This window comes from Polyodon spathula, chromosome 6 (genome assembly GCF_017654505.1).
Source record: "Polyodon spathula isolate WHYD16114869_AA chromosome 6, ASM1765450v1, whole genome shotgun sequence".
NCBI classification, from domain to species: Eukaryota; Metazoa; Chordata; class Actinopteri; order Acipenseriformes; family Polyodontidae; genus Polyodon; species Polyodon spathula.
Genome location: NC_054539.1, coordinates 9,285,103 through 9,357,191, shown reverse-complemented (window position 1 = coordinate 9,357,191; position 72,089 = coordinate 9,285,103). Strand labels below are relative to the sequence as shown.

The following is a 72,089-nucleotide window of genomic DNA, read 5'->3' as shown; positions in this document are numbered from 1 at the left end:
AAGCAGCTTCTTGAAGGATCCCAGGGTGTCAGCTTCAACAACATTACTGGGGAGTTGATTCCAGACCCTCACAATTCTCTGTGTAAAAAAGTGTCTCCTATTTTCTGTTCTGAATGCCCCTTTTTCTAAACTCCATTTGTGACCCCTGGTCCTTGTTTCTTTTTTCAGGCTGAAAAAGTCCCTTGCGTCGACACTGTCAATACCTTTTAGAATTTTGAATGCTTGAATTAGGTCGCCACGTAGTCTTCTTTGTTCAAGACTGAACAGATTCAATTCTTTTAGCCTGTCTGCATATGACATGCCTTTTAAGCCCGGAATAATTCTGGTCGCTCTTCTTTGCACTCTTTCTAGAGCAGCAATATCTTTTTTAACCCAAGTACTGATTGAAGATCAACAGATGTCCTGTTCCCAGTGTCAAGCGAACCCCCCTTATTCACTCAGTGAAACTAAGCAGCTGATGTTACCAAACTACTATAGTGGGGGGTAGTGCAGCACAGAGAGGATTGCAGTAACTTAGTGCAATACCACTTTGAACCCACACGTTCCCCATCGCTTGACCCCACACTCCACATGGCTGTTACTTTACTAGGCAAGTCATAGTGGAGACCCCTCACATAGGCCTTTCCATGAGGTTGTACACGAGCAGATTCAACCACAGAAATAATCAATCAATGTGCCTGTGGCAGAGCAAAGCTCTGCCCTTTTAAATTGGCAGGGATGGGGTTAACTTCCCCTGCCTGCCTGGGTTTATTATGTTCAGGTGGCTGGGGTTGATTAGTTGATTAGGTTGATTAACGATCAATCAGCGCCCAGCCACCTGATATAAAAGGAGGCCTCAGCTTCTCATTTGGGAGAAGGGAGCTGAGGAAGCAGGTTGGTGTTTGTTTTGTGGTTTTTGAATTTTCTAAATCCAGTGAAGGCATTGCCCAGCCTGGAAACTTTATTTTTGTGAGTTTTATTTTTGCTTTATTTGTGTTTGAGTATCTGTTATTTTGCCCTTGTGCACTTTATTTTTGTTTATTTATAATAAAACAGTTATTTTTTTGAACTGCAGTCTGTCTCTGGGCCTCTATCCACTCGCCAGCCTGCCACAGTGCCATTCTACAATAACTGATGCGTTGGTCTTGATGTTTTCAGCGTTGCTATTTCACAAACACCTGTTAACATGCCCAGTACTGTAGTACAATGGCTTGTTCCTCGTGGCAGAATGCAGTCAGTGCTGTATGCAAATACGATGCAAGCGTAAGGTCAACGAAGGTTAAACAAACACTGTCAGCACCCTTGAGAACATTGTGCTCAAAGCACTGCTGCAAGGTGGGATGAGGTTTTCCAATTCAGAGGAAAGAAGAAATGATACAGTGGGGTACATTTGACCTAGTGTAGAACAACACTGTAACTCACATCATGAAACTGATAGTGTTTAGATATGGTTAGGGAAACAGAGTGTAGTAAGCAGAGTTCTCAAAGTTCAGCTTCACACACACGCGCATGTTCAGGTAAGATTTACAAGACAGGCACTAGGGAGTGCGAGTGAGAAAAGCTACCTGAATCCTCTCCCGACGGCAGACCATCACCGTACGCACCCTAGACAATGAGCTAATTAATTACTACCTGATTTCTGCTTATAATGAATTGCTACATTGTTGCATCTAATAACATTTAAGCTATATGTGTGTGTGTGTGTGTAACTTTCAAATATAGGAATCAGTAAACTAAACTTACCCTTAGCAATTAGCATTATGGGAACTCATATACAGACATGAAATTAGTTTCCTTACACAAGCTCATTTGTGCATTTTGTTTACCCCTGAAGACACAGACACACACACACACAGTCACACACACACACAAACACACTGCAGTTGGCTCGACAAGTATATTTCCAAACGGCACTCACTGCGGTTGTTTGTTGTACACACACACCTTTCATTACTGAAGTGAGTGCACTGCCTGTTTAAACAAATCACTGCACTCGGGCCATCATTACATGCCGATCGTGAGGTTTTGTGTGAGAACATGGAGGTATTTTTGTTTACTTTTGGAAGAAAGTACTGTATCTAATCGACTGAAAAAAAAAACAGTAGCGACTGTAGGGCAGGGTTCCCAATTACTTAATTGAATCCTTAACTGAGCTATTCATTAGCTTAAGTAGACCTTTTTAATTGTTTTCAGCTTTTAAAAAACAGTTGGAGATTTCAAGTTAACCATACAATTTTATAAGTAACTTGAAAAAAAATCGGCAACTTTTTAGGGGCTGAGAATAATTTAATAAGGTATAATTAAGCGCATTATTAGTGCAATTAAGGATTTACGTAAATGAAAACCAGCAGACACAGGGCTCCCCCAGTACCAGGATTGGGATTGGGAAATCCTGTTGCAGGGTACGGTTTCTGAGTGCATTGGGGTCACTATCCAGCAGGTGGCAATCTTATACAAAAACTGTTTTTTAACCTTATATCACAAGTGTTTCAATCTTTATAAAAAGTATGATATATTAACGTTTAATTCAAATTGGGCGTTTCTTCATGATTCTGACGTAACACATTACCCTAACCCTATCATCATCCTCAGACCTGTGGGTCCAGTTAGTGGGGTTTTTTTGTTGTTTTTTTTTCTCCCCCAATAAATGGTATTTTCTTGACCTTAAGCCCTAGCTTAGTTGAAAGATGTGTCACTAAATTTCTACATTCCCTTTTTTTGGGCAACATATCCCTTTAAAATTAAGAGTAGGTAACCATGTCTCTTCCAATCTATTCCACTGCAGGACTTTGTTCCAACCAGTCCCTTCATTATTCAATTGACTCTGTTTTGGGTCAACTAAGTAATATAGGATACAGTTGCAACAAAAACCAGGAGGGACACAGGCCCGCCAGGACCAGGATTGGAGACCCCTGATTTAAATGGATACAGTTGGTGAAAACCCTGACATAACGAACATTTTTCCAGGTCTGTGGCAATGTTTCCCGCACCTGTGTGTATTTCTGTGTTATATGTTGCTTGTGGTGTGTTAATGTTGTTGTCTTGTAGTTGGTACATGGGATATAATATGGGTTATGCGTACGAGTGTTTAAAATGTATATTTGTATATAGGCACAAGGATTGCACAGCACTTCACGTGCAGGTAAAACGTAATAATATGTGAGAACTTGCACTAGATTAATTCACGTGCAATTGTACCAAGACTCCAATTGAATGACTGATTAGCAATCGAGTCTTGGTACAACTGCATAAAAGCAGCATGTTTTCACTCACTCGGTTGTGTGTTCGGTGAGTGGAGCATGAGTTTGGAGAGGAGAAAGTAATTATAAATAAGTAAGGAATTGATTTCACTCACCGTGTTTGTTTGTCTGTTCGTCCGCCGTTTGTTAGTATCTGTTTCGTTTAGTGTTAATCAGTTTTGTTTATCTGTTTATTTTGGCCTCAAGTACCCTGTACTGTTTTTGTACAACTGTTTTATTTTATAATAATAATAGTAATAAACTGAGCAGCAGTGCATTCATTCAATTCACCACATCACCAGTACTGTCTGTCTCTTCCTGTGTTATAGTGAAATTAGCCTGTACTCTTTTTATATAAAAAGGGTATACTACAGTAATACCAACCTTATATTCCACTAAAACTAGAACAAACTGAATACAATTAAAATCACATTCTTACCAAAGGCTATTTCTCTGGTTGATGACTTACCACTTCTGAGTAAGCCTCTGGAAACACTAGAAAAACATTCATTCAAAAAAAGAAAAAATATATATAGTACTGACACAAATTGTGGCAAGAACAAATGATTTACATAACGACTGGATGAGGATTGTAGTGCACATTTTCCCTCATTTAGACCCTACTTACTGAACAACCTTGTATCTCTGAATAGAGAACAAAATCCAGTCATTCAGCACGATTAGTAAAGGAATCATATAGGGTACCACTGAACTTGTGTGACAAACTGCTCTAAAAAGCATATTTTTCAAGAGGAGGTGATTATCTATTCAAGGATACCAAGATATTTAGTGAGTAAGTAGTCTGAGTGAAGTTACCCAGAAACAAACACCTCATCCCCAGCTGTACTGCTTTCCTAGAAAACATTTCAGGGAACCACTCTACTTGCTCTACTTAAAATAATTTAGCACATTTATTTAAAAGAGGAGACAACAGGCAATACAATCCCCACCCCTAGTCTTGCTGTAAATCATTTGTTGTTGCCATAATTTGTTCCGGTACTGTATATTATGGCAACAGGACATTACCCTTTAAGGGAACATCACCAGCTTATGGAAAATTATAGTTGCTGTTAAAAATCTACTGCACGTCATGTGGTACAAGTCACCAACATCACATTGCTAAAACTTGTAAAGTGAAAAGAAAAAACACAAATGAAATGTTAAGAACTTGCAGTATTCTTTAAGGCAGTCCCCACCACACCATCACTTGCGAACATCTGTGACCTTAACCAGGATTGGCACAGTCACCTGCCATGTGTTTTTTTTCTTCGACTGTCTTACCTGTAACAGATAGGCAAAGAGAGGCCCCAGGATGGGGCACATGAGGGTGCTGTAGTCCTGAGGAGGGCAGGAGAGAACCAGCTGCTTCATGAACACACATAGGCACAACGCAACGTTAAAGGAAGAAACGGCTTGATAAGAACAGAGAAAATCCATGAAGCATCAAGGAGCTTCCACAAAACTTTGTTAGCAACCAGTTTTATAAGGACATTTTGTGAAGCGTTCAGGGAAAGGTGGCATGGATTACTCACTTCCCCATATGAAGTAGTGTTGATAATAGCCATTCATTTATTTATATGTACCTGTTTAAGGGACATGCAATTTAATAAACAAATGACATTTAAGGGTCAAAGGGAAAACATGAAACAGTGTTTGTATAGCCTTCTGAAAACTAAATTTGGTCACTCCATTCTCAGTACAGCTGCAAAGTGGAGATAACACAGTATCACATCCATTTGGCATGAGACTAACCCGGCATGACTAAAACCAGGGAACAACCAGTCTAGCAGAAACCTGTCTCCAGAAAAGCAGGCATAGTCATTGCTGCCCCAAGCCCGAAGCTACGGAAGTCTGACACAAACGTCTTTAACCAGCAAAGGATATGAAGCATGGGGCAGAGCCGGTAGTCAGGAGCATTGGCCAGGTTGATGAAGGCGGCGGTGATTAGCTGGCCTGCCAAGCCATCAATGGCATAGAAATCCTGCTGCAAGGATGGGCCTGCGTTCCCCAAAATGTGGAAGCTGCAAACAAATCAAAACTTTTCAGCATATAGACATATTTAACATGCCAGTAGCAACCAGCTAAATGATCCACCATTTCCCATTGCATGTTTGTTTTCTCAGCAGCTCCTTTACTCATACTCCCTATTTTGACAACCTGTCATGATGAGCAAGTAGTCAGTAGGTGTTGTATAGCATCCTGGTGTAACCGTAACTTTATTCATACAATGGAGAACATTTGAATTCACAGCGAGAGGAAACTGGTAAACACACAGAAAGCTGTACACCCAGAGCGTACCATGGCCACAATTAAAGCTGAAGCACTGCACTGGAACAAGGACTACAATGGAAAACAGAACTCTTACCAGTTATCATAGAGCATAGAGAAGAATCTCTGCATTCGCTCCAGTACGGTTTTACATACAGGGCAGTCGTAGAGCTCCAACAAGGGCTGCGGGAGACCTAAAAGGAACAGAACCAGGGAACTTTTTACACACTGATAATACTATACAGGACTACAAGCCACTGTACTGCACTTCTCCCCTTTAACCCACATACTGTTACAGGCGGACTGAAGATCAACTAGCGTCCTCGTTCCAATGCAGCAATGTCTGGATCTGCACGGCCTTTTCAATGCTATTTCTCCCCACCCCCTTTGTATTGAAACTCTAGGCTTAATTATGCCAACTGCACAGTCACCCTTCTAAACAAAACATTGCACTTGTGTTCTTAAAAATGAAATAGCGAGCAGTGCATTTGAGCTTTACTGCTGGTTGTAAAGATTTACTTTAATAACGAATGCCGACAGGAAAAGATCCCTGAACAGAGTTCATCAGTCTTAAACTGCACCAATTTCCAATCATATAACCAATATATTGTGGCAGCTTGAAGACAGAGAGCCGAGTGTGTAAGCCTGTATTTAAAACATACAACTTTCAGTACTGTAGCCAGGGACTGTTATTAAATTCTCATCTACACAATTGAACAGTGGGGGTGACCTTACACCACAACCACTGGATCAGTCCAATTAAAAGTTAATACAGTGCATACACAGCGATTCCTCAAAGTGGTCACTATGGACACACTGTCGTTCTATACAATTGTAGCTGCAAGTTGCTGGATTGCTTTTTTTATTACCCAAAACAGCATTCTTCTCCATCATGTCGAAGGCTTTGGAGAACATCTCGCACAACTTTGCCATATTCTCAGGCAGGAATAGGTTGTTGTGAGTCCTGGAAAACAAAATGGAAACTCCAGAATATTACCACACACAAAGCATTAGATACAGTGCAAAGAGACACTGAGAGCACTCTGTTCACACACTGTATGTAAACACTGCGGCACTATTGATAATGTCCACAAGGTAGAGCAAAGGATATTTTGTGATGTTGTACTGTTTGTCTGCAGAGAATTCATCATTTTTGAGGACCCTTTTTTATTTTTGGTGTGGTTTCTGCTTTCCGTTATGCTTTTTGAAATACAGTATGCATAATGTATGTTGTTTTTATGGACAGGCAAATGAAGCAATACCCAACTGAAAACATTCACAGAGATCTTAATACTTTTGAATTTGAAGCAAATGATTTACTACTCACTTTCTTATTTACATATTGAGCACTAAAAAAATATAATTGTTTTATTTAAAAAACAAATGTTGCAGTCTTTTATAATTACAATGTGACCATCTTAAAAAAAAAAAAAAAAAAAAACATGGAAGACCCAAAAAGCTATCTAACAAGGATGATCAATACTTGAAGATAATATCCTTATGGAATAAAAAGAAGACGAGCATTGAATTGACAACAGAACTGGCAGAAGGTACAGGTGTCAACCGTACAAAGGTCACTCTTGACATCAGGACATTGCAGTAAGAACACCTCTGTTATGCTTTTTGGGTCTTTCAGCTTGGGTTTGTCAGTTACAGATGATGTTTCACTGTACTTGTTGATTATGCTTCGGATACCACACCTTCAAAATAGAGTGATGTGATCTATTTCACTCACTGTTTTTCCTTCTTTATGCAAGTCAAGGTTGTTATAACAGTAGAAAACACTAGTGGAGGCTTTGAGGAAATTGTTGATGCTCATAATGCAGCATGTCTAAGACTTTGTCACAGCAGTGTGTGTGTGTGTGTGTGTGTGTCATATATATATAGATAACACTGCATTCCAACCATACAACTAAAACATGAGAAACAAATAAAAACACCCAGGCTCGATATTAAACTCAAACCGATCATAAATACTTTTACAAAATAAAGATACATTTGGCATTCAACGTTAATAAGCACTTTAAAGAAGTCCTGGCATTTTAAATATGGTAATAATTGCTTGTGAATGCAGTCTCAAAAATGACCATGTGTGCAAACATAAAAACCATTTGTGCATTTAATAGGAATGTTCTGGGAAAGGGACAGTTTTGTTTTAAAGATCTTTTCAACCATTTACCTTATAACTCAATACAGAAAACAGGGGACTACTGAACAGTGAATATTGAACCCAATTTAACAAAGCATTTATTAGAATAATGTTCATTGTCAAAGGAGATCTGGTTTTGTTATACTTCTTCCATGACTCCAATGTGTTCAAGTCTGATTTGTTTAAAACAGCTTGCATAATTATATATAAATGGTCGTAATTATCTGCGGTTTAATATTACAAGAAAATACCAATGGCTTTAAACTGTTTATTTATAAAATGACCACTCTACTTACCTGTACCTGAACAAAATGCTTAGTATGAGGCAATAAATGAGCATGATCAGGCTACGCAGTCTGAAATACTGATACTGTCTACATTCCTCACTATGAACAAAACTTTATACCGATGCCCTATTCCTTTCTCTTTCTTTGTGAATTACATACAATATCTAACAACACAATCTCCTCAGAGATGAAGTGCCTCTTCTCATTACTTTTCCAGTTTCTGTTTTAAAACTTGTAATTCTTTTACACCAGTGTGGGTACTTAGATCTGCCATAAATTTACATCAACAGGAGAAAAACAATCAGAATTGTCAAAAAAATGTTTGGTTTTTTTGTTGTTTGTTTGTATTATTATTTTTTTAATCAATAAATAAAACACTACTACAACCTGTAATTTATCCAGAGCTATAAAACACTATGGTAGACTATGCAGTAAAACTAAGAGACTAATTAACGTCTTTCAATGTCTCTAATGTCCCTCCCCATCCACTAAAAACAAAGATTGCTTAGCTATGAAGATCACCCATCGACAATGGAAATGGTTGAGATGGACATTATGATTATTTAAATCGTGTTGGCTCTGCACTCTATACAGGTCTCATTTCCAGTGTGTGCTCGCCTCCCACTAATTAACTGAAGAACGGGAATCAGGATCAGCGTCCAAAGAAAAAGAAAATCCCAAATTAGGTTCCGCTCCAGACACAGCGTCTCTTACAAAGAGGAACACAAGCTCAGAAAGAACATAGGCACCGATAACTATTATGTTAATATAAACCTGCACATTAAGTCTGTCCAGCCAAGTGGTGCACAAAGTGGGGGGTACAGAGTGTCAGTAAGGGGTCGCAGCTATGACTATGGGGGCAGTTCTGTAAAAAAAAAAAAAAAACACAAACAAAACCACACTGGTTTCGCATTTCTGTAAAATGACACACTTGTTTTAATAATGTTGACCAACAATAATAATCACATTAGCTCTTTAACAAGCCAGTGGTATTCCCCGTATTTTTTTTTTTTTTTTTTTTTTTTTTTTTTTAGTGTGTGGTGTACCCATACTCTATTTCTTTGTTTTAATCTAATTTATTGTCTCCGCAAAGGGACCAAAAGGAGACAGTCTTCCCTCCCCGTGTCATACTTTATTTTGTGAAAAACTTTTTTTTTTTTTTTTTTTTTTTTTTAATTTAATTGCTGAACGACGACGAGGTCTAAGGTTTTAATGTGCGTCTGTGGGGGGCCGCAACAAAATGATTGGGAAATAAAAGGGGGGTGGCGGGGGTGGGGGGGTCGACATTTAAAAAGTTTGTGCACAAGTGGTATAGCCAACAATTTCAGACAAAAAAAGCCATCAGCTCCTCCAGGAAAGCCTTCTGTTTCTCGTAGTTCTTGAACTGGTTGCCGAGGAGAATGAGCGCCTCCATCAGAGCACACTTCTCCATCTGAGTGAGAAGCAGCTCATTGGAGAACAGCCGCTTCACACGGGAGTACAGCGTCTCGAAGCAGAGACAGAGACACAACAGAAGTACAGTTAGAAAATCGGGACTTGAGCGTTAGATTGCAGAATCGATATGCTTGAATAAAGTAATTCTAGTAAATAGGTGCACTTCCACTCTTTACACAGATCTCAAATGTTAAAAGTGTTTCTACTTTAAAATGTCATATGGTACTACAGTTGATTAATAAATCTCTGTTTGCAAGCTATATTTTCAGTTAGTGCTACACTTGCTTACTGCACTGTATAGCCACTCGTTAATGTTCTTAAATCACACCTAATTATTCAACAGCATCAGCATAAGACTGCTGGCATGATTTAGATTGGTCTGTGAAGTAAAAAATAACGTATTTAAAAAAATGTAGAGCACGTGGCTCCTTTAAAAGACTAATGAATTCCATTTCCTCACCAGTATGAGTTGTGGGTAGTGTCTGCAAATCTTGATAATGGAGGAGCAGGCATGCATTCTCACATTCTTCACTGCATGGGTCCTTGGAGCCTGTCAATCACAAAACAACTCTCAATATCCCTGTGGCAGGCTGGCGAGTGGATAGAGGCCCAGAGACAGTCTGCAGTTCAAAAAAAATAACAATTTTATTATAAATAAACAAAAATAAAGTGCACAAGGGCAAAATAACAGATACTCAAACACAAATAAAGCAAAAACAAAACTCACAAAAATAAAGTTTCCAGGCTGGGCAATGCCTTCACTGGATTTAGAAAATTCAAAAACCACAAAACAAACACCAACCTGCTTCCTCAGCTCCCTCCTCCCAAATGAGAAGCTGAGGCCTCCTTTTATATCAGGTGGCTGGGCGCTGATTGATCGTTAATCAACCTAATCAACTAATCAACCCCAGCCACCTGAACATAATAAACCCAGGCAGGCAGGGGAAGTTAACCCCATCCCTGCCAATTTAAAAGGGCAGAGCTTTGCTCTGCCACACACCTCCCCCCATGTACAACGTACACCGGCCGCAATCAGCCAACTCCCCCCTTCCCCCCCCCCCCCCCACCCCCCCTCCCCCCCCAAGAGTCCAATTATGTCCCTTGGGTGGGCTGTTATGGTGGGTGGTGGTGGGCGGGGTTGATGTCGGAGCCCCCAAGCCTTCTTTGGTTGAGGGGGCCCCGAATCTCCAAGGTAGCACGGCGACGGCAAGTGGTGGCGGAGGCGGCGACGGCGGCCCGGCTCCCTCTGGTGGCGGAGGCGGCGACGGCGGCCCGGCTCCCTCTGGTGGCGGAGGCGGCGACGGCGGCCCGGCTCCATCTGGTGGCGGAGGCGGCGACGGCGGCCCGGCTCCCTCTGGTGGCGGAGGCGGAGACGGCGGCCCGGCTCCCTCTGGTGGCGGAGGCGTAGACGGTGGCCTGGCTCCCTCTGGTGGCGGAGGCGGCGGCCCGGCTCCCTCTGTTGGCGGAGGCGGCGGCGGCGGCCCGGCTCCCTCTGGTGGCGGAGGCGGCGGCGGCAGCCCGGCTCCCTCTGGCTCTGGGAGCGACGGCAGATCCTCCTCCCAAATGAGAAGCTGAGGCCTCCTTTTATATCAGGTGGCTGGGCGCTGATTGATCGTTAATCAACCTAATCAACTAATCAACCCCAGCCACCTGAACATAATAAACCCAGGCAGGCAGGGGAAGTTAACCCCATCCCTGCCAATTTAAAAGGGCAGAGCTTTGCTCTGCCACAATCCCCCTGCCCAAAAAAAAAAAAAAAAATGTAATCAATCAATCAATCATCTGTTACAATAACTTTTACAGGTTCTTCATTGAAAAACCATGAAACCTGTTAGTTGTGCAACAAGTGTCAGAGGCTTTGCCATGTCATAATACATGAACCCTGTACTGTAGTTCCTTATTGGATAACTGTGGCTCAACCATATTCCCCCAAAAGGGAAGAGATGTATTATGGTATTTTGAGAACTCAACACAATTCTAGAGTGTGAAGTTCAAGCCCTGTGTGTAATGCACTTGAAGACCACATGCAAAGATTAATGTCATGCCCATTTCTTACACCCAAACCTACATGTGAAAATTAAGCAGTTCTGCTGGTATAAACAAACAAACAAACTGTTGGAATTGTTTTCTCTAAATCATTGAACCACGCAATCTATGTGTATTGCATACTTGTGAACAGAAGGGACTCTTATCTGTCATCACTTCACACAGCTCCAAGTTTATATATTTAACACTAGGGCTGTCAGTTAAGCCTCCAAATAGCAATCGATTAATTGGGCACACAAAATTGAATTGTTCTAATAAATATATATTTATTTATATATTTTCGCGCCATTCCTCTTCCCGTGATGCGATTATTTTAATATCACTGCAGTTAGATAAAAGCTTGTTCACAACAATTGAATGTGAAGGAGTCAGGAGAAAAAAAAAAAAAACAATAGAACATTCGCAACAAACCTAAGGCAAGTTTAACATACTACAGGGGTATTACTAAACTACTTATTCCAAACAGATTACAGTAGTTTGGAATGTAATCTAAATAAACTAGACACAAGTTTATGACAACCGTCTTTTTTATTCACGGACAGATGCAGCATCACGCATTGCATCTTGTTACTGTACAACCTAACCTTCACTACCTGTAAAACACACAATGTGGAAATCCCTGTATAAAATATCATCATCATCATCATCATCATCACAATAATAATAATAATACTACATTGATTTATTTACAACATGCATATCCGCTACAGGTCAAGCTGATCATTACTTCCTCTTTTTTGTTTGGTAGCGTTATTGAATATTGTTTTTGAAACTCCAAAGAAGTGCAAACTATATACAGTCAGTTTTCTTCAATTTGTGCACAATTTATTTACAGGCTGTTTGGCAGGAATACAAGTCTGTCATCCTGCTCTGGATTCAAGGAGCCACGCTTTTTGGTTTTTTTACATTGAATACACAGAGGGGCATACTTACAAACCATTTTCAAAACTGATTTGCTGGTAGGATAGGACCAGTAAATCAGATGCTAGTTAACACGAGCAAAAAAGAAGACCACGCCCACTGCTTGTCTGGCAGAAATACTGTAAATAGCAGTATCGGCCTCTATCGGCCTCTCTCTGCCATTGAAAGCATTCCTCTGCTTTTTCCGGAGAAAAACTGACCTGTGTATGACGCCTTCGACGGACCGGAAAGGAAAAATTATGTCGGACCGCAAAGTGTTAATATAATGGTGGCTCAGAGAGAAGGGGATTCTTTCTGTAATAAAAGCCAGAAGATGCTCACCTTGGAGAGGACCTGGGGCAGGAATTCAGGCCAGAAGTTGACGAATGGGAAGAGAGCCGACACATTGGACAGCACGCAGGAGAGTATAAGTGGATCCCTGGTCTCGTAATTCAGGACAGCCTGCAACAGCTCCATACCCTGCTCCACTGGGAGTTTCTGGGAGAAAAAGGAGGATCACAAACAATACCCCCTGTGGTTAGGTTAAGTCCCTGTCATCCATTCACAGGTATTTCAAAACCTTTTATTTTTTTCTTTAACTGTTTGTCTTCTCAAAGGACACACTTTACAAAAGAGCGATTTTATATATATAATATATATAATATATTATTATATATATATATGATATATATATTATATTCTGAAATAAAGACTATATAAAGCATATATAGACTATACATATAGTTCCCAAAGTAAAAATGCAAATGATAGACTGCACAAAGTTTATTACCAAACCAATCTAACATTTTAAATAAGACTCCCCATTTCATAGCATCACAAGCATTTCTGGCTTTAGTGTCAGCTGAAATGACACAATCTTGAGACTATGTCAGTCAAACTAGAAACCTTGGCTCAATCTGCTGTGCAACTGGACTTCCTATTTCCTTCCTTCAGCTTGTATACAAGGGTTCACATCCTGCACAATTCTAAAACCAAGATGCTTACCTCCAAGTCCATGAACTTGACCAGCTGGCTGACACCGCTCTGTGAAGGTCATGGCATCCCACTGCACGTACGATGAGGAGAAATTAGAGCACATGCCTTCCGCGGTTTTTGCTGTGAGACAAGAGGGGAAACCAAGACATTAGAAACACATAGAGTAGGCCATCTTCAGTATAAAATCCCATTAAATGCATGGAATAATGACTAATGAACAAAAAAAGCAATCCCCAAGATTTATAATCCAAGGGGAATCACATATCGGGTGGATATGTGAAAATGCTCTGACACATATGTATAAAGGTTTCACCACCGTGATGTAAAGACTGAACTGAATAAAGAATCATTGTAGTAACTTTACCTTGAAAAGATTCTCTTAGTGTATTATGTACCAGTTCACACGGGTGACATTACGTTGACGAGACTTTCACTCGCAGACGTAGTAATCATAATACCGTTTCTAAGTGTACACTGTAACTTTGTAAATTACAATGTTCACTGGGACACCTATGTAACAATTTATAGATTTAACCCTCCCTCCTCCTTACTGATCTTTGATTTATGTCACTGAAATAAATTTCTAGTGACTGTAGTTCAGATTGGTGCAACCTGGAGAGATTTATTTATGTATTCATTTATGCTTGGTGCTTAAAGGGTTAAACTCTTCTGCTGATACAGCACGCGCGAGTCATCTCAATGCTGACGCAGGGTAATGCGTGTCAAGGTCAGACTGTTTCTTGCCAGAGGCAGTTGTCTCAGGGTTTTTTCTAGTCCTGTCCTAGACTCAGAACTCTGGGGTTTGTCTGTCATTCTGTGATTTTCTGCATTCTGCAATCCCATGTTCAAACTCCAGGACAAATCTGCCTCAAACTGGTCTCCTGATATGCTAATGGAAGTGTACATACGCTACACTCATGGGACCGATTAAAACCCAACAGTGATGGGCTTTGAGGTGCTTTTTCTGCAAACAGAAACATTGCAACATACATATACATTGAACGATTATCCAGATTACAGTAATGTTACATAAGTGCAACAGTACGATAAATGAATGTACTGCACTAATAAAATGATACATATGTTACTACAGTACAAGAACGTTATTGCAGCCTTCACAATAAAATGATGGGAAACCTTTGACAGCTGCTCGTAAGCAAAGGAAACCGTAGATGCTTTTGATGTAGCGGTATCGTTAAGGGATGTTATGAGCTGGCAAAGGAAGCTATTAAAAAAAAATAAAAGTCAAAATCTCTTGCCTGTGCCCCAGAGTCCCTAGACAGTTCAAAGTCATCTCTGATCTCACCTACCCACTTCCTCAGTGGTCTGACCGAAAACTAGACAAGAACACTTTGATGCAGGCAGGGTGTTTCCCCCTTGCTCATTTCACTCAAAACTTTTAAACTTTGGGTTCACACACACACACACATTTTCCAATAACAGTGCAATGTTAAAGTGAACACACCATTTCTGAAAGGCAGGTACAGTACAGTGAAGTGAAGCCCACTCTCTACCAACGCAGTTTATCTGTTTATTATATATATATATATATCATTGTGTGTGTTTTTTTTTCCATTGGTGTTTGTTTAGATCATTCCTTCAGATTGGTCCTTTTCTCAAACCACCTCACCTTCAAAAATTCTGTTTTTAGGAGTCTTTGCAGAAGCAGACCCAGTGGAGTCTGAAAGAGTAAGTAAATTCTGAGTGGACAGTGTTAATGGAAAGCCGGCACTTACACGTAGTTGGGCCGATGTCGACAGGAATGTTCAGCTGGTACTGCAGCCATTTGGAAGGCCTCCAGAGGGATTAGTTTGTAGGCGTTACAGACAACCTCACCTTGCTGGGCTCCAAATGCTGTATAAACAGAGAAACAAGAGCTGGTCTCTTACACTTTTCCAATAACATCAATAACGCAAATCACTAGAGGAGAAACAAAACTGACATGGATGTAAACTTTCTCCTGTATTATCCACTCTGGAGTTTGTTTATACTAGGGACATTCCAACATGATTCCTGCTAAACAGTTCAAATTGAAAGAGGTTTTGAGAATACATTGATGTATGTACCTGTGTGGGTGTGGGTGTACCTCTGGGTGTATTTTATGTGGTGTCCTATTGTGTATATATATATATATGGATGGATGGATGTATATATGTATTGGTGCATAGGCTGTAGGATTATTAGTATTTAAAATGTATGTATTTGGGCACAGGTGTGTAAAGTAGTTCACGTGCAGACTGTGCCTGGACTCGATTGAATAATTAACAAGCAATCGAGTCCCAGTACAGTATAAAAGCAGTCATGAATCACTCACACGGGGTTGTGTGTTTGCAGTGGAGAACGAGAGAGGAGAGTGAAAGAATAAATATCAAAATAACAATTGCGGGAGGACCCGTTTAGGGTTCATCCTGGGTGTTTGGCCATCGTGAGGTTTATTTTGGAAAGTGTTTTCGTCTGTTTAAATATTTGTTTTGAAATAAATCTGAGCAGCAGTGCCTTGCATACCCCAATACTGTCTACTTCCTGGTCTGACGTCGCCACAAGCCATCCCTTTCACAACCTGGAATTACACGAAAGGTTAAAGTTGACTCACAGTTAAAGAAGGTGTTGAAATCTTCATCGTTGTAGAAGTCCACGCGAGAATATTCACAGCTTGGGCTATCTGTTTTAGATGGGAATCCCACTTAAAAGCAAAGCAAAAAATGAAGTATTTCAGTGCAGATGTACCAAGTAAAATGATCATTTCTTAAATTATGATTACACTGCAGAATGCAGAGGTCTGGGATATAGGAGGCATTCAATGACCTGAAATTAAATTTGTAATTATTTATTTACATATGGACAAATTATTTATTTAACCTAAACTGGAACTCACTGAAGAAATTACAGCAAAGTTACAAACTTGTCAAAAAACAAGTTATTACATTAAAAAAGCTACAGTCACCTCACCTCAGAAATAAAGAAACCCTACATTTGATTTAAGAAATGCACAGTACTATTTGCTTACACTCAGGCTATAGAGGTATCTCTATATCTATAAATATGTATTCTGTTAGGAAAAGGGTGCTTGATAGAAACATTTACCTTAACAAGGTTGATCATGGAAGCTCTCATGTACTTTGAAGTTCTTGCCAGTCATAGGATCTTCAGACAGAACCTTGTGTCTAAATAAGGAGTCCCATATGACCTGGGTTGAAGATCTTAAAAACTGAAAAAGAAAATTATACACAACACATTGAAAAGAATTAGCTATTGCATGATTACCACTCTGCCCAGAAGCACCAGAAAAGCCACTGAGCCATAACAGTATGCGCATTTTAATGAGTGTGTCACACCTACAAATCACTGATATCAGACTTTGGGGGTGGATCTATCCCAATCAAACAGAAGCATGATAACCAAAAATTCTTGGGCTTGCCAGAACGCTGATATTGTTTTTCATTTTAATGGAATGGCCAATGTGCATTAACCATTCCAGTTAAAAATTGTGCAAAATGTAAGTTTTGTAAATAAAGCAATACGCACTAACCCCTAAAAATTACTTAGGGACAGGGGACAGAAAAAAAGTGGGATCCAGTAGAAAAAGTATGCATTTAAACATGTTCACAATCTTTCATAAATTAACACACAAAACACAAGCTTTGTTTTAGGTTTAGATTGAGTAGGTCTGTGTAGTTCCAACAATTGCAATGCACTGGAATGTACTTTCCCCAGTAATACTGTACAGTGATACATATTTTGGTTTGAGTCACTACTGTGTCCCACCCAGACCCTGGTGAGCAAGTTCTCCAAGTGTTTCGCTTGGCCTCACCTGGCTTGGGTGAGTAGTAAATGCAAGGAAGGCTTCCAAGTATTTGCCCAAGTTGGCTGGGGTTTCAACATCAACATCAGATGCCTGAGTGGAGAGAAATTTTAATCTGTTTTCATCTGCAGTTGGGAGGGTCAATATTATTCTAATGTCACCTATCAAGGTTCATACACCACTTACTAGGAACTGACAAGTCTTGCATATTAATAATAAGTTTTGTACATTTAGCCATTGGTTGGAGTTTTTCTGTTCCAATATTAAACATGCAAGTACGAAAGTTTTGAGAAAGTATACAGGACTCAATAATAGATTACAGTTAAATTATTGGGTTAATATAGTATAGTCTTGACTGATTTCAGTTTACAAGAGTTGCCAAATGAGATCTCTTTGGACAGGCTGTCTGTCCTACAAAAGTTAGAGACATCTGAAATAATTAGCCTCCAGGATCCTTGTTTTACACAGTGTGCCTACGGCAATAAAAGGCCATGGAAACTCTGAATTTCTCTTTAAAAAAAAACTTTAAAACCTTTTAAAATATTTACCTTGAACGTCTGATATTTCACCAGTTAACATTCCGCTGAGAAAAATAGTCCCTAACATAATTAGAATAGAAAAACGACATACACATAGAGAAAGCATTATTATTATTATTATTATTATTATTATTATTATTATTATTATTATTATTGCTAACATATTTATTGGGGTCTTACTCGTTCTTATTATAATTGAAACAGGCAGAAACAGACATTTGTAGCATTTGTAAAAACAATGCACACCTGGTAATATAAAAGGTCCGGAATTCATTGATACCAAATTGAAGTGAAAGCAGGCTTGACCAGGGCTTCTATTGAATTTTCACTACGAGCTGGATTAGGCACAGAATACAGGTAACAAGCTCAGGTGTGTCTAATTAAACTCACAGTAAAACCAGGAATGGATCAAACTGCTATGGAACGGGAGTCTTATTTTCATTCCTGTTGATTTATTTGACACACTGTTCCAGTATCTGAAGACCAAAATGTCTGACAATTGGTGGCTGGGTCATCTCTGCTAGTTTAAGTCCACAAGGAACGCAGATCGGACACTTCTCCTTAAACTCTTCACAAAACTTAATATTTAACTGAGTTCCCCTTCTAAGCCACTACATTTTATACTGAATTTTGACTGTCAAAACGCACATTAAACTAGGTGGAGCGACTGCACCTCTGGGGGTGACTATTCCAACACGCACCTGGGTCCTCCTTTATGAAATGCATTAAAAAACTAAAGAAGGAAAATCATATAACTACTTAGGTTGTGTTTGGTACCTTGTTGGATAAAACATTAGCAATATCTAATTTAAATCTGGGGGCACCACTGCTACGCGACAAGCGTAAAGAAATGACAAAACGTGAGGAGCTGCAACAAGCAGGGTCTACCCGAGAATGCAAGAACCGGGAAAACGCCGGTAACACGAACACACAGCATCTCTGCAGAACTAAGACGCGCAGTCGCGTACAACACTTAAAAAGCCGTCTTCGCTGACAAAACGGTCATTTTCACAGAAAATGAATGAAAATAAAAACAATGAAATGAAAAACAAAGAAAAAAGTGTTTAATTGCACTTCAACGGCATTACAATAACAGTAATACTTACTTAAGACGCCGCGTTAACATTGCTTAGAAATTAGTAACATAACCGTATATAATGTATATAGCGGGCCGTTTAATCAACCTGTCCCCATAAATTATGTAAAAGTATTACCTTAAGGACCTCCAGTAGGTCTCTTATTTGATTCGGTATCAATCATCACGTTCACTGCCTTTATCAGCTGGTCACACTGTGCGTTCACCCGCTCAGATATGATTGTGGCTTAAGTTTAAAAACAGGAAAGAACACTGAATAGAAGGTACCGATTTGGTTAAAAAAAGAAAAAAAAGTCTATACCACTACACTACAACCCATACGCTCCACTTTTCCAACTAGTACACACAACGCATGCATCAAATCAAAAGGATGCGCTTTGGGTGTTGGGAATTGTAGTTTTTAAAGTTTTTTTTTGTTTTTGTTTTTTTGTTTTACCACTCAACCTTCCAGTTCCAGTCCATCCAATCTTGATGCATTAAAATTGGATTTTTTTCCCCTTTGATTTACACAACCTACTGGACACTTTGAAGAGGCAGCAGATGTTTTATTGTGAAAAAACAGTTAATGAAAAATAAAAAAAACTTAAATGTCTTGGTTAGACAAGTATTCACCCCTCTGCATCAATACTTGGTAGAACCACCTTTGGCAGCAATTACAGCTGTGAGTCTTTTGGGGTAAGTCTCTGCCAGGTTTGCACATCTGGATCGTGCAATATTCACCCATTCTTCTTGGCAAAATTATTCAAGCTCTGTCTATTTGAATGAGGATCGTTGGTGGAGAGTAGTCTTCAAGTCTTGCCACAGATTCTCAATCGAATTCAAGTCCAGGCCTTGACTGGGCCACTCTAGGACATTTACTTTCTTGTTTTTAAGCCACTCCAGTGTTGCTTTGGCTGTGTGCTTGGGGTCATTGTCCTGCGGCGTGTGATTTTCACTAACTCTACTGTGCAGAATATATATATATTATGGGTAAATATCGGGACTTTCTACCTATGCATTTGCTAGGAAATCGGGACTGTCCCGACCATATAGGGACTGTTGGCATGTATGTGTTCGCACAAGCTCATTTTTAGTCGCATATGCAATCATTAGTCGCAGTATGTAGAGCCCTAAGTGTAATGCTGTTTGTTTGTTTTTTCAATTTAAAACCAAAAAGCCTGCAGGTGCTTTTTTTAAAATTAAAAATGTCTACTGGTGCCAGAATGTAATGTTGCTGGCGCTATATGAGCTACCTTGGCAACAAATTAGTTCAACCGCTGCTTAATGATCAGTGAATTGCTTCACCAAAACTAGGTAAGTGGTTGCCAATATATAGCCATTAATTGGAACCAATCAGTTAGTTTCCTCTGTTGTCGTGACTTACAGTCTCATTTAGGGACTAACGTTTGGTAACAAAGAGTCATGCAAACTTTAATCAAAAGTGGGCAAGCAGTTCTCAAGGTATAGCCATCAATATCTCGACCAATCAGGTGTCAGTATAGTAAAACAAATGATGTCACTGTAGGTGAGATACATAACACATTACATGAATGTGGAATGTCCATGCAAGGTTTAATGTAATTCAGATGAGGGTTCTTAAGATGTGGCCTTCACTGGGACAATAAAGCAGAGGTCAAAACATATACTGAACTACGTAACCATGAAAAAATACCAAAAAGTCTGAGCTGGGGTTATCAATCAATCAATCAATCTTTATTTTATATAGCACCTTTCATAGTGGACCACCATCACAAAGTGCTTTACAAGATGCAGTAACAACAAGAAAATCCATAATACATTAAAAAAGAGAAATTCATAATACATGATATACAGTAAAAAAATAAAAAACACACACATAACACATGAAATACAGTGGAAAGTGCATAATACATGATAGTGACATAATACATTAAATTGTAGCAGCACACAGCAGCCAATAGCACATATCAGGCTTAAAGAGCATGGAAACAAGATAGAACAGGTGGGTCGTGAGAGTTGATTTAAAGCGAGCGGCAGTGGGAGCATCATGCACCAATGCTGGAGAGAGTTCCAAAGAGTCAGAGCCATGAAGCTAAACAAGCGTTCTCCAAGTGTGGTGCACTTTCGCTTGGGGATAACAAGCAGGCCAGAGTCGGAGGACCTCAACTTGTAGGCAGGGACCTAGCGGGTCAGCAGGTTGAGGAGGTACTCGGGACCTGTGTGATGAAGAGCATTGTAGGTGAGCAGGAGAGTTTTGAAAATGAATTGAAAAGCCCATTGTCAGATGACTCCCCTGATGATAGACCTCACAATTATGTATCACTTGGCCAAAGTTTAGACAAGAGTTCTTGGCACCCATTCAAGCTGTTTCCATGGTGACCTCAAACAACCCCTGCTTTAGGTGGATGAGTCATATTCCTTCCAAAGTGCATGCTAGATGAAAAGAAGACTCAGTTCAACTGTTCAAATAAAACTGTCTTCTTCTTTTAGCAGTATTTTAGGATATTTCACACCAGTGAGGAATCACCACAGCCAGTGCCCAGGAAGTGATCTTATAAATCCACAGAAAAGGGATTGCTATGTAACAAGCTCTTATAAATATGAAATTGATTAGAGTAATTACATTTTGGGAGCTCCCAGAAGGAAGAGAATATATATGACCATTTGGTATGTTCATACACTAGCTTTAGGAGCCCTGGTTTAAATCAATTTTGCTTGGTCCCAATTAAAATATATTAGATATTAACTTAGTTTGGACACAACAGAGGTTTGATCATATCTCCATTTAACAAAATGAGCAGTTTCTATTCTGAAGCCCCCCTGGATATTGGGATTGTCAATGTGGTCAGGACTAAAGTGAACTGTCAAAGCATTGTGAGGAAGGTCACTGGTCTGGGTATAGCCTGTGGTATTGATCCTTCACCTGAATGACCCCCTCTACTGAGTATCCTGTTTTGTGTATATCATTTTCTGTGTCTGTTTGTTTTGAGTCCACAATGTTGTCACGCTGGTTGGGCTTCTTGACACAAGATTGTGCCTTCTGTGAAGAAAGTGATGTGTGTATTGTGACTGGTACATCATGAAAAAGCAGAATATAAAATATTTACCAAATACATTTTTTTTCAGCTATTATTTGCATTAATATGTGACTAGTTAATTGCTAATTTGACTCCATCAGTGGGTGAAAACACTTTGTTAGAACAGAACTAATCCGTGAATCAGATTGAAAGTGAAAAAAAGCACAGAATCCATGGAAGCCAATACAAGATTCTCCTGTGGCCCACAAAATTGACCAGATGTGTAACTTGAAGCTCATAACACAGATGGTCTCTTCAACTCCTGAAGTAATAGGTTATAGTAACCTATAGTAACCTTCAGAGTATGGCTGTTAAGTTGGGGCTGAAACTACCTCGGCATTAGAATTAAAATATACCTAATACTTTTATATCAGGGGTGTACACTGAGGCTCCTAACACCCACTCACACCCATATTATACAATTAAAACCACCTGAATTATTACCCCACCTCACAATTACATTATCTACCCCCTCTCATAGTACTGAGTTACTGTACATGCATGTAGTCAAGCTGACCTGAAACACATTTCTATGCATATTTCAAAATTCTGTATAGAAAAAAAAACACACACACACACTTTATGCGAAACACATTCAGTATTATTCATCCCCTGAAATTTGCAACAATAATAACATCACTGGTGTTATCTGGTATTGTTAGAGCCACCTTTTCTCAGGCATCAGGGAAATGAGTTCTTTGTGTACGTTTAAGACTGCTCAGGACATCACTTAGCAGGCTGTCATGTAGCAAGCTCTCATTTTTACCTGTTTCAAAAAATAATATTTTGAGATAAAACTATAAAGTTTAGTACAAGTCTACAGTATATGATTAAAGGATAAATGTGATTTTCTTTTTTTTTTAATGGAAATGAATTGGATCTAGCAGAACTGCTTTGTGAAACTAGCCCAGGTTGTTACTGTCCTTTACCGTTACATATTGACAACGTCAGCCGTCTTCCCAGTACAATGTTTTCAGTATAACAAAAAGCCTTGCTTGAACTACAGGGGAACTTGCTGATCACATGCAGGGCGAGTGCTTGTGTGCTTGCAGCTGAAACTACCTTTGCTGAAAGCTGAAAGTGTAAGGAACAGTTATCTCACGTCCTGTAAGCACATTTTAGTGCAACATTGACCTTAACTATCTCTGCGTTCAGTCGTCGGCATACTGTAAGTGTTGATTGACACTTTTTTGTTTTCACAATCTGCAGTAGTTGTCTTCAAGTTGCAACATATTCCAGGTCTTTGCTTTTAAACAACTTCATATTAATTTGCTGTATGCTACCAGTGGAAGACTGAGTGCCTGCCTTTGCCTAAGGTTACTATCCTCTTTACTTTCTGCTTGGTCTGTCTGTCCGCCCTGCCTATATTTACTTGCTGGGATTAGTTGTGAATTAATAAATGAATAACATTGCTTCACTTTGAATGTCCTAATGGTGCTCAATCAATAACAATAAAAGCACCTCATAAAAAAAAATCTCATTAAATGTTTGTCCTCAGTTTACAAACAACTGCTAACCTAGAAAACTGCTAGACCAGCACTTAATCAGTCCTGTGTTAGAATGAAAAGAATGTTGTCATACTGTATATCACTGTCACTCACATTGCTGAAGAACCTGTTTTTTCTTTTTGGGTGGTGACAGTCAAATGTTGAAAGCTAGCCAATAGTATGATCTGATTTCATGCTTAGCATACAGAATACAGTAAAAATCCTGTTTAACATTTCCACATTGCTGTGTTTAAGTGACTAATGGTTTGTATAAATGTTGATATGGAAACTGTTTAGTTGTGCAGCACTAATTCATTTGCATCCTCATTTGCATGGTGTTTTGTATGCATCTCTGTGATCTATCTCTGTCAACGTACGTCACACATTTACTACACCAGTACGGTCTTGGTAATATCGGAATATCAGTTGGATTAGTTTTACTTGTGCACGACTTCTGGTTGACTAGGCATATCAACGAAATATATTCAATATCCATTTCCCGGATTTGATTAAACCTTACATAATCATACAGTACACTTTTCTTATAAAACATTTATATTTAGCCGTTTATATATATATATATATATATATATATATATATATATATATATATATATATATATATATATATATATGTGTGTGTGTGTGTGTGATCAGGCAGGATGTGAGTCTTTTTCAAGTCCCGATTAACAATGTTTATTTGTATGTGTGTGTGTGTGTGTGTGTGTGTGTGTGTGTATATATATATATATATATATATATATATATATATATATATATATATATATATATATATATATATATATATAGGGGCTATTGCAGATAAACAAAACTGAAATGACTTGCCAAGACTATCACATCAACAGACATAATACGCAACCACCAACCATTAAATACGTCTATTCTTACGTTGTTACATAAACAAACATATCAAGAAAACAAACACTGTAATTTAAATTAAAGGCGATTATAGTGTGCTTTTCTTTTTAAGTCAGGGCGTGACCCGAGCATGCAAACCCTTTCTCAACCTGTTCCACCGGGACTCTTTGTTATGTCTCAATAGACTAAAGACATCCAGTTAAAGAGTCTTGGGGCCGGGGAGGAGCCAGAGTGTATTCCAGTGGGATGAGTTTCCTTCTATGATGTCACAACTGGCTAGGCTGGCGATTGTAGATTCAGCCAGGAGGAGAATCGAAGCAGTTTCGTTCGTTTCACGGACACAGTCAGCTTGTTTTTATTTTATTTTATTTATTTATTTTTTTAATTTTTTTTTTTTTTTGGGGGGGGGGGGGGGGTTGTTTGTTTTTAAATAAAACAACCCAAACGTTTAATTGCCACACATCATTGTGGACATGGAAGACAAACCTGCTTTATACTACAACCCGTCCGTAGGAAAGGCGGTGCGAGTCGCATACAAGTAGTTGATTTTCAAAAAACGGGACAGAAAAGTTTGGATTAAAGCGGAGGAAAAGGAGCAGGCCTCGACGCACCACTGCAACAGGTCTCTACCCAAAAACAAACAAAAACAAAAAACAAAAAAAAACAGGTTCTGTACAGAAGGGGCTGAAAATAAATATATATAAAAAAAGTTTAACATTCTACAAAATTGTAATTCGAAATTAAAGAATTTTAAATATATCGTATTCAACTGAAGAGGAATTAAGTTTAAATGCGTTACGGAACTAAAATGATGCCGGTAAGTTTTGATGTTAAATATAATAAATTGTGGCAAATATAAAACTACATTTACTTAGTTATAATTATGCGTGTTTGTGTACAGTGTGTAATATGCATGTGCATACAGTATATTCCACTATATAAGTTTCTTCAAAACGAATAAACGACTGATATATATAACATATATATATATATATATATATATATATATATATATATATATATATAAAATATATATATCAAAAAGTTTAGTGACAGTTGTGCAGTACTGTACGGGCTACATCTCCATCACATAGAGCATAGTATGTAGAGGTAGTGAGTATTGCGTAAAGGCCATATATTGTTTTAACAAAAATCTAAATTAATTGTTTTAAAAAATACCTGTAGTAAATATTTGTAGATCTAGGTCTAAATGTTATTTTTCATCTACAATAAAATGTCCGTAACTATTCGGATACAAAAATAACTCTGTCATGGTGTTTTCGTGACTGAGATGTCTTTGTTCGTCAGTATGATAAATGTAACATTTTGCGGAATTTAGGGTAAATTAATTAAAGGGCACATTACACGGTTTTCCATGGTCCATAGAACACATCCTTAATTAAAGGGCATATTTCACGGTTCTCCATGGTCCATTTAACAAGTCCATACATTAAAAAATTCTATCTGAAGTAGTGAGTGTGTGTGTACCCTAGACGTCAGTAAGTGTGTTTTTTTATTTTATTTTTGTATTGATATTTTGTATATCTGTGTCCTTCAGCCTTGACTCCCTAGAAAGTGCGCTAATATTGCTAAATAACTGAATTCAGTTCTACGCCCTTATTACATTATAGCCCGGCGAATGATCTGGGGTTGTTCGGCGTAATGTGGATGAGTTAATCTGTCTGACCTTGGTTTCCCATGTACACCTCATTTATGTCTGGGTTGTGAACAGTGTGAGGACATAACGGTTGTGGAAACTGATCAATATTCAGCAGATGGATGTCGGTTGCATCAACTACAAACGCATCACATGCAGTACTGTATGTGGTCCAAAGGACAATAAGAATCAGTTTGCGTGTCTGTGCAATATCATCGTTAGTGTTAGTCTCCTTACAAAAAAACATTTCGCAGTATTGCTACAATATACTGCAGCCCTAGAAGGTAGTGTCAAAAATACTGACTTTTTATGTGGTGTTTTTTTTATTTATTTCTGCAATGGTAGCAAAGTAAACTAGAAGCTATTTTTCTACAAGCAGGTTAATAACACTACTGTAGTTCTCATTAGTGTATTGTTTGTTACTGTGTGGTAGATTTGGTGGTAGTATTGTTTTTCGGGGATTGGATTACTTTTCCACCAGCTGAGTGACCCTCTGCTTTTGAAATTGTAGGGTGTTCTTTAGCCAGTCATATCTTGTTAGAAACTCAGCAAGCAGCAGTCTCTGAGACTAACTACTTGTTTGAAACATATATTGTCCATTATTTGTGATCTAAAAGCCCAGATACATTTTTACATTTTGGAAACTGGTTTTAAATCTCAAGTAACCGTCTGGTGCATTTGGTGGTAGCCTATACCTCGTTCAGGGATTGAGGTTACGTTTCTACTAGCCTAAGGAGGCAGACAGACATGCTCAAGGAACAAACTGTTGTATGTGGTGCATTGCACACAGTCAGTGGAAAACACTTAAATAATTAAGACAGTGTTACTTGTGTGCCAAAAGTGATATGCCTGGTTCATTACTGGGGTGTTAATTGGGACCAGAGATGAAAAAAAGTAATAATATTCCTGTTTAACAGCCTGTCACAAATCCTGACTATTTACAGTAATTAGGATTTCTTATCCACAAGCAGTGTCAAAGGTATCATCATTAGGGTCTGTCTCTTATTACTACAAATTTCCTTCTGTCTGGAGACAGGTAATGCACAGACTTCTGTTATGTAACCTGGCTTTTTTTTTCTCCCTGGTACAATAATTACATATTACAACAAGGGCATTTCTGTATTATATGGATCACATTCACCAATCCTTATAAAGCAATAAAAGCTATTTTGTTCCCAATTGGCAAATGCAGAATTGCATGTTAGAAAATAAAAACAAACAGCATGTAATGTCTTGATTGACAGTGAGTGTATTTATCTTGTAGCGATTCTGATTTTTATTTATTTATTAACACTTGTGCAACTTCACACAAATGAAGTGGGCTGATCTGGTGTATTGTAATACTTAACAAAAAAAAAAAAAAAAAAAAAAAAAAAAAAAAACACTACCAGAGCTTCAGGTTTCCATAATACATTTTATGGTACTGTTTTTGCAAATTACTGGTTTCAGCTGTTTGATGTACTAATATAAGATATTTTAACTTCTAAAGAGCAGAATTTACCAAAGTGCCTCAGTAAATATTTCATTTCGGGAAAGCACTGGCCCTATTGAGTTCTGATTTAAGAAAATAGCCTTGATTAGTTGATTTATCATTTTACACTTTAAAAAATTTATTAATGACATAGAAACTAGGCTATATTGTGTAAAAATGTGTTTTTTTTATGTTTGTTTCACATTGTTTGTGTTGCACATGCCAATCAATTGCATTTCAATTGTATATTTTAAGAAACATTTGGGTTATAGTTGGTACTCAGTTGGTGTTTCTGTAAGTAACATGTGAAAGTAACTAGTTGCTAAAATTGGTTAGCTCTTTAGTTATACCTTTAGTTCTGTAATTTTACATGTTCTTTCAATCGGGTTACCCTGCTTACCTTCCTATGGTAGCTTGCGGTAAAGCCAAACAGCACAACATTGGTTTTATGTGTTCACTTTGCTTTGCAAATACAGCTGTGTTCCACCAGACAACAAAAAAAAACAAAACGTAAGCCGTTTTTCCATCGGCTGTTAAACTGATTGCGCTCTTGTTATATAAATCCCTTGTGTCCCAGTCTTCCTCCACCAGTCCTGTAACCCATTCCCTTGATTATTGAATGGATCTCTCTGTAGGACTGGGCAGTGTTTATTTTAGGTAACACTGTAAAAGGGTAAGTAATGTACCTCTTCCAGGGTCCACATTTATAAGACCTGTTCTCTCAAAGGATTATGCTAGATTTGAAGTGCAATTACAGCTTCACATAATCAATCTTATAAACAGCTCAAACCCTCTTTGCTTTTATACTTTGGATTGTGTCCCATATAGGGCCGACCGCCCGAGGCCCTTTTACAGTACTAGCAAGGGTGGAATTAAAATGAGCTGCTTTCTGAGCAGTGCTCTTGGAACAACACCTATTTTATATATAGGGATGACCCCAGTTTTTCTGTAATACATGTGACTCATATTTTGGGGTGAAACTTAAGAAACTAGTAGAAAAATGTTTTAAGTAACACATTTTTATTCTAACAGTGGTGTGGTGGTATTTGCATTTTTTTGGAGACCGTGCTGTGAATTAAGTATAGAATTTTCTTGGAGTCCTTTCAGTTTTTTATTTTTTTGTCAAAATGTGAACACATTATTACGACTGGCTTGTGGGTATCCATTTGAAGCCTTGTTTTCCATCAATGTCTTATGAGACATGCTGTCACTGATCTGTTATAAATTTGTCTGATCTTAAGAGCCATGGGGTGCCTGGCCCAGAAAAATCACACGTGCCAATGGTACTGCATTTGCGCCTCTGTAGATAGATGTGGGCCAAGTACAAGTTTTACACTAGTTGTAGAAGCTACTGGTTACTTATGACTGCTTTTAGTGTTTTTCTTGGAAGTAATCTCTCTCTCTCTCTCTCTCTCTATGTATGTATGTATGTGTGTGTATGTATGTGTATGTGTATATATATATATATATATATATATATATATATATATATATATATATATATATATATATATATATATATATATATATATATGTTATATTCACACACACACACACACACACACACACACAAAGATGGTGCACATTAATTACTGTACAAATGCACAGTCAGTATGTGGTCAGGAACCTCCCACATGTAGATGCAATTTATTATATATTGCTAGTAACTGTTTTGTTGCATTAATGTTGATCAACGCCAAGACCAGAATGTAATGTAATTCACAACAGTTCTTTCTGATGGCCCAGAGGTGAAGGCCACATCAAGATCAATGACATTAAGCACCGCAGTTCCACCCAGTCTATTATTTATTGAAAAGAGGGCCACAACAAATAATGCCCTTTCCAAAATTAGCAAAGTTGTTGTGGTTTCAGTAAGTCGCATGAGACCAAGGATAGTCAGGTTGTGGTTGTTCCATATGGAGCTATTGTATTATACAGTGATGTAAAAGGTTGGGCACTCCCCTGAGAGTAGGTGTATTCAATGATTGTATACATTTCCAGCTTCCTGTTGCAGCTATGGTTACCAGCGATTTGTTTTCTGATTCTATAAACAATTAAACCACTAGCAGCTGATCTCTAACTAGGCGGGTCCTTCTCAGAAATTGTTACCAACACTTGGTGCTCCTTGTACAGTACGGAGTCCTCACCCTACTTTCAGGTTTACCTGCAGTTTGCTGTAAGGGTGTTGGAGTGGAGGGAAAACTTGGTAGAGCAGAAAAGAGAGTACATCTCCGTAGGTATTGTATGGGTTTAACGTCTAACTTTTTCTAAAATGCAGCTGTCTTTTGTACCACAGTACATGTGTTATTGTAGCAACAGTTTCTAAACCCTAACTGAATTAAAATGAAAGACTAATATGATAGTGCTTCAAATGTTATTATCTGGATTGCACTGGTTTACACTGTGGGTTACTCTGTTTTTGTCAGCATGCAGATGAGGTTGCTGTTAGTCAGAAATAACATTAAATGAACTTTTACAGCATGGCTATCGGTAGCACATTTTAGTGTGCTTTGAAACTATAATCCGAATGGGACAACAGTAGTAGCATGATAACATTGAACCTCTTTGAAGCAGTAGCTTTTCAGTCCTTTCTATCTCCTGGTTACACACCCTCACTGCAAAGGTGCCCATCCTAACTTAATTATACTGAACCTGTGTGGCTGTTTTACTGTTTAGTGCTTTGGCAACCATATAAAAGCATAAATGGAATTCCTGACAACTATCTGTGTGTTTTTGTTTTTTTTGGTTTGTCTGCAGTGGATAAGTAGAATAGAGACGGAGACCTTCCTGTGTTTCTGTTCAGCTCTGTGTGTGTATGAAATGGACAGTTCGCACGGGACTAAATTTCACAGTTGTCGGTGATAAATTCTGAAACCTGTTTATGTAGTGATTTTTAGTCATGTGCGAATTGGGCTTTAGATTGCACATAGTTATGGTACCCCTGGTGGTCCCTGCTGGAAACACTGGTACTTGAGATGATAAGCTTCAAAACCACTGGTTTAAAGGCGGTAGGACAAACAAGAAAATTCCTGATTTGAGTTATTTTTTTCCTTTTCCTGTAATGCTGCTAGTGTTAGCTGAGGCCATAGAGTGCTTAGGCTGGCAGCGAATCAAACAGCTCACGGGTCAGAGCTTACATTGGTTGGGACAGGGGTTTACTGTGTCACAGGGGGCTGACATTTTTTTCTCTATCCCACGTTGTTGAATAATTAATTTTTCTTTTTTGGGGGGGGGGGGGGGATCAAACCCCTAAAACCACCCCCAAGCTATGCCACTGGACCAAGAATGCTGAAGATTTGCATTATTAGAAAGAAAAGAAAATAGCTTTCTTCTGAATCTTGATGGGTACTGTACAGTTGTATGGCACTTTATGTTTTAACAGTATTCAATTGGTGTGACTGGCTATAGTTTTTGGAATCCCCTTTTCCCTTAGTATTGTAACAGGCCACAATAGCCTGGCCTTTTGTTACTGAAATAGCGCTCAGAACATTACAGCAAGAAGCTTACTATTTCCTGCAGTTGTACTTAAAAAATTTAAACAAAATTTTATATATATATACACACACACACACACACACACACACAGAGTGTACAAAACATCAGGAACACCTGCTCTTTCCATGAAATAGACTGACGAGGTGAATCCAGGTAAAAGCTGTGAACCCTTATTGATGTAACCTGTTAAATCCATTTCAATCAGTGTAGATGAAGGGGAGACAGGTTGAAGAAGGATTTTTAAGCCTTGACACAATTGAGACATGGATTGTGTAAGTGTGCCATTCAGAGGCTAAATGGGCAAGACAAAAGATTTAAGTACCTTTGAACGGGGTATGGTAGTAGGTGCCAGGTGCGTCGGTTTGAGTGTGTCAAGATCTGTAGTGTTGCTGGGTTTTTCATGCTCAGCAGTTTCCCGTGTGTATCAAGGATGGTCCACCACCCAAAGGACATCCAGCTAACGGCAGGCCAGCGGTCGAAAATGGCTCATTGATGAAAGAGGCCAAAGTAGGCTGACACGAATTGTACAGAGCATGTCAACATTGCAGGCTGGTGAATGGTGTGGGGTGTGTTTTCATGGCACACATGGGGCCCCTTGATAAAAGTGGAGCAATGTTTGAATGCTACAGGATATCTGAACATCATTGCCAGTCAGGTGCATCCCTTCATGGCAGCAGTGTATCCATCTGCTAATGGATTTTTTCAGCAGGATAATGCCCCATGCCACAAGGCTAGGATTGTCCAGGAATGGTTCCACGAACATGACAGTGAATTCAGCTTACTGCAGTGGCCTGCCCAGTCACCAGATCTCAGTCCAACGAACTATTCAGAGTAGAGATCCACTACCAGCCAACTTGACACAACTGTGGGAAGCATTGGAGTCGACATGGGCCGGCATCTCTGTGGAATGCTTTCGACACCTTGTAGAGTCCATGTCCTGACAAATTGAGGCTTGTCTGAGGGTAAAAGGGGGTGCTACTCAATATTAGGAAGGTGTTCCTAATATTTTGTACACTCTGTGTGTAATATATAATATAAAAGCAAGCACACCAGTGGCATGTTACATCTGTATCAAGAGGGCTGTACCCTCACCCACTCATTTCTCTTTGTGAAAACTCTTTGAGTTGCACTAGCTCCCTTGGTAAAATTTATGTCTGACTAGGAGTATGATTACAAGTTTGCCAAGAATTTTATTTTTTAGACGAATAGGTTTTAGCCCTTTTATCTGTGTCCTGACCTCTAATGAACATTGGTGACAGTGGTTACTGAGAGGAAGGAAATGCTTTAGTCAAATGTGGTGATTTTTAGATTTGCAGAGTAGCACAAAATTCAACCGAAAACCATGGCAGAGAGCCACAGAGAACCAGGGCATGCTTATTTAATCCCCCTGTTTCAAAGAGCTGGGAGGATTTCTTTGGGAGCAAGGGTGGGGAGATAGAAGCAGCTGGACCGTAGAGGATTGGTCATGAAATTGTATGAAATCTGGTTCTAGCAAGTCATTGAGCAGGCCTAACAAGACAACACATTTACATGGTTGTGACATTTTCTTTCAGACCAGAACCTTAAACCTGACAGAATAGTGGTCAAGTGTTCTGTCTCTTCAGTCTACAGTAAATTGAGCACCCGTGTGGGGAGCCTAAAATGTCTAGTCGGTTACTGGCACCACCACTGTTTCAACTGTTCATGTTTGAGATGCTGACTTTTGTATTTTCAGTGTCATGGAAACTCCTCTTACAAAATGTAAACCAACATGTGTTTTTTTCCAGTGCTGATTTTGCACTGAAACAGTGCTATGAAATTCCCATTCACACATTCTTGGGCCATGTCTGAGCTGTTGCTGGGCACATTGCTTTGTATTTTGTTAGCTGTTATGCGCACATGTTTGCCTTGCTCACCACTTCCAAAAAAATTAAGATGCAAGTAACACATGAAAATATATTTACAGCTCAATACACACTACTGACTAATCCACTTTAAAACATGAAATACATCAATTGACCTGATTTATATTGTACAAGTGAGTCTGTGATTCACTTTTGTATCCATTGAGGTACAAATACACATCCACTCGACTGTTCATAAAAAACTCTTGTCCTGGGGCTTAGTTACCTTGCTAAGGAAATTAGGCACATCTGTCAAATCCAAGGGGAGATTGGAAAGAAGTGCAGTTTTGAGTTTCTAAAAGTCAAAAGGTCAGAAAAAAAAACTAATGTAATTTTTTATTTTCCCATCAGTGTGCTGTTCCACCTTGCCTCTTGGAGAATTAATCTTTACTTGGGTTGCATGCAGTTAGAACATGTTTCAGGGCAACATTCAATGTGCAGCACGTACGGTATTGAACATAGCTATTAGTCTTAGTTATCCAGCTTTTGGATTAATAGGACTGTGTGGTCAGCTTGAAATACATTCATGCAGTAATGAAAAATTCCTACAGTACCTTTTAACATGTAACTGTTTTTTAGGCACACTTAAAAGTATCTTTGAGGTCCCATTTTTCTACAGTGGCTGGGCAACAGGTTGATTGGCTGCCACACACAGGCACTGAGATTCAGGGGATTCTTTCTCTTGCAAATACAGCCTCAGCTGTACGTTTTATTTAAGGCTTTAATGTGACTGTACTGTGCAGTAGGTCTCTTCAAGACTTGATTAGATGTTAGTCAACTGTTATAAGTTCAACTGAGTAGGTTTTCTCAAGCAGAAAGTATCATCGCGGTGCAGCCAGCCAATCAAGAAGGCATTAGTGTTGCCATGGGAGTTGACCAGCAATGGCAGTCAGCCTCACTTCTCTACTCATGTAGTGGCTTTAAACAAGCCCCACCCCCTCCCACTGACAGAATCTGGTTGATGTTCAAAGCAGCATGAATTCAAAACCTATTCAGAAGAATTGCATGAATTGAATTTTCAGAGCGGTGTTGAAACTAATAGTGTGTGTGTGTGTGATATATATATATATATATATATATATATATATATATATATATATATATATATATATATATATATACACACACATATATATATAGGTGTACAAATATGTTCAGAAAACATTTGAATGTATTTTAATTTCAAATGATGTATGTTAAATCAGTTATTCCTAAAATGTTTTTTTGTTTCTTGAACATTCTGGTCTGGGTGGTTCTTTAATTTCCTAAGGGGATGGGGTTAAATTGCTGTATTGAAGGGCTGCCTAAATAACCATGTTGAAAAGAAATGAAATGTGCAGTCTCAGATAGCAGCTCAGGAGACCAGCAGAGAAAAAAGAATAATGGAAGGGGCAATTAACTAGAGGGACTATATTGCTCTAGAAGCTTAAAAAGGAGGTCGAATTACTCGAATGCGATTCAGCAGCAGCCAGAAGTTGGTTTTGACTGAGGCTACTGACTGATCATTTGAGTAGATGTGAAGGATCTCATTTATAGCGTGTGGATTGCACTGCCAGCCTGCATTAGAGCCAAACCTGCCCCAGCTGGTCTTCAACTCCAGAGAAATTGGTCAAGACACTTTTTCCCAGTTGGAGGCTGTTAAAACCTTAGAGATTGGAATATGTGGTGCCTATGCTATGTCTTAAATTTGCTCTGCATAAATTGTCAGAAGTCAACTTGATTTTCCGTGGTTGAATTAGTTTGTTGTCCAGTATGTCATGTGGTGATCTTGATGGGCTGTGATCTTGCAGTTCAGTTTGATGCACAAACATAACTAGAGCGTATTAAAAAAAAAACAAAAAAAAACCTGGGTGTCCTTCCTTAAGAAAGAAACTGCAAGACTAGTATTCTGTATTAACAGTAATGATTGCTTTTCTCTCTTTGTTTTACAGATGTTTTTGACAGTGTATCTCAGTAACAATGATCAGCATTTTACAGAGGTGCCCATTACTCCTGAGACCACCTGCCATGATGTGGTGGAGCTGTGCAAGGAGCCTGGAGAAACAGAGTGCCACCTGGCAGAAATGTGGCGGGGTTCAGGTAACAATTCTCCCTGTCTTAAACTTCATTTGAAGCTATACAGTGCTTTTTTTTTTTTTTTTCTTTTCACCCTAGGTGGCCAAACTGCAATGCAGCATGTAACTAACATGTGGGTCTTGTTATACTCTGGTTTTAAATTAGAGTATGTTGAAATTAGGCATTAAGTCTGTGGCTGAGCTGGGATTGAAACCTAGTCAAAGTAGCTGGTTAGGTTGAATGGAAGCTATATGAAGAGTAAGAATTCTAGGAGCTGTATACACTGTAAATCCTATTAAGAAATTATATATATAATTTTGGCACTGGAAGTGGCATGACAAGCTTTTGAATACTTAGAAATAATGCCGATGAGCAGGTCTAGTTTCATGCTCAGCTGCAGCATGAAGCTTTATAAATGCATGATTTTCAGGATCTGAGTTAACACTGGTGGAATTAAACCCTGTGTGTTATCAGATCTGTCCCCCTTGTTCCAATTGCACTGCTGTTTTTATCCCAGCATAAATAAACAAGAAGTCTAAAGTTCATCAAAGCTGATGCTGGCAGGCCAACATTTTTTCCTTGAAGTTCTAATTAGGGCCATCCTATTTTGTTTGCTTCATCAAGCTAATTCGTTTTAGCATTTTGCTGCTGGCACCACTGATATTTATGTGTTCAGTTGCAACTTCATGAGTCTCTATTACAGTGGATTATGAATCAAACTTATTTTTAACTCGGAGAATTGTGTGGGAAGCTTTTTTTTTTTTTTTTGCAATAGACAGAATAAAACTAATGTAATTTATCTTCCATTTTGTTGTTGGTGACTAACTCCCAGATCCTTTAAGGAAAGCTGTAACTTAATAGAAAATGGTATCAATTACAGATTTAATAAACTTAATTTGGTAAGGTCATTGAAAATTGGGTTGATTTTGCTGTAAGAATTCCTTATCTAAGGTCAGGACTGCCCTGTACCACATGAGACAGCAGGTAGAGATCCTATCTGCTTTGTGAAAGTTGAAAGATTTTTTGTGAAGTGTAGTGAGGTATGAGTTAAGCACATTGCCCTGCCCGTTGTCTTTTTTTTAATGGAATACTTTTCTCTTGAGTGGTTGATCAGAGTAACGCAGGCAATTATTTAAAAATGTTTTATTATAGATTTGAACCCTTCAGACCTTTAGGTCATGTTACATGAATAGCTTATTCACATGTTTAATTTATACCTGTTTGTTTGATTGATTGCTTTTTTTTTCCGCACTTCTCTGCAGAGCGAGCCATAGCAGATAATGAGCGAATGCTTGATGTTGTCCAGCACTGGGGGAACCAGAGAACCGAAGTGAGATTCTTCCTTCGGCATGACCAGCCACCCAGCAGAGAATCGGGTAAGGGTGGCAACAGAGGGTCATTCCGTCCCATAGGAGGGGAAATAGAATTCTTTACTCCTCTCCAGATTATCAAGTTAAACATTGACTTAGAGTACTTATTTGGTGATGCAGTTGCAGTAATAAAAACCATGAGTCATGCATTTGCTTTATGCAATACATGGCCTACATCTCACTCCTTATCTCTTTCCCAATGCAGGTATTGTGTGACCTGCAATGTTTGTTTACACAAAGTAGCCCATCATTCATTCTTTCAGTGGTTTCATCAGTTACTACACTGCAGCTTTCTGCATCAGTGCTGTTAAGTAGATATAACTGGAAAGTCAGCAGACCTTTTTAATTTAGATGTATATTGTTGAGTGTAAAAAAAATAGTGGTCAGTGGAGACAGCTTTAAATCTTAACAGTCCATTTATTCAGCGCTTGTCAGGCTTGTCGGTCCAAATTTATTTTACACGCACTGTTTAATTTTTTTTTTTTTCCCCCAAGAGTAAAACGGGTTTAAAAGGCAAAAGAACACTCCATCTCCAGCCAAGCCCCACCCCTTGTTCACTGTATTATTCACATAACTCTTCATAGACATGCATACTGATAAATCCTCACCTGATCACTCGTTTTATCACCAAACTTCTCAGTAATACAGTCCAAGTCATTATTTTATTAACATCTCTGTAACATCTCAAAAAGCTCTGTAAATGTCTGATATTCTTTGAGCACTGTATGCAGTAGCAGCTATCTCCTTTGTTTATGTCTGTGTTATCTCTGTGGTGCATGGGTCTGTCAGATACACCCTTTATTTTTACGGCTTAATTCGGCTCCTGTCTGTCTCACTTGGCCATTGAAAGGTTTTCTCTGCTTTTTCTGGAGAAAAAACGACTAGAGACCTGTGCTTTACGTGTTTGATGTCAGGCAGGGTCATAGGACCGCAAAGGGTTAAATGTGTCATCTTGGATTGCACAGACACACAGCCGTGCTGTCTTTTCTTTACAGTAAAGATTGTATGCTCATTTTGCTCCATCCAAGCTGATTATCATCCTCTGTTCTTAGCTGTGGTTTTGAGCTGTCTGCACATCACCGGAATTCCACCTGTTTGAAGGGTGTCCTCGGCTCACCACGCTCCACCGACCCCTGTAGTCTAGCCGTGTACCTGTAGGCTTGCCTGTAAGCTGCCCAGAGCTGCGTTGTCCTCCGATGCTGTAGCTCTGAGGTGGCTGCATGGTGGGTCTGTAGTGTTAAAAGAAGCAGTCAGCTGTCTGCGCGCGCTTCAGAGGACGGCGTGTGTTCGTCTTCACCGCTCCCGAGTCAGCGTGGGTGGTAACAGTGGGCTGGGCCTAAAAATAATTGGCTAGTCTAAAATGATAAACAATTGACGACTACTAAATTAAATTAATTTAATAAATAAATAAAAAGAAAAATAATCAAACCTGTCCAGGAGGGATACGTCGTATAATACCCTGGTGTTAACACATACGCATTATTCATGTAATTTATATTATATTATTTTACATTTACCTTTCATTCAGAGAAGTTCAAAGCGCCTCGAGACCAGGTTCAGTGTGAGTACATGTTGTGTGATACAGGGACAGTCTTAAACGGTTAAAATATAGTTCACAGATAAAACTAATTTATTAGTAAAATAGTTTGTCTGTTCCATACAAAGCGAGTGTTTTGCTTATCAAAGCTTACTGTGTCTCACATTGTGAGATAAAAATGATCTCTGTAGTTGACTCGTACTCAATTATTGATGTCACCAATGGAAAGATTTAGACAAAGTGATGAGTACAAAACTGCAAGTGTTTTCCTCGGCAAGGATGGAAATATGTAAGACTTATACCACAAAGTGCTTTATTGATCCTGAATATTCTTAATTTTCAGATGGGTTCAATCCCATATGACGTTGTCCTGTTACGAGATGAAAGTATGACTATAGCCCTTTAATTGTCAATACCTTACACACCCTCATTTACTGGCTTCCAGACAAATGAGAGGAACCGTGTTACACACTACTGTGTCAAGGTAACACATCCGCTCCACTTTTTGCTACATTAAATTTCAGATTTTTACATCAATGGGAAAATAACAAAGGCCAGTAGATTTCCATCTGCTGGAGAAACTCTGTGAAGACTATTGTTTTTTGTTTCCTCAATTTAAGGGGACAATCAGTGGTGAATTTCTTCATTTCTATCCAGCTTGAACTCCTAGTGTTGTGTGAAATTTTAGTCTCATCTGTTGGCATCTCTGTTTGGGATTCAGATATTCAACCCTGTGGCTAACAAGCCTTTCCTGTGTTTACTTATATGAATGGTTGGCTGCTAATCTGTTCTAGCTGATCAAGAATTTGTCCCATCGTTACATAATTATAAGAATTTGGCAGATTTTAGGAATGGCTTGGAGAGAGACCTTACAGAATGGTGCCTTGAGTTTCTTTACTGAAACTTTTTCTGTTCCTAGTCCCTCACATGTACTATAGTTATGAAATTAACTAAATACATTTATTTTATTTTTTTCCCCCTGGAGCTTTGTTCATAACTAATTGGGTGCAATTACTAAACCTTTCTGTCTTAAACTACATTTTAGTTATTTCAAACGCACTTCAGAACAGTTGTGAGAATGTGAACCAGTCCTCTAAATTTGTGTTTGTTTATACTGATCTAACAGTAAAGTCAGGATATTGATTCTACAGGTGTGGGAATGGGTTGAAGTCCAGTTATGGCTGGGAGGGAAGTAAACACATCCCATTTGCTGCGTATGCTTGTTGTTTTTCAGATCCTGTTTTTGCAGTTCTGGTTTCATTTAGTCTGTTACTTTTCAAGAATCATTGAATTCCTATAACAAAAAATACAACTGTTTAACATGAAATTATTTTCTATGAAATAGGGGGACCCAGACCCCAGGATCAGACTGTCAAGAAGAATGGCGTGAAAGGTCCTGTAGACAGAAGGATGGAAAATGGGGTGAGTTACTGTACTGTATGTTAAGAGCAAATGGAGGCCTTTGGTTCCTTTGAAGACACAATCCTAAACTAACTGGAATGTCTGGTGTGGCAGAATGGGTAGGGTGGAAGGCATTTTTCTGTTTCGATGTTTTCATTTTGGAATGGGAGGTTTAAAAAAAAAAAATAAAAATAAAAAACACAAAAGATAAACACAATCCTAACAGTGATTAAACTTTTAACATTTGTATTCCTATATTTTCAAGCCAGCTTTTAAAGCCCTCTGTAACCAAGATTATGTATGTATGTGTGTATATATATATATATATATATATATATATATATATATATATATATATATATATATATATAATTATTATTTTTTTAAATAGTAGTTTGTCTCATGCAGTACTTACACCACTTATTAGCCTATTTTCATTATCACAAGTCTATTCTGCTATAGATCAGCAGAATAATTTAATTTTGACTAGTGGTGCTAACTTATCCTGCCACCACACTAGATTCACTTCTTATATAGTTGCTACCAACACTCCACGTGCCCCCCTCATAGTCCTATTCTGTTGCTCTGAGAATCGGGTTAGGTATGTAGATATAAGAACTCTGCCTTAAGTTCCTTTGTTTGTTTTGCAGGTGGGAGTTCCCCGGATGGACATGACTTTGTCTGAACTGCAGGAGATGGCAACAAGGCAGCAACAGGAAATTGATGCTCAGCAGCAGCTACTAGCTTCCAAGGTACGGGTCCAAATGCTTTGTATTATATTGAAAATGAATGCCATGACTGCTGAAACGCCATTTATACTTAATATGTACCTGCAAGCTGGCGACATTGTACCACTAGCTTCTCTGGAAAGCAAACAATACCCCTGGTTAATAATTAGAACATGGCACTATGAAGAACATGAAGTCTGATTTTAATAATCCCTACTGGTAAAAGTTCCCTACTGGTTCCTGTATCAAGAAATTAGCTATCTGTTAGAATACCATTCATATTAATAGGATATACAAAATGTTCCCTATTTAACATTACACACTATTTTGTTAATATATTATGAACTGTCTTCTGCATACCTCAAAGCAATATACCTCTATGCATGTAAAACTTCCCTTTTATCCAGGGGTTCACATGATTGCTTTAAGTACAATATAGACCTGTTAATTATTTGACTAGTCTACTGCAACAGTAAGAAATTATTAAAAATAAAAGCTGTTTACAAGTACAGTTACGGTATAATAATTAAATGACCTGGATCTCCATCCAAGTCATTTAATTAGAGTTCTAATTATTTGCCCATGAAAACTGGAGTGGAGTGGCTTTTAAAGTCTAATCCAAGGCTTCTCAAACCCAGTCCTTGCCCCCCAACATGTTGTCTGGTTTTCATTCCATCTGAGCTCAGTTACTTGACTAAACCCGTAATTGAACTAATAATTTGCTTAATTTGTTATTTTTTAATTGTACTCGGCTCCTAAAAAGTCGCAAATTTCAAGTTCTTTATAAATTGTTGTAGTTAGCTTGAAATCTCCCACTTTAAGAGCTAAGGATAATTAAAAAGTTCAATTTAAGCAAACATATTTATTAAATATTAAAAGGGTTTAGTTATGTAATTGAGAGCTCAGTTGGAATGAAAACCAGAAGACAGTGGGGTCCCAAGGAAGCCCTGGTCTAAACTATGCTGTGTGTGTCTACAGGAGCAGCGTCTGCGCTACCTCAAGATGCACGATCAGAGGCAGCAGCAGCAGGCGTCCGAGCAGGAGAAGCTCCAGAGACTGCGGGAAATTGCAGAGAACCAGGAGGCCAAGCTCAAGAAAGTACGAGCGCTAAAGGGACATGTGGAGCAGAAGCGTCTCAGCAATGGCAAACTTGGTGAGCCACGTTCTGTGCAGCAACACGTCGAGGGTTTAGAATGGTATCTCCTAACCCTGATTTAATCTCAATCCTTGTCCTGAAACAGGATGATCCATTTGGGCTGAAAAACCTGTGTGAAAATATTCAAGAAGATACTCCTCATTTTGCAAAGCCCAATTATTTTTTTATTTCAACCCGGCTCACCACTGCCACCCCCGCTCAGACTTGGGAGAGACAAAGCCGTCCGCTTCTTTTCACTCTGCAGGCCTGCCATGTAGCCACCTCAGAGCTACAGCATTGAAGGACCACGCAGCTCTGGACAACTTGCTTGCAGGCGCCCGGCCAGTCTACAGGGGTCGCTGGTGGGTGGTGAGCAGAGGACATCCTGGCTGACCTAAGCCCTCCCCACCCGGGTGGCGCTCGGCTAATTGTCCATGGTTGGCGGTGGAATAGCCTGGACTCAAATCGGCAATCTCCAGGCAATAGGGCACATACTGCACTCCACATGGAGTGCCTCTACCGGGTGCGCCACTCGGGAGCCCCCCAAGATCTTAATTTTAATCAAATTGTAAAAAATATTTTTAAAAGAGCATGTTTTATAGTTCTATCTGTAATCTGAAAATCAGTATTGGCATAAATCTAAGGAAGATTAGTAAAACCATCTTTGCTGTCTTGTGTTCAATCATTCATTTTTTTTTAATCAAATTAAATAGCATATTTTTGCAGGTTTGTCAAAAGTTTAGAAGTCACTGCCTTAAGTACATTTGATAAACAATATAAAGATTTTTATTAAATATGTGACTCTATACTGAATCGGGGAACATTGGAATAAAGTAATAGCTTTTTACAATCTCAACAAAATGACAGAATTTTTTTTTTTCTCTGCCTCTATCCCATTTACCATGATATCGGTTCTGGTTTCAAGTCCTTACTGTAAAACTTTTTTATAAAGTATGTCAGTCCCCCCCCCCACCCCCCCCCCCACCCACCCACCCATCAAGTAACTCTTGGACCTTAACATTAAACTAATTTTGACGGATCTGCCAAGTACTCTTAGAATAGTATCCCCCCCACCCCCCCATAGCGGAGAGTAACTACTACCGCTGATTGTTCCCTGCAGTGGAGGAGATTGAGCAGATGAACAGCCTGTTTCAGCAGAAGCAGAGGGAGCTGGTAGTGGCAGTGTCCAAAGTGGAGGAACTCAGCAGGCAGCTGGAGATGCTGAAAAATGGCAAGATCGACAGTTTTCATGACAACAAAGGGGCTGTTGCTGAGCTGGACCGACTTTACAAGGAGCTGCAGGTGGGAAACCGTGCTTGGTAGGGGGGGGAGTTGGGCTATAACAGTCAAATTCCAGTTTTAAGATGAACCTCATTTTCCATTTGGTTAAAATGTAACATTTTGAAATGTGCATTGTGAAGGATTTAATTAAACCCTGAAGTTTACAAGCATGATGAATTAGGAAGTGTTAAATCATTTGTTTTAGAAGCCTGGTTCTCTTTAACCTAAGTTGTTTACTGCGTTCCTGTTGTCTTTTTACTAGAAGCAATACTTGGGCTGTACTGTATTCACATAAAATGGCCTTGCACTATCAGAGCTAGTTTATATTTAGTCATTTCCTAAAAATGTATAGTACTCCCCTTAGTGTGAGTCTCCAGCCTGTACTGTCAGGGTGTGCACCCTACCCAAAGACTGAGAAACATGGCACTCAGAAATGACTCTGTGTTGCCATGCTGAAGTGACTTTATACTGAACCTTGGTGTTTCTGCCCTCAGCTGAGAAACAAACTGAACCAGGAACAAAATGCAAAGCTGCAGCAGCAAAGGGAATGTTTAAACAAGCGCAACACAGAGGTGGCAGTGATGGACAAGCGTGTGAACGAGCTGCGAGATCGCCTGTGGAAGAAGAAGGCAGCCCTGCAGCATAAGGAGAATGTGCCAGTGAGTAGTAAAAGAACAGATGAAAGCGAAAGAAAACCTGTAATCTGTGGGCTAGTTTGCTTAAATTTGAAGATCTTTTTTTTTTTAACCAATAACTGTTTTCTTGGAAACTGCTGCAACAAAACAGGCTCCCTTTTGAAATAAACTATTTGTATATTTAACAATTTTATAGAACAGTCTTTCATAATGACTGTCGCTATATGGCTAAAGACATCTATAACACCCTTAAAAAAATGAATATTTATTTAGTAAATTGTATATCGCTGTATCTCTTGAGTTAGGAACAAAGTCTGACAGAACTTTTGTGTATTGTGTCAGACACAGGTTTTTGTATTGTAATTACACAGCTTGAATCCTAAGTAGATGTGGAGCTGAAAACAATGGGGATGATAAATGTACTGAAGAACAAAAAAGTAATTCTAGGTTTTGAGAATCACATTATCATTGTGATGAAAAGCAGTGCACAGGGTTTACAGTAGACTTTAAACTTGTTCTAAATATGTATCAAGACACTAGCGTAGGTTACATCTCTTTAAAGACTTAAATGCATGTAGAAGAAAAGGCTAGTTTTGGGTATGTGATATGAAAGGTGTTGCTTTTTTTCGAACTAAAGTGATCACATTTTGTTATTTGCAACAAGGTCATTTCAGTGTTCTTCTGACCAGAATCTTAATGAAGCAAGACCTTTAGATCACTGCAGAGGAAGGCAATCAACAGATTGCACCTCACTGCCAGATTGCGCGATCTTTGTAAAGCATCCAGGGTAACATGTTTACCCATACCCAAGTAAAAGCATGTTCAGTTTTGTAATGCTGTATTGTATTCCATAGGCAATTTAGTGATGCTTTCTGCTGCAGCTAACTGCAGTTCCCCAGTTTTGATATGTAAAAGGTCAGTTTAATTTTCTTTGTCTCTTTTTTCCTAAGACTGTCTTTCCTGGTAAAGAAAATTCAACAAAAGAAAACCAAAACAAATATTTTACAAAGAAGGTAATTGTATGTATTATAATTAATAGATCTATTGTTATCCAACTTAGGAGAACATGAAGCTTTCCCTTAACCATGTCACATTTATTATAGATGCATTTTTGGCATACCCAAATAAAGACCTATAAATATGTTCAAGTATGTTGGTTAGAAAAACGTACACCAGTCTTGCTTCTGAAAGCTCTACAGTGCAACCTGACTGTTGTTGGTAGCTTTTTGTTCTCTCACTCTTAAGGGCTCCTCACACCGGATGCAATGTGATTTGTCCTGCGATAAAATGATACTTTCACTGCAACACTAACTTTCAAATAAAAATGTAGAATACGTAATAGCTTTTCAGAATACTTATTTCAGTAAAGGTAAACAAATTATGCACACCAGTTCTATCCAGTTCCCTGGAAATGGACTGCCAGATGTTCTCCCTCATTGCTGTGTGTCTATAATTTTTGCTGCTTTTATTGTACAGCTCCGGATATTTTGATACTGCAAGAATTATCTTTTCTTGCCTCATATGATGAACTCCACACATAGAATGAATACTCCCAGTCTCTATGTTGCTCGGGTCAGGAGTAAAAAAAACAAAGAATATATTTCCCAGAGATCCTTGATATAATCTTTTTATGGTGCCAAAGTAGTATCTCTCCTCTAGAAATCCTCCCACATCCTTTAGTATTGTTGTCCAAATTACTCCTGCGTATGCTTTGGTCCAGGCGTAGTTATGATTATGCTTCATTTGTTTGGGGGAAGACGAATACATTTTTTTTTTTTTTCCTTCTAGCAGTTTCTCCTGTTTTTTTTTTTTTTTACCAGTGTGTTGTACACATGCCTTCAGTTTGTTTGCAGTGTGGCTCCCCTCTAGCACCTTCTTGTGTTAGAAATGTATCTCTAATGTGTGTTGACTTGGCGGACACACAGACACAAAGGGAAAGGGCTCTTTCACCCCCAGTTCTGCATTCTGAAATAATCCGCTCTTCATCCTCAACAACAACAGAAAGTCTAAGCAGTCTAGACCGACTCACAAAGCCCGGGAGACGACGACGTTATGGACTCTGGCCTGGATGAAGGCGCATCAGAGGCTGGAGACGGTACTGCAATTGTGTATACCAGTGCAGATAACGGTTTTAAAAAGAATCTCATCGTCCCTCAACATTACTACCCAGACTGGTACTGAAGAGGATGATTTCCTAAGCATCATTGATGCAAAGGATAGGAAAGCCTTTGAAGGTTTCCCCTACCACGAGTCTGGAGGCCCGTTGACGCTCTATGGGGTAAGGCAGCTTTTGCTGCACCACATTTTCCCAGAATAGACAAATTCTATGGATAACGGAAAATCATAAAAATGTTTAAATTGCCTAAAGTAGGAGACAGAAAGGTTGATACCTTCTTGAAAAGAGGCTACTCCACCTCTACTTACAGTATGAGCATCAATAATTACCAAATACATGCTGCAAAATACCAACACAAGATGTGGAGCCAGCTGTCAGCTTCCTTACAGACTCCATCCCCGGAGAACATCAAACTGGTCATGCAGATTCCAGAAGAGGGCAAAAATCCAGCTACAGACAGCATGCGATAGCGTGGACACCAATGCTAGGGCTGTGGCGAATGCTGTATCTGCAAGATGTTGTCTGCATATGAAAACAGCGAACTTAACCACGGACACAGTACTGGAGCTACCTTTTCAAGGGGACCTGCTGTTCAGCACTGGACTCACGGACTCCCTGGCACAGATGGAGGAGGCAAGACAGACCATTGGATCCTTTTTAACAGCTGGGAAAGGTGCATCTTTTAATAAGGGTTATTTCAACAGGCATAGGTTTAGACAGCAGACAAACCAATCATCCTTTGGAGACAAAACCGGTTTCAGTGGAGCCAAGGTTTCGGGCCGTACGGATCCTCCTGGGGATATAATAAAGGCAGAGGTCGGGTCATAAACCTACATCTTACCGCCCCTCACATCTGTCAGTGGGGGGGGGGGGGGGGGGTAGTGTGTCTCATTTCTGTTATGTGGTGTGTTACTTGTGCCTTCTAACCATAAAAATCTGGAACTGGTGCAGGACACATCACTTTCCAGGCAACTTATATACCCGAACTCTACAACAGACTTGCAGACTGGCTGAGCAGAGAAACTGTGCCTCACAAGTAAAAAAATTCAACCACAAGTGGTACAAATTAAAACACCCAAAAATAGACCTGCCACAACACAAAACACCCAGCTGCCATTGTTTTGCTCCAGTTTCCAGGAAAGAGCAGCCATGGAAACAGATGGGCTGTCCATTTCATGATCAAACAGCTTAATGTATACAAAACCTCCCATGCCACTAATCCCAGCTGTGCTCAAAGACAGAGACAAAGCTACTCTTATTCTAGTAGACCCTTACTGGGCTAAGAGGTTCTGGTTCTCTGATATCCTGGAAATAGTGGAAGAGAGACCTTTGCACTTACCAGTGAGCTGCGATTTGCTGTCTCAGAACAAGGGAAACATGCTGCACAACAGTCCTTCAGTTACGGCTAGCTGCTTGGAGACTGAACTGCCAAAGTGCTATCTAAACAAGCAGTCAATGTCTTACTTGCATCAAAGAAATCCTCCACTTTTCAAGCCTATACAGGAAAATGGAGAGAGTTTGCTCTCCTGGTGTAACCACACAGATACATCTCTTATCAACATTTTTATCTTGCCTTAGCCACCTGTTCCACAGGGGTCTTTCAATATCCTCCATCAATGTGCATATTGCGCCAATCTCCTGATGTGGAAAACAGCATTTCTATTGGCAGTGGTGTCAGAAAGGAGAGTAAGTGAGCTCCAAGCACTAGTGATTGATGCACTCTACTTCAGTCCTTCAGGGACAGGATTATATGTAGACCAAATCCCCAATTCTTGCCTAAGGTGGTATTAGGTTTTCATATCAACCAGGTCGTAACTTTTTTTCAGGATTTTTACCCAAAACCCCATAAATCAGAGAAGGAGACTGGGTACCACTTAACTGATGTATGGAGGGCACTGAATTTCCACATTCATAGAACTATCAGTAAGAGAGCTTCAGGTCAGCTTTTTGTGTCTTAGGTCAAACCTGTGTCACAACAGACCATTTCTAGGTGGATTTACATCTTGTATCAAGTTTTGTTTTAAACTTATTTTGATAGGTCCTGTTCCAGGACCTATCAAAGTCCACTTGATAAGAGGAGTGGCTAGTACTTTGGCAAAATTTGAAATCCGTCCCAATCCAGGATGTCTGCAATGCCGCTACCTGGGCTCTTTCGAGACCTTTTATAAAACATTTCAATTTAAATATGTCTTGCTCTCAGCCCACCTTTACTCACTCTGTGTTGTCTGTGGCTTCTTCCACTAATATCTGACCTGCCAGCCTTTATCTGTTTCCTTTGATAGAGTTCACTCTGTGTGTGGAGTTCATCATGCAAGGTAAGAATATGAAGATTACCAGTACCTGTAATATGGTTTCTTCGTAGAATAATGAACTCCACACACCTGTATTCCACCCTCCTTTGCCCTTTTTTATCTTTTTTTTTTTTGTGGAAATTTGGACAACAATACTAAAGGATGTGGAAGGTTTTATAGAGGACGGATGCTACTTTGGCAACAAAAAAAAAATTATATCTAGGATCTGTGGGAAAGAGATTGATTGTTTTTGTTCTGCTGACCTGAGCAACATGGACACTGGGAGTTCACTCTGTGTGGAGTTCATCGTTCTATGAATAAACCATTTTACAGGTGATTGTCGTCTTCTTCCGCCATTGTTTACTGAAGGCGCACAAGGGAAGCTGTTCCTCATCGTTCAGTTCCCTAGCTATCAAGCAAGAAAATTGCAAAAATAGACACTAATGCAAAAAAAATACGATTGTTTCAGTGTAGCCCCTCGCATCTCAGGCAGTGTAACGACTCATATAAAAAATAAACCATGTATTTTTTGTTGTGGTGCGAGTGTGGCGTTGTACCAGACATTCGCTTGTCGTTTCACATCCAGTGTGTAGAGGCCTTTATGGCGCCTGTTTGTGCTGCAGCAGTTTCTATCATTATTTCTGTAGTATTTTCACATATTTGAATAGTAAATTAATGTTTAAAGGTCTATTCAAACCTGAAATGTAGTTGTAGGATTTTTGACCAAAACAGCACCACAATGTGGCCAAATATTGAAATTGCAGTCTTCTAAATTAAAGGTAAACTTCTATTTTTTTGCACACCCTACCTAGTTTTGTCTAACATAAAATACAACCTGTTCCAAAATTAGTTTCATTTTAATTCCCAATCATCTTTAAGCCACCTTCTTGATGCGTAGAAAATGGCTTCAATATCTGCTTTTTAATATGAAATGAATAACAATCTAAAAGCATCTCTGTTTTTAGATTGTACCTGACAGCAATGCATCTCAGCAGACGGGTTCACCCCAAAGTAGAGTGGCTGCGGTCGGTCCGTATATACAGTCCTCCACCGTGCCACGCGGCCCCTCCAGACATGAGCTCCTGATCAAGCCAGCTTACCCTGATGGCACGTCCACTCTGCCCGTGCAAGACGGTCCCCTGAAAACACAGACGCTTCCAATGGGAGGAGCTGTGAAAACTGCTGCAGGTACTATTTTTATTTATTTATTTATTTATTTATTTATTTATTTTAGCTTCTATTGAAATCAAGTCTATTGAAGTCTTCTGTGCACATAAGGAATGATCCTTAGGTAAAATTAAAGTAGAGAAATGCTATTGCTATTCTATTTTTTTTTTTTTTTTTTTTTTTGTATTTGGAATTGCCAATTATTTTTCTTCTTTTCTACCCAATTTGGTAAGTCCGGCTCACCGCTGCCTCCCCTGCACTGACTCAGGAGAGGCGAAAAAAGGACATGCGTCCTCCGAAACATGTGCGGTCAACCGTCCGCTTATTTTCACTCTGCAGGCCTGCCATGCAACCACCTCAGAGCTACAGCGTCGGAGGACCACGCAGCTCTGGGCAACTTACAGGCAGGCCCGCAGCCACACCCTGGCTGATCTAAGCCCTCCCTCCCCGGGTGGCGCTTCGGCAGTTGTGCACCGCTTCCTGGGAACTCCTGTCCACGGTCGGCAGTGGAATAGCCTGGATTTGAACCGGCGAGCTCCAGGCTATAGGGCGCATCCTGCACTGCATGCAATATACATATAAAAAAAAAAATGTATATTACACACATATATAAGTATTCGGCAGGATCACAGTTTGCTGTCCATAAACAGCCTAGAGTGTGTTACAGCAGGCTCTTTTGTTTTCTATAAGCAGGTAGAAAGCTTGCCCGGGCACTGCCAAGGCCCTGGGCAGAGCCCTGCTTGGATGTGACTCTGAGTTCAGAAGGTACCGCAGCAGGCAACCCCTGCTTTCTAGTGAGCCAGATCTCTTGTGGTGCCGTGCCATGCCGTGCTGTGCTGTATGATTACTTTCCTCCCTGCTTGCTTGTCCTTAAAAGGTTACTACCTGGTTTAAAAAAACAGACCAGGTTAATTGTAGTCGTCTTCTGATGATTGATCAGTGCCTGACTCAGTTCTCAGATATACTGTGTTTCATATGAATAACCAAAATAGACATATTTTTGATGAGGAATAGATCATTTAGGTAATTTTATTCTCTCTTTACTAATGTGATACTAAATAAATGTCCCAGGTCTTGCAAGTATTGTGTGTGGTTGGAAGTTTTCTTCGTGGCATTTGGAAATTAAGAGAAAAGAAAAAATCACTGCCGAGTTTACATGTCCTTACTGCTAACCTATGTGGCACCCTGTTGGCTTGGAATTTAGGAGAGCAGTTTATTTTAATAGTGATGGTTTAATCATATGTATGTGCATGTGAGTGTGTGGTATTTGCTTTAAGATTTAAGGTTTTAGCTTATTAAAAACGTCTTGTTTCATTTTACCACATGCATTTATAGAAGAGCTGTTCTTACTAAAGCCACTAAAAGAACTACGGGCTAAAAGACAAGGTATTTAATTAGATATTTCTGTCACGTTCTGTCTGATTTTACACAATTAAAAAAAAAATGTATTAAAAAAAAAAAAAAAAAAAGGAATTTAAGTTATTTTGTTAACGTGGTTCTTTTTCACTTGGTTTTACTTGTTATTTGTAAAAGGTATTACATTTAAAATGTTTTAATAGGTTCAGGAAGCCAGGCTCCCAGGCCACCTGAGGCCAGCACTGACTGGAGTAATGTAGACCCCTCTGCGGGTCATGGCTCGGTCTCCACTCTGCCCAGGACAGGGACACACAGCACTGCAGAGCAGGGTAATATAGCACTTGTCAATATGGTACACACACAACCACAATTTGGAACATTAGTATCATCCACCAATGATCTCTACTCCGTGGTGCATATCCCACTACAGCTCTCCAGTTGCTTATCCAGTGAAAACACTTTTACTTGGATTCTCACCCTTTTTAGGTTGCTGATCTTTTTTTGTGGATTTTGTGGATTTTTTTTTTTTTTAATGTATTGTTTTATTGTAAGAGGAGCTGTGTAAATTTTTGGTCAAGCGATTTTACTGGTCATATCTAATAAAGGCCCATCTTCCATTAACAGATGACACGGACATAATGTTGAGAGAAAAAGACAAGAAGGTACGTCCTTTCTCCATGTTTGAATCGACAGATCCGTCCACTGGCGTAACGTCCACAGGAGGTCTTCGGAAAAACCAGAGCAATGAGGACCTGCGAGATGCACAGGTACGCCATACCAGACGACACAGCGTAGCATTGGAAACCATAATGGCAGATCATCCTCGTGGTAAAATAGTTGGATCTAGATGTAGCCGTCTGATCTGAGAGCTCACACAGCAGGTGTTATTGTTGAGTGGGGATAAAACGAGATTCAGTTCAAGAATAATACATTATTGCATGGGGAAGAAAAAATGCCTTTTGGTTAATTTTGGAAATACTAGAAACATGTTGATTTAATGTACATTTTGTATTTTAACTTTTTTTCCCCCCCCAGAATGCTCCCAGGAACCCAGTGAAAATCCCACCCCCTGTCCCCAGCAAGCCCAGTAAAATAAACCTATCTTTCATCAATCCATCCAGCCAGCCTCCAACTATTGACAGTACACTGGAGGGTTCGCAGAAGCCTGTTTTGGTTGCAGGGACTTTTCCTGGCAAAACCAAGCTGGTAACCCAGCAGCCGCAGCCCCTGGCACAGCATTCCTCTCAGCAGATCCAGCAAAGAATCTCTGTAGCCCCCTCCCTGCCAGCCACAAGTCAAAGCCACACCCTCCCACTGCCCTCCAAACAAGAGACTCCCCCAGCTGCCACTGTGCGCCCCTTCACTCCACAACCACCAGCTAAGGATGCACCACCCCAACCCTTCCACAAACCACAGACTGTGGCAGCCAGCTCTATTTATTCAATGTACACACAGCAACATACCCCAGGCAAGAACTTTCAGCAAGCCGTGCAAAGCACACTAACCCGTGCACAGACCCGAGGGACGCCCTTCACTAGCGGTGAGTGTGTGCACGTGAGAATGCATGCTGACCTTGGGGTAGAAATAGAGGGGGAGAAAAAGAATAATGCTGTGCTTCATGAAATTTTGCTCGTCTCGGATAATACAGTATATTTAATGGTATAGAACTGTCAAAGTGAACCAACCGATTGTTTGTCCTAAAGCATCAAGTTCTGTATTTTTAGAAAGTGGGGTTTTTTTTGTAATTTAGCTAACTTGTTTTTTGTCTTTATTCATATAGTATATGGAAAACCTGTAATCGTAGGAACCAGCAGCTTCCAGCAGTCACAAGGACAATTCTCTGAAAACTGCCACATGGACCAGCCTGATTCTGAACTGGAGCAGGGAGTGATCAGCTCTGGATGTGAGCCTCAGGAGACGGAGCGAATCCCTCGGCCCTTGAGCCCCACCAAGCTGCTGCCCTTCATCTCTAACCCCTACCGGCACCAGAGCGAAATGGAACTGGATGCTCTGAGAAAGAAGCTGTACAATGCACCTCGGCCCCTGAAGAAGCGCAGCTCCATCACAGAGCCCGAGGGCCCCAACGGCCCTAACATCCAAAAGCTGCTGTACCAGAAGACCACCTTGGCCGCCATGGAGACAACGGGTTCTGCTCCTTTCTATCAGCCAAATCCAGCACCAGAGGAAGAAAATGGGCCACACGAAGAAGCCACCAGCACGAAGGACAAAGAGGGCCCTGAAATTGAAGCAGTGCCTGAAACAGGCACATCAGAAGCCAACGTGATAAAAGAACAGGAGGAGTTTATACCCCCTCCTCCACCCTCCCACCCTGCACCCATACCTGAAGGACTGCTGGAATCCCTGAGCTCCCAACTGCCCCCTGGAGAGGAGGAGAATGACCCCAGTGCCCCCCTGCCTCTGGAGGCCTACATGGAGGAGTATCCACCATACCCTCCTCCTCCCTACCCTATCACGGGGGAGCAGGAGAACCTCGGAGAGGACACCTTCAGCATGCGGCCCCCTGAGATCACAGGCCTGGTTTCGCTCCCACCGGTACGTTGGCAGTAATTTGAACGTCCTTCTGTTTCATTGTCTTTCCTTATTTGTACAGTAACCTTGGTAAATGGGTTACTCTTCAGTTATTTGTTGATTTGATAAACATTTATAAATAAAATGTAAATACATTGAAGATGACTTTCTTTGAATAAAATTAATGAAAGACTACTATTGCAGAATTGTAACATTTATTAAAACTGCCTTAGACTGTATGAGGTTAATTTCAATTCATGATGAAAGAACTAAAGAAAATCACTTGGTGAATGATTAGTCTTTTATTTACTTGAACATTAATTAGTTTTGAGTAATCATGAAAGATCAGAGTCCACAGTTTATAGTGATTTAGAAGTGCTTTGGTCCCAATTCGAAATGCTTAATCAGTTAATCTGATCTGTGCTTTGGTATTAAATTTGAAAAGATTTTTTGTCATCTTTAGTAGTTAGACCCTTAAGTTAGTGTATCGTTTAAGACATAAGATGTTAGTGTTTTATATCACAGATTTAAAATGAGGTAATCATGGTTGTAGTTTTTATTTAATCCCAATTACATGTACTGTAACAATAAGCATTGTCATACCTATTGTGCTGGTAACTTCATTGTGGGACTGGTGTGTTTGTTTCATCATGCTCTGTTTCTCCTCCATCTAACTCTGGTTTGCTTGTATTAGGGTAAGAGGACAAACCTGAGGAAGACTGGCTCAGAGAGGATAGACCACGCGATGCGTGTAAAATTCAACCCGCTCGCTCTTCTGCTCGACTCTTCTCTGGAGGGGGAGTTTGACCTGGTGCAGAGAATAATATACGAGGTAACTGATTCACCTTCCTACTAAACACTGCTAGAACTGTTACTTTTTTTTGTGTCTTTGCATTTTTAAGTTATTTTTTATGTATTTATCGCCAACTGGGGTCTGAAACCAACCTCTGCACAGATGCCAGAATGTGGCCTCTACGTGCAGAGACACTGAAACACTAATAGCTGTTGCTTCAACCATTGTTTCCTCAGGTGGATGACCCAAGCCAGCCAAATGACGAAGGGATCACAGCACTTCACAATGCAGTGTGTGCCGGCCACACCGAAATCGTCAAGTTCCTTGTCCAGTTCGGGGTGAACGTTAACGCGGCCGACAGTGATGGCTGGTGAGTTCAGTTCTATTGATGTCTCCCTCAGATTCCTAGCTGTTTCAATGTTTTCGCCAGTTCTGATCTGTATTGTTGTACGTTACCAAATCCTTACTCACTGGTTCAGGATACGTTCGATGCGCATCACAAAAGAGAGTCATCAGAATAATGTAATCAGAATACCTCCAGTGAGTTCTGTCAAAGATTGTGAACATGTGAGGCTGGGGGGGGGGTGATGCTCGGGAAGAAATGATTAGTTTTCAGAAGAGTGAAAAATGAGTGTCAAAAGCTGACCTACTGTACAGAATAGCTGCAGTAGTTCTTTTATAGAACATTTCTTTTGCATTTTGCTAAATCTTTATGCTTTTATTATTTAGACATTTAAAATCTAGATGTTATCACTTTTTAAGGGGTCCACAATAGGACCCCTGTGTCTGCCACTTGATTTTTGTCTGTCTGGCTGCTGACATCTTTTTTTCTCTTCTCCGCAGGACCCCCTTGCACTGTGCTGCCTCCTGCAATAACGTCCAGGTCTGCAAGTTCCTCGTGGAGTCGGGGGCAGCGGTGTTTGCAGCGACGTACAGTGACATGCAGACTGCTGCTGAGAAGTGTGAGGAGATGGAGGAGGGGTACACTCAGTGCTCGCAGTTCCTCTATGGTGGGTACTGGGTTTGCTAGCTGTATGTTGTGGAGTATCTGCGTTTAGCAACACTGACTAAAAAACCTTAGCATGGAGCTTTCCAGGAATTTGCTTTCAGTGCAGAACAAAGAGATATGCCCAATTTCTATGGGGAACAGCGTCTCTTGTTAGCTGTGACATCTGTTGACAATTTACTGTAATTAATGATACGAAGAGTATACTAACACTGACCTATGCACACATATTGAGGAAACATTTAGATACAGTATACCCTAAATGTACCACAATATACCTTAATCCAGTCAATCCTGAAACCCTGAGAAATAGGTGGAACAGTTTTGTAAGTTTTCTTTTAATAAATTAATAGCAATATATTGAAAAGAAGTAGAGGCCTAGTGAATGAGATGTTGCACAGTATTCTTGTATTGAGTCCATGTGTTGTGGTTGCTGGGCAGGTGTCCAGGAGAAGATGGGCATCATGAACAGAGGGGTGGTGTACGGACTGTGGGACTACGAGGCTCAGAATGATGACGAGCTTGTGTTCAGAGAGGGGGACTGCATGACGACTGTGAGGCGGGAGGATGAGGATGAGGTCGAGTGGTGGTGGGTGCGACTCGGAGACCAAGAGGGATACGTTCCCCGCAACCTCCTCGGGGTGAGTGAGCCCACAGAACACTAACTGGGCCTTTGATTCAGAGGCTCTGGGTGAAGTTACTGGGGGAAAGTAAAACCTTCTATAAAAGCAGATTCAATCAGATATATTAAGAGGATATATATATACTGTGATCACAGTAAAATAGCTTTTAATTTTTAAATGCCTTTTGATTTAAAATAGAAATCCTGCTATATCTGAAGACTGAAGAAATTAAAATGATTTCTTCAGGTTTGGGGGGGGGGGGGGGGGGGGTGAAGTAGAGTATCTCTATTGTCAGTAAAGGTTTTAAACCTTAACAGAATGACTGATTTGCAGAATTATGTTTCTATCATAATTGTATACTTCTCTTGTAGTTTTCTAATGGTTATTTTTTTTTTTTTTTTTTTTTTTTTTTTTGCTTAGCTGTATCCAAGAATCAAACCAAGACAAAGAAGCCTAGCGTAAAGATTCTGGAGTAAACCCTCAAACCCTTTTAATCAGCCTACACAACATCAGTAACCAGTAGCAGTGACATGGTCCAAAGTCTTCATATGAAGAAAACACTACTACATTTAAATGAAGGAACAATGTTTTCGCTCTTGTGATAATGTGAACACTGTTTGAAGGTCTGTTTCAGAAACTAATAAAGGGATTTAAACAAAAGGCCTTTTCCTACAAATTAAGATGAGTGGCTTTCACCTCTCTGTAATTTGGTGAAATGTCACCAGTAAAGTATGTTCAAGCATGAAGGTCCAGCTTTAAGAATAATTAAGAAAAACTAATATTTTTGTGTAGAAAGACTTTTTTTTTTCATGAGACTTTGAAGGTCTAACATCATAACAAGTACAAGATTGTAATGTTCAAATTTTAATACAACATACCAGGCTTCATTTATATGGTGGGTATTGTCATCTGAAGGCCAAAAATTAACAGCAAGGCTGTTTTTGGAACCTCTTCAGTACAGTGCTTGGCTGGTCACAATCATGTTGACTGTAGAGAAAAGTGATTGATGCTGTCTGTAGTGTTTGTTTTTATCAGAGCAAAAATGATTTTTTTTACTCAATAAAAACATAGTTGATAGGGCTTCAGTTTATTAATGGCTCCCAGTTGCATTTTATTAATATAGACAACAAATTATAACTTTTTTAAGATAAAATTGATTGTTGATAAGTGGTTTAGCTACAGTCAGAACTGGTATATGCGTCTAACCAAGTGTTAGTATATTTTAACTTGTATCATGAAGGTGAAGTAATCAATTTCTGCCTAGATCTCTCCAAACAATGACTTTTGTATACAGTGAGAATATTGGAGTCCTGGCCCAAATAAAGATGCCCTCTGTTTAATGAAGCTGCTGTTACTGTATAAAGCAATAATAATAATTACAAAGGTATACATATCTTCATGAACCAAACAACACTTGAGATTAAAATTTCTATATTACCTTTTAATAAATGTGCTCTACATAGATGGAGACATTCCTGGTTTTACTGAGAGTTCAGTTTGTTTTAGTTGAGTTTAAATAGGTGAGCAATGGACACAAATATCTCAGGTGGGCCCCATGAAAAATCCTGGAACAGTACAATTTAGAAAGGCTCAAACTCCTATGGAGTTATTGCAGTACAAACCCAAAACTTACTGAGCAGGTGCAGTCAGACAATTTGTGGACAGACACTGAACACTGAACTTCTTAAACACCATGTTTGGAAATAAACATTGCAGTGACTGCATTTATGAAAATCCTCCTATTGACCGCATTTAATAAAAAGTGACATCAGCCTAACTGCCCCTGAAAAAAATATTAGCGCTATAGCTCGTTATGGTACCACCTCCAAGTGCAATTGTGCAGGAGAGTATATTTAGCTGCAGCTGGTACATACTGGAGATCTCACAATGGCTGTCAGATTTAGCTTTTTAAAAAAAATTGATCCTCATCAATAAAAACCTTTACGTCCAGAAGTCATAACAGTATCCAGTCTTTTATCAAGCAATACATTCCATGTATTATTGTAGCAAAGTTTATATTACTTAGAAGTTTCACTGCACGACAGGGTAATTCCAAGCTATTAAAGGATATCCATAATTGTGTATATTAAGTTACTAATATACATATCCCTGAATATTCATTCATTGTTTGGAGCAGTGTAGACCTTAAAGTTCAAAGTAATGGTTCCACAAATGTTTGTTTTGTTTTGTGTTTACTTGTTTTGGTTTTCTATTCTATAATAATTCTAAGATCACTTGTAGAGTTTAAGGATCCACAATAAAATACTTAATGAATGTGGTCTGTTGTGCTGCTGTAATTGATTTGTTTTAGCAGAACTGTTTCTTCCAATTGCATGTATAGGTCGCCTCCATGTACACAGTTCAAAAAGTCACAGTCACATTTTAAAAAACAGTAATGGTATGAACATAATGATTTTTCTTGGGAAAATTATCTTAGACATTAACAGAAATACATGTAACATTTTAACTTGGAAGAAATTGATTCTGGCCTGCTTTATATTCATTGGTAATGGGCCACTCATGTGTCCTGTTTCCCCTGCTGTTGAAATTCCAAAGAATTCAAACAATGCAAAATAAGAAAAATGAACACACACACACACACAGAAAATGCTTTCGAGAGCAAGCACCTCAAAGAGCGGTTATAAAAAATGTAATACGGTGTTAGCTCAGCATGCTTCGATTCTTTGGAAGCCATCATTAAAGATGTACATACCACGAATTTATCAACAAACAAACAAAATGTGTTTTAAATAGTACATTTGCTATTAAAAAAAAAAAAAAGCTTTCTGCTCAAAATGCAGTTGAATTTGAATTGTTTATTTTAAAAAGTGACTTTAGTTTCTTGATTATATACTGAATGTGTGCCCTCTGAGGAAGTCAAGCTGACTTGATCCTTTCCATCATCTCTAATCACAGAACTGCAAGGACCGTTCTATTCATTTTAATTGGCTATATATGATGTCATAGCTGTGGTTTACGTTTGAACGTCGCCCTTTCCATGTTTCCAATGAGTCTGGGAAAACTGGTTATTCTATTGATTCTGGGGATATAGAGGCATGTCTGTCCATACATTTCTGCATATATGGAGAGCCACATATTAATTTATGATTATGCATTTAATTAAATGTCTAATCACGCTGATAGCTCTCATTTTGAATTTACATCTGTGACGGGGTCGTGGTGTATGTTCCCGATAGCCAGGGCTAGAAACAGAAACGATGACCGGGCTAAAACACAAGCCGTATGCTCGGGTCAATCAAAACATGCACGTTTTTAAAGCAAGGATCTTGCAAATTCCTGGTGTTTTTAGTTCCTTCTCTACACACTTCGATGTTTTATCCATTTTATCTCAGGCTTTCATAACTTGTATTGAAATTCCAACGTGTCTGGGATGGGTGTTTATATATGCGTCTGCCTAGAGGCGGCGCTGTGGGTCATTAAGGGCATTACGAAAGGACAATCAAATTGATATCGACACACCGACAGACTTTGTGTGCGCTCAAGATACTTCTTTGCCGGCTAGATTGCAGACTGGGTGTGCGCCCGACGTCACCGGTCTATGCAGACGGCGCTTGGACAGTTTTAGGAGATTTCCCTGACAGCAGCAGAGCAAACAATAAATTATGCAAAGAGTTATTTCAGTAACTTCAAGGCTGTTTAAGATATGTTTTTGTCATTTACAGTACAGTAGGTGTAATTTATAGAAGCTCCTTCTCTGTGTTATTCACACCCTCATCCTAGGTGGCAGTACACGTTCTCTACACCCCTCTTGCTCGTGGTAGCGCGCCTCCATTGTTTTGAAGAGGGGTCTGTGCCGGATGCGTGACCTCTGCTGTCAGATCCGTCTGAGGTCGCGCAGTTTGCGGAACTTGGACAGCAAGTGCATGTGCGCGGTTTGAGATGCAGTTTTTCACAGTATAGCGAAGTAGGAATCAGAAGTGAAAACCACAAGAATGAATTTGAAGAGGAGAGGTTGAGGCATTCCCGCCAAAGTAAGTTTATTTTTGTTGCACCAAATCGTTATTATTTTACAAATGCACTCATTTCATTGTAGAAGAAAAGAAACAGCGTGATAATATTTACGAGCATCAATTAATTGGGTTATTTTTATTTCCGGATTAAATTTCCATTATGAAAATGTTTGCTCGATTTAGTAAGAAACATTTCTAATCTAACCCCGTGCTTTTAAAAACTTTTGATCTAGTAAACGAGTTCATTAACCTTTCAGGTGGTCGGCGTTTTTACTAAAAGTCTTTGTTTACTTAAATGATAAGTATATAGAGGTTATTAATAGAGACATGATGGACAGATGTATTGTATCGAAATGAGGATGTGCGTTTTTCTGGAAAACATGCTTTCATCGTCCAGTGATCCAAATGGCACCCCGGGTTATCGGCATACAAATATTATCAATTCTCTCTCTCTCTCTCTCTTTCTCTCTGTCTGGTGACATACTAAATTAAAAGAACGTTTTGCATGCCTTACTTTCGGGCTGGATTAGGTTCTCCTTTGCAGCGCCTTCTCTCTTGAGATTAACCAGCTAATTCCCAAAACAATGCACATGCTTTGACCTCGAATATGATCCTAATGTGAAATCACCAAGGAAGTCCAATGCAATGCCAACTGAGAACATTCTCAACCTGTTATAATAAAATAAAAAACTACATGTTTGCTGTAACATTTTTCAAAACTGCACACTGTCATTTCTACATAGCCAATAGGAACATGTGTGACAGGTATGATTTATAGAATTCTTTCGTTAGCTATGGTTGCTTTAGCATTAAACTTGGAATAAGAAGCCGCTGTTTGAACATGTGAATCCATTTGTTCATCCACAGTATGTAATCTGTCTTTGAAAACATGCGTTTGTCAAAGTTTTGTGTAAAAGGAGAAGGTCAAGTGAGGAGACCTGTTGAATGATTGCCCTCGGACAGCAGCAAGCTTCTCCCGGCACTGTGGAATGGAGCGTGGGAAGGAGCGAGTGGTGGCCCTGGTGGATATGGACTGTTTCTATGTTCAGGTGGAGCAGAGGCTGAACCCAGAGCTCAAGAACAAACCCTGTGTAGTTGCGCAGTATAAAACCTGGAAGGGAGGAGGGTAAGTACTGAGATGGAAAAAAAGGTGCTTTGATATACTTTGTCTGGTGTTAAAATGCTTGTAATTAATAAGATATGTAGGCCTCTATGAAATGTATGGTCCATGTGCTCACTCTGGTATTTTTTCACTCCAAGTTGAATTACTCTATTAAGTTGAATTTTGTTATTAATAATGGTGAAGTAGTGCATACAGCAACAGTGCACATTTAGTGGATACCAATAATGGTGATCTACCTAATCTTCATTCTCCTCCATAATCCACAGGGAGGCACTCAACAAACGCACAAGATTTACTATGGCCCATTCCTGAGCTGATATACGTATATAGTGACAAGCTTGTATAGGTCTAGTAGATCACATGATTCTCAGATGTTACTTACATTCTCCAATTATTAAGCCAGTCGGTGTATATAAGCTTCTGTTTAAGATATAAATGTTCTGATATTTGCTGCATTTAGCTATAACAAGTTCTCTTGGATCTGAGTTTTATTTTCAGTTTGCGTATGGAATGAGTAAGTATCACGGAACCTGTAGTAATTTTTTCCCCTAAAGCTGCAATGTTTGTTTTGTTCTTGATTTGGTAGCATTATAGCTGTCAGCTACGAAGCCCGGGCACACGGGGTCACGAGAAATATGTGGGCGGACGAGGCCAAGAAACTGTGTCCGGATCTGAGGGTGGCGAGAGTCCGAGAGGCTCATGGGAAGGCTGATCTCACCAAGTATGTAACTCTCCTGCAATTAGATATGTCAGTCTGAGAGCTGAGAAGAGGCGCTAATGGATTTGAAGTAGGCAGACATAATGTACAGTAGAGGCAACATAATTTTTTTACATATGGGTAAATACTGCTGTGAGCCAGCTGAACTAAAGAAACTTTTCAGTTTTTCATGACCTGTGGGGTATGCCAGTTGACATTCACACTTGGTGTTTATAAAGGTGAGTGTGTTTGTTCGTTAGCAGTGTGCCATATTTCTGTAAGTTGTGTTTAGTTTTTTTAAAGCATGCCATTTTGAAGCCCCACTCAAGTGTGGCTCACCGGATTTTAGAGCCTGCCTGCCTGTTTTTTTCAGGTACCGCGAGGCCAGTGTGGAGGTGATAGAGGTGATGTCCCAGTTTGCAGTGATTGAGCGGGCCAGTATTGATGAGGCTTACATGGACCTAACAAGCACGGTGCAGCAGAGACTGAGGGAGCTGGCAGGGCAGAGGATCCAGCCTGACCTCCTGAGGACTACATTCGTCCAGGGATTTCCTCAGACAGCCAGTGAAGAGCAAGAGCAGGAGCAAGGGGAGGAGGAGGCAGAGGACAAAGGTTTGTGAGACAAAAAGTTGACCTTTTTAAATATTTTTTTGTGCATTATACTGCTGTTTTAACCTCTGCTTACCTAAAATACCAGGTCAAATGATACATTAGGATCACATGAAAATATTTTGTAACAGTTGTATTGCTGCAGATCTATTGCAGTAGACACTGGGTTCGTCTGTTAAAATGCTGACGTTTTTAGGCTCTCCCAGGCATTTTACATACTTTTAAAAAGACTGTAAAATAGTCAGCTTAGCAGGGCTAGAAATTCTTGTTTGTAAAACTGACACTTTGACCGTCGTGTGAGTGGAGTCCAGTACAACAGATCTGATGCTGTTTGTGGAGATGAGTGCCCTGGCTAACGAGGGTGCTGTCTTTCCTGGGGCTCCACAGAGGTGAGGCGCCAGCGTGGCCTGCAGGAGTGGCTCGACTCCTTGCCTGCTCACAGCAACACTACCTGCCCGGAACTGCAGCTCACAGTGGGAGCCGTGATCGTGGAGGAGATGAGAGCCGCAGTGGAGGCCAAGACTGGATTCAGGTGCTCAGCTGGGATCTCACACAATAAGGTAAAGCCTGGTAGACTTAATTGACTGTAGAGTCCAATGTGGTATGAACAATTTAAAAAAGGACTCTAGAATTGTCTGCAGTTTTTCTTTTTTAATACACTGAATTAGATTTTGATTACACCAACAGGTTTTGTCAAAGCTTTGCTGTGGGTTTAACAAACCGAACCGGCAGACCATACTGCCTCTGGGATCTGTATCCCAGCTCTTCAGCATGCTGCCTATTGGCAAAATGTAAGTGCAATGATCCTGAAATAGGGTTTATGACTTTGTCATTTAGAACAGTTCAGATAATTGAAGTGAGTGTGTTAGGGATAAAGAGTTCAAATTGTATTCGGCTAATCAGTTTGTACAGTTTTACAGCAACCACAGGCCTACACTTCTGACAGATAAAAAGCAAAGACGTTACCCAGCAGAATATATTTTGCGTTCTGCATAGTAGTGACTTAAGCAATCTTTTTCAGTGGGTTATAGCCGTCAAGGTTTACTGTCAAAGAACAAAAAAAACAAGCCGCTTTCCCACATTGTTGTTTACATTATTGTTTTGTGCCACATTTTCAAGGAATAAAGCTCAGGTGAGGGGACAGCCTGCTTACCTATATTAACTGTAATGTCTGCTGTTCCTTGCAGACGCCACCTTGGAGGCAAACTGGGTGCTTCCATCACTGAGACGCTGGGTGTGGAGAAAATCGGGGAGCTCACCCGGTTCACAGAGACCCAGCTCCACAGCCACTTCGGGGACAAGACTGGGTAAGAGACTGCGGGGATAGTCAAGAACAGCCGCAAACTTAACACTGCATAGTTGTAGCCTATACAGTATTATAGATAAGCAGGGATCCTAGGAATCAGTTTGCTGCGGAATAACGAGGAAAAACACGGGTTTTGTACGCTGTCTGAGAATTTATAGTTTTATACTTGTGGCAAATAAAGCCTTTCATGTACACGTATCATATATAATTATCAACACAGGCAAATATATAATAATGTAATAATGCACATATATAATCATCAACACAGGCAATTACATAATTGTGTGTGTATATATATGTGTGTATGTGTGTATATATGTGTGTGTGTATATATATATATATATATATATATGTATAAAAATTATAATTTAATAATGCACATATATAAACATACTTGTTCAATAAAACTGCTTCTGGTGTACAGAGGTGAAGGTTGAACGAGGCGCACTGCCACATTCATGCTGAAACGTAGCTCCAGCTTACTTCAGTATCCAGTGCATTTTTACGACTGAACAAACTGTATAAAGATGCCGAAAAACCATAAAAATCACCTCTAAAGATCGGGTCAGTGTGTGGCAATAGCCTTCCAGGTGACAAAGACTAACTCAGAGATAAACTAATATGAATACTATTGTTACTGTATTGTTTTGTATTATTAGGCCCTTCCACACAGAAGTGTTTGTAATGTTTAAAGTAAAATGGTACGTTTGTTAATATTATTGATTAATGGCACTCTAGTGAGCGTGTAACTTCCTTCGAATTTGAAAGTGTACCAATAAATACTTCCTGCATTAACTGTTATTCAAAAGCACTGTTTGTGTGTCTTGTAATGTGATGACTGTGTCTCAGTTTTAGACATTTTAATTGCCGAATAATGCAGATTTTATGAAATTGGAGAATTTGGGTTTTTTTACTGTGGCAAACTAGGATGCCTGTAGATAACCAATACTGAAGTACTGCTAGCTCAAGAAAGTTGAGCTGTATAGGGTTACTGAAGCAACACAGTGGGCATATCTAGCTAGGGGATTGTCTATATTGATAAGGTCAGTTATGTATAGTGCTGCAATGTGCAGTGAATTTCCTAATTGGACGGGTAATGGTGCTGTATATACAGCAGCATGGAGGGTAGCCTAGTGTAGCACTACTGTACAGTGTTATAGGACATGTTTAAACTTGTTACTGTACATAGATAACATCCTCATAATAATGCCATACATTCTTACTGTGGAGCCTAGTAGTTATACGTAAGGTTTGATCTTGTTTCCTGAGTAACTATTGCCTCTGATCTCTTCAGTTGTTGTTACAGTTAAATCACATGGCTGTTTGGGATAGTGTTAGAAATCCGCATTGCTCTCTGAAGAAAACACATGGGAGTTGCTTAGCCAATCCACCAAGTGCTGCACTGAGGAGTAAGAAGCTCTGGTTCTGATTGAGGGTGTAGGAAGCGCTGGTTCTGATTGAGGGTGTAGGAAGCGCTGGTTCTGATTGAGGGTGTGGGAAGCGCTGGTTCTGATTGAGGGTGTGGGAAGCGCTGGTTCTGATTGAGGGTGTGGGAAGCGCTGGTTCTGATTGAGGGTGTGGGAAGCGCTGGTTCTGATTGAGGGTGTAGGAAGCGCTGGTTCTGATTGAGGGTGTGGGAAGCGCTGGTTCTGATTGAGGGTGTGGGAAGCGCTGGTTCTGATTGAGGGTGTGGGAAGCGCTGGTTCTGATTGAGGGTGAAGGAAGCGCTGGTTCTGATTGAGGGTGTATGAAGCGCTGGTTCTGATTGAGGGTGTATGAAGTGCTGGTTCTGATTGAAGGTGTAGGAAGTGCTGGTTCTGATTGAGGGTGTAGGAAGCGCTGGTTCTGATTGAGGGTATATGAAGCGCTGGTTCTGATTGAGGGTGTATGAAGTGCTGGTTCTGATTGAGGGTGTAGGAAGCGCTGGTTCTGATTTGAGGGTGTGGGAAGCGTTGGTTCTGATTGAGTGTTTTCTTCCTCTAGTCAGTGGCTCTTTGGGTTGTGCAGAGGGATTGAGTTTGAACCTGTAAAGCCAAGGCACCTGCCCAAGTCCATCGGATGCAGCAAGAATTTCCCAGGAAAATCTGCCTTGGCAACAGGGGAGCAGGTACATTTCTCCCCTTTGTACAACCAGAACTGGACACACACACATTATGCTGTAAAGGAATACCAGTTGTTTGTAAAGTCAAAATGTGAATGACTATAATGAAAAGCTCGACCTAAATGAGTTGATCTGTCCAACCCAGACCTCCTTCCTGCATCAGGTGTGAATTAATTGTGTCAGTTGCTTTGCACAGAAGTCTCGGCAGCAGTGTTAACTGAAGGCTTCCTGCTGGGTTTGTTTGCAGGTGCAGCACTGGATGATGCAGTTGGCACTGGAACTAGAGGAGAGGCTGACTAAGGACAGAGAAATGGTGAGAATATATATCGGCCAATTTTTTTTTTTTTTTAAGACCTGATCTTTAGTGTGTTACGCAATATCAAAATCTGTACGTTTCAGAAGTTAGCTAAGTGTGACATGCTGGTATAAACAAACCCTTTTTGTTTTTTTAAATTAAAGCAATTTTTTAAACACTGAGAAAGAAGGTGCTGCATGGTTTGGTCATTGTGTTTTTCCTAATTTTACCAGCAGATGGTGCAAGTTTACTGTCTCAGTGGTGTACATTATACATATATATATAACAAATACAACTTGAAAGTAATCCTGAAGGTGCACAAAGTACAGCATAAATACAAAAGTATTTCAGACATGAGTTCTTCATAGCTTATATATTTGTGTGAATGTTTTCTTTTCAGTTTATCATAGAACAATCAGAAGTATGTTTTTTTGAAGCCTTTTGTTTTATTTTTTTGTTATTTATATGTTGAAGCCTTTTATTTTATTTCTCTGTTGGTCTAATAAAAGGGGTCAACTTCAACATTGATTATTCTGGTCATCTCTGGACCAATACGCTAATATTTTTTAGTTTATTTTGAAATTAATCACCCAAGGCAGCCTGGTTTTGCAGGTGGCTCGGCAGAGTTCTGATCCCAGCCCAGGGCCTCGTTTCTCACACAGAGGCTCTCTTTCTTCTCCAGAATAACAGGGTGGCGAAGCAGCTGACTGTGGGGGTGCGGGTGGAGGGGGACCGCAGGGCCAGCAGCTTTTCCCGGTGCTGTGCGCTGTCACGCTACGAGGCGCAGAAGATCGCCAGCGACAGCCTAGCCCTGATAAAGAGCCTCAATGCAGCAGGGAACCACCAGTCAGCTTGGTAGGGCTTTGAAAGAATTGCTGCTATATACTTTTAACGGAAGAAAGCTATGGTGTCAGGACAGGTGCTGTCTTGGTATTCTGATATTACTGATGCCTCTTTGGATTCTGGCTCGAAGAGGTGAAACTCCATACGGGCTGCAGAAAGAAGAGAACCTTGTGTTTCAGCACAAATAATTAGCCGGCTTTGTACTATGAATCAGTATGTGACTACTTCACCAGGTGTGTCATTATTTAGAAGACCCGTTACTGTTTTTGTTTTCTTAATATGATCTGGAAATATTAAAACCGGTCCTTCTGCAAAAAGCAATTACTTGATCTTGATTTGTAAATGTATAAAATGGGAAGCTCATTGATGTATAATTTAGGGAACATTTTAACATTTCAAGTACCACTGTCAGGATTTCATAATTTTGTATTTATTTTTAATACTGAATTATTGCTTTTCAAATTGTATTCATTTTTTTATCAGGTTTCTAGAAAGTGTCTATGTATTTTACCATGCTTCGTTATGGGGCAGAATATGACTGTTCAGTTGTAAAGAAATTAAATTGTCAACTTGAATCCATTTGATGGGCTTCATCGTGTACAGCGTATTTATTGATCTGGAGTGTTCTTTGTAATTTCAGGTCCCCAGCACTCACACTGCTTCACCTATCAGCCAGCAAGTTTTCAGAGCCCCCCTCATCATCTGTTACAGGGATTACAAGTTTCTTAAGCAGTGATGTCACATCTACACAGAAACTTCCAACTGCCAGTCTGTCTGTCTCAAGCCCCAGTCCTAAGAAAACGGTCAAGAAGCCAGCTGGTGCTATAGAGTCATTTTTTCAGAGAGCATCTGAAAGAAAGAAGGAAGCGAATGAAATGTCGGGATCATTGCTGTCTGAGTCACTGTCACGGCTTCCTAATCGGGAAGAGCATCTTCCTGCTGCCGCTACCGTGCCACTTCCTGTCACATCATTTTCCAAAAGTAAATCTGCCGTTTGCTGTTTCTTTAAGAGCAAGGCTTGTGAAAATCTCAGTTCTGAGAACTCTTCAGATAGCAGAGACCTGACCGCTCAGTTATCCAGAAGTTCTGACCTCGGTTTTGGAACCAGTGTCGATGGTTCTGCTCCTTTTGTTAACGACGAGGCTGACAGTGAAACAAAAAGATTGAATGTCAGCCAAGACCTTCAGGGTGTAGAGCGGCAGCCTGAAACCATTCCAGAACTTGCTGAGGAAGGACGATCTGAGGAAGCGGACAGTCTGGATCACCCGAGAGAGAACGGAGAACCAGCCGCTAGAGTCGCTAACGAGGAGCACTTGGAAAGCAGGTCTCTGGACAAAGCTTCCTCTGAGGACCTTGTGTGGTGCGAACGATGTGGCAAGAACATTCTCGTTTGGGACATGCCCGAACACACGGACTACCACTTCGCTCTAGACCTCCAGAGCTCTTTCTCCTCAACCAGCTCAGGAACCTCTAGCACCAACCCCAGCAGAACCCCCTCCACCACCACTGCTGCTGCTGCCACTGCCCCCCCCTCAAGGGGGAAAAGCAAGTCCAAGAACACAGCAGCCCCTGCACCCAAGAGACTCAAATCACAGGGCACAAACAAGACCCTGGACTCCTTTTTCAAGAAGAATTAGGATTGTCTTTGTGCTATAGAACTGCCAGGCACAGCAGACTATCAAAGACCACAGTACACCAGATGAGTCATTCCACTTGGTTTGCCTATAATCAGTAAATGCAGTTTTTATTTAAAGTGGTACAGAATCATGCGGTAGAATGATCCAGAATCAGTGACCACATTTCATAACAGATAATTGAGATTATTTTAAATTGTTTGCAAGTTAGCAACGCCTTCAGTTGTTAATACATTCTATGTACTGTTTATGGTTTAAATAGTAATTGCCAGCTTTGCATCAGATGTTTCTTTTTATCTGGCAACATACAAAGTAGAGGTCCTTCAGCTGGCCTTTGCTTTATCTCCCACTGCAGTAAAGAGTTGCTGCGTCCTCAGAGTGGAGCCTTCAGAAGATATTGCGGGTTGATAATTATGTAGTCAATAGCTGACTACTGTTAAAGTCCTGTTTTTATTTAAACTCCAGTGTAGGATCCTGTTTGTTATGCAGATTTAGATTTTCTGTTAGTTGCTTCTGCTTGCCTTTTGAGGGTTTTGTGGCATTGATGTAAGCATGTTCTCTCTCTGTCGATTTAGTCTTGGGGTCCCAGTGTTAAGTGTTCAATTGCTTTGTCATGGTGAGAAAAGCATGTAATATACCACAGGTTTCATATTTGTTTGGCAAGCTTCATGTGTGCATGCAGGCCTACTTTGATTGCTACAATCAGATTTTTACACTGAAAATTGTCTTGTTCAAAGATCTAAGACTTTTTTTTTCATCTTCATTTATAACTGCTCCAATGTAATATTACAGTGCTGCAATATTACCATTGCATCTGTTTCTCCCTTAAAGCCATGTTTCTTAATGTAAAGCACATTTAGCAACAAAAAAAAACATGTTTAAATGTGCATTATATTTGTTCAATATGAAAATTGTGAATTTGCTGTACAGAAATAAATAAATTGGTATATTTTTTATCAATCACAAACATAAGAAACAAACAAGTTGAGCGTGTTAGATTGTTTCTTCATAGAGACATGAATAGAGACTGGCTCAGTTTTATCTAGAGTTTCAGTAGGGTTAGGAGTGGGCTCTTTTAAAAACAGCCATTTATGAAAAGGGCTCCTGGTGTCATGGCAACCGCTGCTTTTATGATGGCCTGTAATTTCTTGTCACAATCAACAGTTCTCTTAAATGGTAAATACAATTTTATTTCTTATTCATGAATGTTAAATATCGTAATTGTGTATACTGAACATAAATTACAGATGAAATCCAATGTATACAATTTCCTGTTTATTTAGACTGATTTTAAGGAATTTATCAATTGAATTGTGGTATTTTTGTTTTGTTCTTTTGTTCAGTTGAATGTATGTGTCAATGTAGCTTACATTAATTGTCTAGATTTTGCTGATATTTTGTATTTTTAGGAAAGTTAATTGAGTCTTAAGACCTTCCAAATAATTTAGACTTTTAAACAGCTTAAAATACACTGGTGTATTTGTGACTAAACCATAAACAGCTGTGTACTAGACAGGAATGTTTAAGTGAAGGAGGGTGATGAAAGGGTTACCCCTTCTCGCCTGATCAGATCCATGTTCACAGTGCACGCCTTTCCCTTTTCAAATGTTTAGCCTGATGTAATCATGACAGCCAGCACTGCAAGAGACGTTTACCTGCCAAGTTGTTGTCGTCTCAGCATGCCTCGCCTCGGCTGCACATTTTCTAGTCGTTTCGTCAGCTCACATGACGTCACGTTTGTGTTTACAGACCTGTACACCTCCTAACAACAGGGTCGTGTTTAATAAAACGTGTTTGTTGTTGTGAAACGTGTGGTTTACATTTAATAAAAATGAATTTAAAAAAAAAGTAATTCAGAAGACTTTTCAGAAAAAGAAAACAAAACAAAGAAAAACGCAATAAAACGTACACGAACATTGGTTTGACCCATAGCCCGCACTGCACTATTTACAACAAGTCAGCAGCGGCGGTGTGACTAACAAGTTGCTGAGCAGTTTGTGGAAACTACAAATGATTCATTAAATATAGGGTACTAGATATTGAGTTAGTTTAGTTTGTTTTTATTGCATTGAATAAAGAACCCGATGGTTGTTTTTATGTATTTTTTTTTTTAAATAGAAAAGTTAGTAGGTTCGTGTTGCTGCGGGTAGTCCAACACCAACTCTAAATAAAAAGATACTCTTATTGAACACTAATAATAGTCTGAAGCAGTTGTATTTCCAAATAAGAGAAGCCCGTTTTAATTATCGGAGTAGGCTAGGATGTTTATTTTTTTCCCATTACAAACTTGTCGTTGTTGTTCTTTGAAATACATTTGTGTAGTAATTCAATCAAACCAAGTAGGAATGTGCTTGCATCGTTTAAGACGTTTTTCAAGTCAAGTAAGCTTATTTGTGTACAAAAACTACAAGAGTCGCAGTCCTTTCGCAGCCAGTGTCATCACGTACACAAAATCATAAGATAATTGATTTTAAAGATACAGTATAAAATAATGTACCCGAACCCAAGCAAGTGCAAAACTTGCCCCAATATTTAAAGTAAAACATCTACATATTTTTTAACTATCAAGACATGACTTGGTTCCAGTAGCAGCAGTTACATGATTGTTTTAAGTTATTTTATTATGGGCAAACTTTGCCCTCTAAATCAATGGACCATATTTAGAAGCAAGGCAAAGACACAATTTCTTAAGAATAAGATCATTTTAATGGTATAGAACAGGAAATTACTCTTGACTGGTCCTTCCTGCAACTACATTTTATACTGTTCAATATATACTGTAAAAAAAAAACACCAAACAATAAAAAAACTGTATGAACTCTCTATTTACAGCATCTAATTGAGTTAAGCAGGAATTGTATGTGATTTCTGCTGCTGAGGTTTTATCAAATTAATGAGTTTGATGAGTGACATTTCAAAATCTATGTTAACCAGCCATGTGTAATTGATCAGGTTAATCCATCTGGTAAAATGAGAAGTTGTAAGTGAAGTAATTTCTCAATGTCTTTGGCTTGGAATGTACAACAGAGTTTCATGGGGGTCTCGGCAGTGGTACTTGTTTCCTTACTAATATAGTGCGCCGTCATTTGTAAAAGGCAAGCATGCATCACCCCCCAGCAGTTGCTGCTGACATTCTCTGGACTTGCCCATACACTGAGACTGCACATTCTGCATCCTCTGAACTGGCTGGAAGTGTAAGGCAAAGCTTTGCTAAGTTATATAGATGTGGAAATCGATTAGAAACAGTCCCAAAACTCGGTTACCCAAGGGCATCTGGCATACTTGAATAAAGGCAGTATATGCAGCACGTTCGTTGTCATGTTATTTGTTCCATCCAATAACTAATTTTATTAGTACAGAGTCAAAACAAAGAAAACGTTTGAAGCGAGGTAGCTTTACTAGATGGTACCTGTAGTACAGATTGTGTTTTGCTGTTTGCACTGAGAAGGAAGACTCTAGTGATTTGATAAGTACAATTGAATGCTTGTTGCTGATGTAACTACATTAGTTGCTTGAAGGAATTAATTTTTAAAGTATTCAGAGCTGTGGTTGATTGAAGTGAATATAGATAGTGTGTAAACTGGACCAGCTTTAGACCTGCAGGACCATATCAATTGGCAAACAGGGTCTTAGAATGGCAGTTGTTCTAAGCGCCAGCCATTGAAGGGCCACACGTCCAAGGGCAGTCTGAACTGTGGCAGTCACAGCGAGGACCTTTTCCAAATCTCTCCCAGTGGCTACTAGTGGACTCATTCCAACTCTTAACATTAGCTGTATTTAAGTAACAATATAAAGGTGGTGTTGTTTTAATAGGTGATCTACTGTACCAGGTGACTGGTTAAATTGACTAGAGATTGATTTGCAATTTGGTAGGTTTCCACATAGCATTTTGTAGTTCTGTGATCCCATTGAAGTGCATTGAAACTATTGTATTGCTTAAGTATTGTCTTTAGCGCAGTTTAGTTTAATAGACATGTTGGAGAAAATCCAAACCTAGCAACGCTCTGGAAGACACCAACTAATATACAGGTCGGTATCCCCCACCACTCCTGCTCCCACTACTACTGTACCTATCTGTCTCACCTGTCCTGGCATGACTGTCTCTCACATCCCTGTTCTGTTCTCTCTCTGCTGCCCCCCCCCCCCCCCCTCCTCTTCCACACTCTCTCTGGTGCCTTCGGGAACTGTCACTCTTCTGCTAATAAAGATGATTTAATCTCTGCATTTGTTTCTGACCTCTCTCTCGATTTCCTTGCTCTCACTGAAATCTCCTACTCCCAGCACATCTTCACTCTAGCACGCACCTGCAGTTTCACGTGAGCAACATATGAAGAATACAATCATTCCTCACAAACTACTCTACGCAACTCCTCGTCCAGCCCCCGGTACTCTCCCACATAGACTACTGCAACTCCCTACTGCCTGGCTTGCCTGCGTCCACCCTTTCCGCTCCAGCTCATCCAGAACTTCGCTGCTAGCCTGGTGTTCTTTCTGTCTCACTTCCACACTACTCCCACTGGCTCCCAATCATCGCGCGCATCTAGTTCAAAACTCTTGTACTCGCCTACTGAGGCCTTGACCAGACTGCACCCAGCTACATCCAGACCCTCATCTCTCTGTAAACCCCCACCATATCTCTCCACTCCGCCTGCACTAGAAGACTGGCTGTACCTCCTCTACGCTCCCCTGCCACCAGAGCCTGCTCCTTCTCCACCTTCGCCCCACAGTGATGGAACAACCTTCCTATGGATGTCAGGACTCCCCAGTCCCTGACCACCTTACGGTGCCTCTTCAAGGAAACTCAATTCTTCCCTTCTGGCTTTTAATGCACTTTAACGTGAACTT

General features: G+C 39.8%; 2 protein-coding genes across 6 annotated transcripts; both read left to right on the top strand.

The window, feature by feature from the left end:
* The first annotated feature begins 24,426 nt into the window (after positions 1-24,426).
* tp53bp2a (tumor protein p53 binding protein, 2a) lies at positions 24,427-56,943 on the top strand. Of its 4 annotated transcripts, XM_041252027.1 has the most exons (20): positions 24,427-24,953; positions 34,574-34,721; positions 35,960-36,073; positions 38,950-39,026; positions 39,656-39,757; positions 40,712-40,886; positions 41,989-42,170; positions 42,644-42,808; positions 43,735-43,797; positions 48,157-48,379; positions 49,694-49,744; positions 49,918-50,043; positions 50,339-50,481; positions 50,750-51,254; positions 51,495-52,267; positions 52,938-53,075; positions 53,273-53,406; positions 53,880-54,046; positions 54,484-54,683; positions 55,086-56,943. In XM_041252027.1, exons 1-20 carry the CDS (start codon positions 24,927-24,929, stop codon positions 55,125-55,127), a joined length of 3,555 nt encoding a protein of 1,184 aa, XP_041107961.1. In that variant the 5' UTR covers positions 24,427-24,926; the 3' UTR covers positions 55,128-56,943. The 4 variants fall into 4 exon arrangements, with proteins under 4 accessions (XP_041107961.1, XP_041107963.1, XP_041107962.1 ...); XM_041252029.1 differs by lacking the exon at positions 43,735-43,797; XM_041252028.1 differs by lacking the exon at positions 49,694-49,744.
* A 1,556-nt stretch (positions 56,944-58,499) lies between these two features.
* Positions 58,500-70,506, top strand: polh (polymerase (DNA directed), eta). Of its 2 annotated transcripts, none has more exons than XM_041252025.1 (11): positions 58,500-58,657; positions 59,541-59,762; positions 60,346-60,480; positions 60,830-61,068; positions 61,453-61,625; positions 61,753-61,856; positions 62,253-62,372; positions 64,355-64,478; positions 64,720-64,785; positions 65,450-65,622; positions 66,251-70,506. In XM_041252025.1, the coding sequence occupies exons 2-11, from the start codon at positions 59,626-59,628 to the stop codon at positions 67,245-67,247; spliced, it is 2,268 nt and encodes a 755-aa protein (XP_041107959.1). In that variant the 5' UTR covers positions 58,500-58,657; positions 59,541-59,625; the 3' UTR covers positions 67,248-70,506. The 2 variants fall into 2 exon arrangements, with proteins under 2 accessions (XP_041107959.1, XP_041107960.1); XM_041252026.1 differs by having other exon boundaries at positions 59,504-59,762.
* The last annotated feature ends 1,583 nt before the right edge of the window (positions 70,507-72,089 follow it).

What these genes read in the sequence shown, in the direction of transcription:
- tp53bp2a (XM_041252027.1), top strand. Translation starts at nt 24,927, where the DNA reads ATGCGTTACGGAACTAAAATGATGCCG. An exon ending in AGCAGCTACTAGCTTCCAAG is followed by an intron (nt 39,758 to 40,711) that starts GTACGGGTCCAA and finishes GTGTGTCTACAG; the next exon opens with GAGCAGCGTCTGCGCTACCT. An exon ending in GACTTTACAAGGAGCTGCAG is followed by an intron (nt 42,171 to 42,643) that starts GTGGGAAACCGT and finishes TTCTGCCCTCAG; the next exon opens with CTGAGAAACAAACTGAACCA.
- polh (XM_041252025.1), top strand. Translation starts at nt 59,626, where the DNA reads ATGGAGCGTGGGAAGGAGCGAGTGGTGGCCCTGGTGGATATGGACTGT. An exon ending in GGAGGAGGCAGAGGACAAAG is followed by an intron (nt 61,069 to 61,452) that starts GTTTGTGAGACA and finishes GGGGCTCCACAG; the next exon opens with AGGTGAGGCGCCAGCGTGGC. An exon ending in GGGAACCACCAGTCAGCTTG is followed by an intron (nt 65,623 to 66,250) that starts GTAGGGCTTTGA and finishes TTGTAATTTCAG; the next exon opens with GTCCCCAGCACTCACACTGC.